Source organism: Anoplopoma fimbria, chromosome 3 (assembly GCF_027596085.1).
Source record: "Anoplopoma fimbria isolate UVic2021 breed Golden Eagle Sablefish chromosome 3, Afim_UVic_2022, whole genome shotgun sequence".
NCBI lineage: Eukaryota > Metazoa > Chordata > Actinopteri > Perciformes > Anoplopomatidae > Anoplopoma > Anoplopoma fimbria.
The window spans coordinates 5,383,505-5,440,912 of NC_072451.1; the positions used below are offsets into that span (position 1 = coordinate 5,383,505).

Below are 57,408 nucleotides of genomic sequence, written 5' to 3' on the forward strand. Positions count from 1 at the left end.
AACAATATATGATCTGTGAGTGTTGCCCTCCAAAATAAAAAACAAATCTTTTTTGTTCCTTATGCTGGCAAACAAGCCTTCAATAAAGCACCGAAATGACAGTATAAAAGAGATGATTTTTAAAGAAAAGTGTCTATTTTATATTAATATTCTTTGTAGGACCTCCCGTCTCACCCTGTAGGTGGTCTTATTCTCTCTAAAAGGAGGATGAAATCACTCTCGAGGCACTTTAAAAAGCATTGTTTTGCTGTGATCTGTAACCACAGCAATAAAATGGTAATTAAAGGCCACAGTATTTGATTGATTATACCTTTTCTGTTTTTTTGAGTGGTGCCATCTCAGTCTAGAGGCCATTCATCTGTAACAGGAAGCTCTTTAGGTAAAAACATCAATTAGATTTCAGCAGTGTGTCGATAATGAAAAGAAAAAAACTTGAAAAGAAGCAATGTTTATTTCTTCATCAAGGCATCACAATTGGTCATTGATTCCAGCCTTTAAAATTACAACAGAATTCAAAACCTTTTTTTGAGTGTTGACACAATTAAGCTGTACTTTTTAACTAAAGTTACCATTAAAAGAAACCTTCTGGAAAAGGTTTTGAACCAAAAAGAGTGCACAGCCAGAGTACCAGCGCGTTTTAAGTGTCGAAACACAAGATTTTTCGGACTGGATTTGATGGGTTTTTTTTAGGCAGCTGACCGATATGAAATAAAGTTGTTTGTCAGCGACGCCTGGGCTGCTCGGAAAAAATATTCTTCTCCACACAAATATCACAATATGTGAAACTGCAGTGGGTCTGCAACTACATACACGTGTAGTTATACGTGTACTGGGAGTGAACAATATAAATATTCAGGATTGTTGTCAACATCCCAGAACCTAAAACTTATCAAAATACTTCACCACACACGTCCAGATTTTGCAAAAAGCTTAAATTTAACTACTTGTTTACTCAAAAAAGTGGTTTCTTCTTAAAGAACTGATTGATAAGTTAACTACATTGACAGAGAAGACAGCTGAAGTATAGCACATACCATCGCAATCCTCAGTCACAAACACACACACTCATAATTGTCCGTACACACTGAATCACACAGTCAATTGATCACACACACACTCAGTCTCATTTACATATTCACAATCATAAACACGTCCAAAATAATGCTCAATGTTTAGTGCCTATCCAGTGACACAGTAAACGAAACATTCTTTGACAATAAAAAGAGAAAACAAACAAAAGAAATATAAACATCCTTTTCCACTGACAGGGTCCGACCAGTGTTTTCTGACCCTGATGAGTCCAGATCCATCCAGGCCAATCCAGTCCGGTCCAGTCCTCATGTCACGCCTCACCCCAGTGAGTCCATAAACATGGAGTTGTCGTCGTCTTCTTAAAAAAAAAAATGTGTTGTAACTCTGCTGCTGCTGCTGCTGTGTCTAACCTGTGTACCTAGTTATGGTTTGTCTGTCCATGTCTGGGATAGAAGTAGTAGTTGTAGTAGTAGTAGTAATAGTAATAGTAGTGGTGGTGGTGGTCGTGGGCCGGCGTCGCCTCAGTCTGGATCAGTAGCTGGCGTTAGCGGGCTCCCTCCCCGAGCTGAAGAGTATGTCGGCCTTTGAGCTCATGATGTACGTCAGCATCAGGGATGCGAGCAGCACGCCGACGCCCACGCCGAGCGTCAACATCTGGAGGAGTCAACGGAACAATTAGAGCTCGGAAAACTTACATGAAAACATTAAAAAGGCAAATTCTTATTTCTTTCCTTGTTTTTTCCCCCCGCAAATCCAAATCAACAGCACATTAGCATGGTATTCATTTATCTTTTCGACCATTTGGGGGCAGTAGTAGTAGCAGTAGACCTTAACACATATATCAACAGCTCCGCATATCTGAGAGGAGCTGCAGGGATGGGTGATAATTAGCATAATGAACACGTCTAACGATATGCATACTTGTTTCCTACATTGTTAGAATAAAAATATAAGATTAGTGCAGCTTTAAAGTCACTGCGCGTTGAATTTTAACATATTTGACTTTGGCGCCCCCCAGTGGCAGACCTCGATGCATGCCGCTACACTAAAGTTCACAAAGACTTCTGATCGCTTCCTATTCTCAGGGGTCGTAAATCGTTGTGGTTTTCACTCTATACGACCACAGCTTCACACTACCAGATCTTCACCAGTAGTTTTTCCACAATTAAACATCTCAATACTACATCTTTTCATAAAATTGCATGCGAGAAGTGTCACGGTAAAAGACGTAATACCATGCATGACTGGATTTTTTGTTAGAGCAATCAGCAGAACTTTCCTTTTAAATCATCCTCAAGGTTGTCGTTGGCACAAAATATCCTGTTTCCACACGTCTTTTCTATTTACTCTTGGTGCAATAACTTTGGTCTTTGGTGCAAATGAAACATATACGGCAAAGTATGAGGGATTTGTAAATCAGGGGTAAAGTCATGTAGTGTGAACTAGGCATCCAATGAAAAGGCCTAAAAAACAAACGCACCAGCTTTCTTCAGACCTGCCTCGTTTTTCTACACAACGTATTCTATCAGTGTCATTTCAACAAACACAAACAAAATCCACACATTGTGGCTTTGAATGGCAACTTGTCAAAGATAAAATATGTGTAGGGTTTTGTTTCATTTCAGTATAATGGTGAAATGAACTTGCAGAGACTTGAACCTTATTCGAGCTAGATAATCCATCACTGTCAGCATTATGTCTGCCTTTTTAGTTGTTGTTGTTAGAGCTCCTTTATTGCTGCTGTTTTGGAAACCTTACTGTTTGACTGTGAGAAGCACTGCACTCACAAGCAAAACTACTGGACGATCTAAGTAAGAAGCCAAAGAATAAGCAACATGGATGATGTGAGAAAGATCATTTATATTTGGCGATCGATGCATTAAATAGCGTTTTCTGGCAGATGATTTTTTCCCCCCAACATCACTCATCGACCCCAACAAAGAAGATCCCTCAAGACAGTCCCTGCTCATCATTGTGTCACACTCAGGATGATGGATCACCTTAATCAAGTCTCTGCAAGTTGATTTTTCAAATCCTGTTAAAATTAATAATAACCTTTTGCTGCCTGGAAGGTGGGAACTCCCTAATATGGTCAGTATTGTAAGAATATCCTGGGAGTATGCTGCTTTTTTTCTGCTTAGTTTCTACTTTTTTGGGGTGGCTGTGGCGTAGTGGAGAGCAAGGTAGTTCTCCAATCAGAGGGTCGGTGGTTCGATACCCGGCTTTGGCAGTCGATGTGTCCTTGGGCAAGACACTTAACCCCAAGTTGCTCCTGAAGGCTTGCCATCGGTGTGGACTGGATGTTGCATGAATGTTAGTTAGAGTCTGATGGTGGCACCTTGCATGGTAGCCTGTCATCAGTGTGTGAATGGGTGAATGATATGTAATATACTACTGACTGTAAGTCGCTTTGGATAAAAGCGTCTGCTAAATGACTGTAATGTAATGTAATGTAATTTAATGGGATTATTACCTGCCAATCATTGCACTCTTTATCAACTTGCATGTTAAAGCTGCAGAATTAATGTACGGAGCAGAAAATGATTTGCTTCCAGACTGTAGTCAGACATTAAGAAGACATTTCTGATTAAGAGCGGTTGTTGAATGATGCCCAATGTGTGCCAGCATCAAACTGTCCAGACTTCCTACAGAATGTGAATAACCAATACCCTCTTCAGAGGTAACGACAGGACATCCACAAAGCACAAGAGAAATATGTTAAATCTAAGGAGTGAAGCCAAAGTTTACCTCCAGTTCGTGACTCGCCACCAGGAATATGCGTCCTTTGATGGACTTCCACCGGGACTCTGTCCACGTTGAATAATCTGTGGAGGTGTACTCCCGCAGGTCGAAGGCCGGGGACACTGCTTTGGAGAGACGAGCTGTGGAGCGCATGCAGAAACCCTCCCTCTCCGTGCTGTTGGGAGGCGCCACGCCCTGAACCCACAGGTAGGTGTACATCTGAGGGAGGAAGGCGAAGGGGGGTCAGAGGGAGAAATTAATACACAAATACTTTTTATTAAAAGGTATCAGTTAAAGGCATGCAGATACTACAGTTTCAATAGAATTCCTAATTTACCTTTATCCTATATTTATTCAGTTTTTATATATTGAAAAATAGAATAACCATACAACATATTGAGTACAAGTTGGTGTCACTTTGTCTTCATTTATATCTTGTCAACCAGGGTTTGAGTTTAGCTAATAACATTTCCAGAGTGAAACAGTATTAATTGTGTGTCTTAAGGCATTTGTGTATTCTGCCCTGACTCTTTTCTACTTTTTTTTTTTTTGTGTTGCACTGAAGTTGACTTGACTAAATGATCAGTGAATCTAAAGAGAGATAATCTGCAACTATTCTGGTAACTGATGAATCGTTAAAATCTTTTTCCAGGCTAAAATGCTATAAATTGACTGGCTTTAGTGTCTCAAATGTGAATGTTTTCTTTGCTTTTAATGACCGCAAATATTATTTTAAATGACCATAAATTGAATATCTTTGGATTTTAGACTGATTGTCCAACAAAACAAATCATTTTGAAAACTTGTGATACAACATTTTTGTCTTTTCTTTTTTTTGTGTAGTCCACCAATAATTAAATGAATAAGTAAAACAGTTGGTTGATAAAATAATTGATTAATCCACAATAACAATTATCGTTTTTGCACCCAGATTTGAGATACACAGCGTGACCTTTTGTTTAATATGTTTATAAATGTATTTATTCTTGTGGTATAATCTCGGAGTAAATAACGAAAACAAAAGTAAATTATTAAAAGGAAGACTGCTTTAGGCCTCACATGTTTGTTGTCTTTGTCCTGCTCGTTCTCTCTCTGGTTCTGGCAGTTTTCCTGGGTGACGTTAACGGTGGTACCAGTCAGGTTAGCCAGCAGGTACTGGACCAGCAGGGTCGGTTCGCTGGGCTGCTGGGCCACGCCGACGTAGAAGTTTATGGGCCTGTCAGCTGATAGACAGACGAGGGAGGAAATTAAGTTTTGTGTCTCCTCTGCTTTGTCACCATCTTAATTCAATAATGAAAAAAGTGTTGCTGACAGCCCATTAGAGTCTATTAATACAACCAAGCAAGTTCAGTAGCAACATTCATCATTTCCACAGAGGCTTCAAAATGAAACATTTGTATGACTCATGAGTAAATAATAAACCAAAAAAAAAGGATTAGCTTGTAACTCAACTCACCCAGGTGGCTCATGAGGTCAGAGGGGATTAGCTGCTGGAACCAGGAGTTATTTGACCGAATAAGGAAACCGTACAGCAACCGGGTCACCTGAGGGACAGAAAACAGTTAAGACAGAGTCAGTCATCTCCATTCGGTTGCAAAAGTACGCAAATTACTTAAAAGCAGATTTTAAGTGACCGAAAGAGAACAGAACAAACTTTAAAAAATATGTGAAGGAAGTATATAAAAACAAATAAAAGTGGATCTAAAAAGAATATGCGTCATAGAAGTGTATCATGCAGGAAGATAAAGGTTAAACAGTAAAAACAAAGTTTATGACCTCCTAAATCCAAGACGCCTCCTAGTACATTTAAATGGAATACCAATACCATCCATCGATACCAACGCCATTGCAAGGAAATTAAGCGATTTTTGATATTGTATATCGAAAGATAATCTGCATTAATGGCTTAAATTCTCACAAGAAGTGAATAAACTAAAAGTAACATTTTTAAAACCTCTACAACTTAAGTTCAGATATTAAACACAACTTTTACTATTTACTAGACGTTGACTTTAGATAAAATAACAAAGCACAAATTCATATTCTTCTGGTGAGAAATGCTGTGGTGTTGACAAGGGACAGATATCAGATATATGGGGATAGTGACCTAGTAGATAAAACGGCTGACAACATATGCCACTAATTCCTAAATGAAATCTTACTATTTGAGGGTCTGCATTAATGTTGTTCTGCTGGCTTTCTGCTCCTCCTGCCTGTACGTACAGAGTCCGGGCGACTATGGTGGCCACCTCAGCCAGAGCCTGAAAGATGCATGAAGAAAATATTCATTTAGTTGCTTCCCAACAACATCTGAGTGAAATTCTCAACAATAAATTAAACAGTAACATGGTAAAAACCGCTTAGATATTGCCAGACAAGTTTGGACTTGTCCAATAAGAAGAGACTGAGGAGTCAGCAAACAATGAGAACGTGTTTATGAATAAAAAACTGATGAGACAACCATTTAATACAGAAGTTATGGAAAACACATGTACAGTGGAATGACTCTGCAACAACATGACCTTTTACATCCAAACCACAGCCCTGCAAGTTATGCATCCATCTCATCAGATACTGAAAGGTTAATGTTGATAACAGAGCAAATAATCTCTCGACATGTAATCGTATCTGTCTGACCACAGAGAGTGCTGCAGAAGTTGTGCAGTGGCTTAGCAAGGCTAATTTTAGAGCGCATGAATCTGATGAATATTTCTGAATAATAAGCGTTACCTTGGCAGTTTCAGTGACAAACTCAAGCTGCTCCTCTGCCGTCAGGTTTGATGGGTAAGATATGTTCAGGAATTCGGGGTTGTCGTACATACTCTCGTAGAACCTGAACACGAAAGAAGAAGAAAATAGGTTAACAAAACGTGTCAACTCCATAAGGCAACCCAGATCCCATGGTTATAATTAAATATAACAGTGTGTAATGATGGCGAATCACCTGTTGGTGAAGGCAGACTGGTGATCCTCGATAACAACACCCGGGATCGGCCGAGCTCGCAGGAAACGCTGGAAGGACGACGGTGGGAGTGGCTGAGAGAAACCGGGCTCCTCCGCCGAGACGTTTACACTTGTGGCGGCCGACTGAAAGCTTTGGATGAGCTTCTTCACCTGAAACAGAAAAGTGGAAGGAATTAAATAAATAAATGTTACACATACAATAATACAAACACTGTGAGCTCAATGGTTTAATCTCTGCTCTGTTTTATATCCAACTTTACTCTTAAACGGTCATCTAATGTTCAGATTTGTCGGAGGTTTGCTATTCCAAACTTTTTTTTGCTTATTTTTTGTTCTTCGTACATTTTCTATATCTTACATTCATAACATTTTGTTTACCAACAATGCTCAAGGATATTTTCCAATTGGTTCCACTTCTGTTCCTGTTTTAGTCCTGATATTTGTTCTAAGCTGTGTCTGTTTCAGGATCTTTACAGAAGTAATATTTTTGTTTCATGTTATTTCATTAATTAATAAATGATCCTCTCATACGGTTTAGCTACTGTATTAATTCATTTATGCACAACAATACACTTTTATACATACTATTGTTTGCTATATGGTGGATACAGAACCTCTAGTTTTATTTTCCTGCTTTTTCTTGTGTACAATACATTCTTACAATGTGAATAGTACTCTATAGTACTTTCAGTTATCCCCCCTAATCTATACATGCGTTTGTACATCATCTTTGTTGCTGTGACACTTCAGTTTATCTTATATAGATCTATCTATAATATCAATTTGAATTGTTTTTATGAGAAGGATACAAACCTCTTCATTGACGCTGCTGTTCTTCCTAGAGACGGGGTCGGAGTGAAGCCACAGTTTGGAGTTGGCACGCAGTCCAACCTGTGGTGAACAAAACCAACATACTGAAATACTAAAACACACACACACACACATACAAAAACATAACTTGTGTCTTATAACGTTAAGTGATAAAGGGTCAAGTACGTATTCTTAACTGAATCTGCTCAAATACTTTTTTTAAACCAAACAAATTGTGTCCACTAGTATGAAAAACTGTCATATAACAAAAGTTAGATAACGATATGAGTAGTTTTTATATAATTGTTCAGATTGATTTAAGGTACCGAACCCCCAGTATTGTTTTGCTGCTAGTATGTCTCTTTAAGAGTTACCTTATAAGCTGGTAGCCTGAACAGCTTGATACATACAGAAGACAGAAATAAACACACCTGTCCAATCTCCAGTACTGAGTGAATGTTGTCCAGGTCCACAGCAAAGTTTTTGTTCTCCATATCATACACCATCCTGGAACTGCCAATGTAGTCGAAGGTTTCCTGGAGTCAAAACAGTCACATAAAAAGAACAAAAAATATATGAGTAAGTACAACATTAAATTTGGTTTATTCGTCGAGCACAATGGTGAATACAGTGACGTGTAAACGACTGACCCCTTGAAAGAAGGTGTAGAGGATGTTGCGTGGAGGCGGGGCCTCCCGGGTGGCATTTCGCAGAGCGTGAGCCGCCGCCAGCAGAGCGACGAACCCAGAGACTCCACTCTCTGCTCCCGGAGCAACTTCAAAGAAGAAAGACCTGCTGTCCAACTGCAGGGAGGAGAGGAGATCCATCAACCAGACATCTTATCAAGTTAAGTAGTTCAGTTCAACTTCCAATTACCTTTTTTTAAAATCACAGCATGAATCAAAATGTGACCTCAAAAACTATGAGGTAATGCAGCCCATCTTGTGGTCTCATTTACGAATGCTATACTGCATTTCTGTTGAAAGGTTTGGATGCAACTAACCATTATTTTCATCATCAAGTATCTGCTGGTTATTTCCTCAATTCATAATTAAGTCAATAAAATGTGAGAAAAAAAATGTATAAAAATAAATAAATAAATAATAATTAAAAAGTAAAATTCCTGAGCCTAAAAACTAAATGCATCCAATTCACAATGATGTAACAGAAAAAAGTCCTCGCCTAAAAAGAGGCTCCCCTGCCACCATATCATCGCTTTCATTTATGGGTTTTGTTCTCAACAACATAAAGTATATTTACAGTATTTACACAAGAAGCAGGGCACAGAAACGCTGCCTGTTACAGACTGGAACTGTTGCATCACATGCTACATGTTAGCTTCGTCTTGGCTTTAATACCAGAAGGCTTTAAGGTGTGTGAGGTCACTGGAGATCCTGGCTGAACAAATGTTAACCATGTTCCTGAAATCACACCATAATAACTAACAAATGTTGCACAGTAGTGAAACATTGGTACAAGACTTAAACTCTTTTCTGTTACTCACCCTGGCTGATGCTATGACAAAGCTCTCCCCCTCCTTGTGGCCCTTGGCTGTGTTGTTGATAGGCTTGGTGGAGGCCCAAACATTAAAGTCCCCCAATGGGTCGCAAACCATCTCTAAAAGGGAGACACAGAACAAGCAAAACAATATGCACTTAGGTTAGAATTGGTCGAAAACCGTATAATCATTGACTATTTTCTTGTATTTAAATTGATTTTCTCTTTTTTTTTTAATCAAAAGTAAACCAGTTTTTCTATGATATTAATTTGTGTTGCTGTATATTAATACCTGGGCTGATGCTGAAGTTGATGTCGTTCCTCCTCATGCAGGTGGCCGTGTCGGTGACGGCGGACATGTGTGAGTAGAGCTGCATGGCACACAGCGGGTACTGAGGAGTGCTGCCGTTCACAGCGCGGTTATGGTCCATGTAGCACTGCGAATGAAGAAAAACTTACACATAAGGAACCTGTTTGTGTGTGGGTTTGATAACATTATAGTATTTTAGCGAATCTTAAGGAGTTTGTAATCTTTTAGAACAAGTTAGAACGTATATAAAATGGGTCTGGAGCTCTTGCTCAGGGGCACGCTGGCAGGTTTGGGCAAAGCAATACTGTAACATTGATGTAATGTATGGGACTAAATTTATCACTTTGACATTTGGGGATCAAACCTCAAACCAAAAGCTTACAGAAGAGTTTCCTTCGTCTAACCTGACATCTTATCTGAGACGTGGAGCAACCGCAAAGTTTTAAACTCATAGAAATAAACTGAAATATGAATTCAGCCTCTGGACAAAGTCATTAAAATGTGTCAGAATCCACAAAAAAAGGTCACAAGCGCACTCCTTCACAGAGCAATTTGTAGAGTTTTAAACAGGCAAGTTTGAATCTGACACAAACTGAAAGCTGAGGTCAAACTCAGCGGCTCGGCAATTGGAACTCTTGTCTGTGACAAACATGAAATCTGCTACTGAGGAAGAAAACCACACGAACACTTGCACTGCTTCAGAGGCAGATATGCAAAAAAACCTTTGTCACATACTAGAGTGGAAAAACAGCTAATGGTTTATTGGTTCTGACAAATCGTCTCAACATAATGTGTCACAACATGTCGGCTCCAGAAAGAAGATCTTAAGTGCTTCTGAAACAGCTTCATTGGCATCATGCCTAATCTCAACCTCTACTGGGACAATTTCAGATCAGATTTTTTGCAACTGTACTGTTTTGTTCTAAAATATTTCTATTCTCCAACAGCAGAAAGCAACCGGAAAACAATGAGACAGCCAACAGCAGACAACAAAGTTTAACAAAAAAATAACAGTAAGAATGAAGTGATTAAATCAAATGGAATTAACAGACAAAGTATGAACTTCTATTGCAGACTTCAATTGATTCCTGTCATATTACCTGCCGTATGACCTGAGTGTCATTGTCCTCTTTCAGAGAGAAGATGGGGAAGTCGAACTCCTCATAGGACAAACCGCTCCCCAAAGAGTTCCACACCGTCACGTTACAATGGGCCATGGAGGGATCGTATTTCTCCGTGTACACGCCTGAGGGAAAAACATACAGTAAATGTCAACAGCCTTACACCCATAAAGAGTGTACTGATATCTTTAAAGTCATGTTTATAAATTGAAGCTAAAAATGTTGTTGGTATATAGCTCCACAATTTCGACACAAGTGAGCTTTTAATCATTTATTCTTTGGCATTATTTCTCTTTTCCCTTGATCTGTTTTCAATACAAAGAATTCTGGAAGTAAAAGTCTAATTTTCATCGATAGAAAATGTAGTTGGAACATTATTTTCCACGGCCTGGATGGGCATGTAAATTACCAGGTTGAATCATCGGTACATCTGCATTAGAAAACACCTGATTCTTCTTCTTTTTTTTTTAAGTAAATAAATGAATAAAAAGTAAGTTAAAGTTCTGTTTGCATATAAACTTCAGCCCAAAGTGCATTTCGGCAGGAAACGTTCAATCTGCAAGTTTAAAATTTATTTAAAGGCACCACAAAAGTAAACCACAAAAGCTATAGATTACAGTGTTTGGAATATTGACAATACAACCTTTAGCTTCAATCAACTCTTTTTTGTACTCTGGGTCAATTTCTAATTAATTCAGTAACTATGACATCATGTTTTGTTCAAAAACTAAACAAAAAAGCATCTTGAATAGGCCCCAAATGTGACTGACTTCTTCTACATAGCGGTGGTGACAGAAGCTCATGGGTATTTAGGGCTTTTCGACAAAATAGGAGCTCTCAAAAAAGTATTTAAAATAATTAAAACAGAAAGTACTTGTATAAACCTATAGCATTATACAATAGATCATTAAAATACCTTCTTTTTAAATACAGAATTGGGGGAAAATCCTTCAAGAACCAGCGGCTCATCTCTATTTACATCCACTGTTATTTGATATTAAAAAATAACATAACATGAAGTTTTAAAAAGCATTAGACTAGGATATTTTTGCATTGCCCGTCTGAAGTTATTCCTGCCCAGTTGAAAAAAGCTTTGAATTTATGGTATCACAGAACAAAATGAAGAAACAAGAAATATAAAGCGATGAAAAATCCAATCTGTGATATTAGGACACACATGACTATATTTCTTGCAGAAACTGTTCACAGAACATGAAAACTGAACCCACTACAACATGTCATTTCATGCGTTGTTCCCTCCGGGGATCATAGAACCCACAATTCATTTATCTAACTGGTGTAATACTGAGGGACAAGTCCTAACAGGCGAAACCTCACCCACCTGTGTTCTCATTGGGACATTTGGTGTGCGGTGAGAAGCCCTCAAGCGGGTTCGTGTTTGCCGCCACAACAGCGACGCCCGCCACCCTGCTGGAGCCGTTCTTTAACTTCATCATGATGGATCTGACAGGCAGACAGTCGGCACGGGGGCAGTGGAAACGATACGGGTACAAATACAGGTCAGACATGGGTTTGAAATGTGGTTTAACTTTCTTTCATCAGGGGTAGACTGTACATTTCTGCTACTGACAGCTTATGACTGATGGAGTTTAACTGTCATGACTTGATGTTATAATTTACCCCCCACTTATACCCTAAATAGAAAAAGTATTTAACAATTGAAAGAAATGCTTAGGACTTATTTAACTACTAACACATATTGTCACTATTATTTATTCTATACAGTCATTTGAAATTGTAAACTTTTTTTGATTTCTGAGACAAATAAATATACTATAGACCTCCATCTCATTAGGAACTAATAAGATGTACTTCCTCTGCAGGGTGAGACATGTTAACTTTACCTGGTAAAGAGAGGGGACTCCAGGATAACCAGATAAGGAGGATTGCGACCAGTCTGCAGGACCCAGTCCAAGTTTTCCTCGGACTCCAGCACATGGAGCACGCCCACATTACCTGACAAATGGGCTAAAATCAGAGAAAGGAACTTTAGTATCAGTGATGAAATACAACAGCTGTGCTAGATAAAAATGTCCTGAAAGCTGATCTAATCGATGTGGGTCCAGCAGGCTTCTTCTACATTGCGGGAATGGTTTGGACACAGCAAAGACAAAATTGCTGATGCCGGGGCTTTTTTGTAGTTTAACAGTACAACAGTCCACTTCATTCTAAAAGCTTTTGATGAATCAGATTATCTGCGACTTGTGTGCTTTTATCTTCTTCCGAAATAATTTCTGACTCTCAAAGCCCCAGAATTGGTTTGTAGATTTCTGCCTGGAGCAACCACACAGAAAATGATTTGAAAACACTTTTTAATAGACTGTGTAGTTAGCATTTCACTACAAAAAAGCCAAGTAAAAGAAAGACACCAAGAAGCTATGAGGGGCAAATACTCGACAGTTAAGATGTGCAAACTGTGTCGTGTATTTATTCTTGTCATGAGTGTCCCAGATGCATGTTGGATCATTGTGACAAGTACAGAGCATCACTTTAATCCATTGCTGTACTCACACTGGCAGCCTATTTGATGCGTCGCATTGAGCAGTCGCACACACGGAGTGGTGTAATTGAGATGAATATAAATCTTCTTTTCCACTGAGTTACAGCCGACACCTGCAAGAGAAGAAGCACTTCAACAACTGCACAAGCCAAGAGAGCAATATTACATTATAAAACATTAATTTACAGTGATTGCAAAAGAAAGAAAGAAAAACAAATAGTGGGTTTTGATTATTCAGACAAACTGAAATGAAAGTCACACCTTGTATCCCTCACTTATACAAATAGATTCCTCATTTTAGACTTGATCCCTTTGGTAAAAATACTCTTGAACACAGGTAGCTGACCTTTTTTTGTACTCTAAGGAAAAACTGTGGCAATTTAATTCAGACATATTTATTTACTTTGAATAACTTTCATCCAACCTGTTGGTCCCACAGCCCTTTCCACATACAGTACCAGTCAAAAGTTTGGACACACCTTCTCATTCAACTACTTTGAAGAATCTAAAATATAAAACATATTCTGGTTTGTTGAGCATTTGTTTGTTTACCACATAATTCCATATGTGTTCCTTCATAGTTTGGATGTCTTCAATATTAATCTACAATGTAGAAAAATAAAAAAAATAAATAAAAACCATTGAATGAGAAGGTGTGTCCAAACTTTTGACTGGTACTGTATAAATACACGATTAACAATGATCCAATGGTATAACACTGACAATAGCCACTCTGCATTATGATTATTTATTACTTTTGATAGGCTACTTTTACTAAGATTTGTAGCAAATACTTCTGATATTATTTTAAAATCTGGAATGCAGGACTTTTAGTTGCAATTTTTAAACTGTGATATCGCTTCTTTTGCTTAAGTAAAACATTTTTTTTACCACTGTTGTTGTTGTAAAGTAGAATATATATAAATATACAGTACCAGTCAAAAGTTTGGACACACCTTCTCATTCAATGGTTTTTCTTTATTTTTTTTTTTCTGCATTGTAGATTAATATTGAAGACATCCAAACTATGAAGGAACACATATGGAATTATGTGGTAAACAAACAAATGCTCAAACAAACCAGTCAATATGTTTTATATTTTAGATTCTTCAAAGTAGTTGAAGAATCTAAAAAACATATTCTGGTTTGTTGAGCATTTGTTCCTTGCATAATTCCATTTGGATGTCTTCATATATTTGGATGTCTTCAATATTAATCTACAATGTAGAAAATAAAGAAATAAAGAAAAACCATTGAATGAGAAGGTGTGTCCAAACCTTTTACTGGTACTGTACATCACATGAACCAGGTGTGAAAAGTTATTTTTGTAATGTATTTTTTTGTGCTTTTAAAAAAAAGACTGTGTGATTTGTTTCTTTTAAAATGAATTAGCAGATTATTTAACAGATTATTAGATCAGATTACATTCTTCTTCACTTACATGTGCTGAAGAATCACAATAAAAAGTCTTAATTGTTTTTTAGCAGCCTATGCCCTGACAGAGTCAAATGACACATCTTGCTTACTAAGGCTTTTTTTTCTGAAGCTTAATATCAGCTAAATTAGAAATAACCAATACTCCTTTCAGCATGATGAATTGATGAGATGATATAATCCATATTTCAAAGAACCATTATTACTGCATATTTACACCCCTCAGAATAAAAAGCATTAAGTGTGAGTAATTAAAAAGCCTTTTAATTCATTTAAAGTGGTACTTTGGTGGGTCACCTGTATGCCGAATTTACCATTACACCTTGAAGAATTAAAAAATAACTTTATTTGTGTTTAAACTGCTCTGGGACAACAAAATAACACTAAAACAATGAAGTAGTTCATGTAGTTTGGCCTGACGGTGCAGCACCTAATCCGCTCCGGGCGCATCACGAGAAGTCCCGCTGACTATGCTAACGCTGCTAGCCTAGCATCGGCTAGCTCCTCTCACAAAGAAGTCCATCAATCTAAGCAGCCGATACAGAAACACACTCCTCTCACCAACAAATACGTGCACACGGACAATGAGAAGTGTTAGAATACAACTCACCGATGAAAAAACAACAAATTAGCACATTAACGACCCATTTGTTCGACAGCAAATCCATCTTCCTGGTTTGGAAAGCAGAAGTACACAACAGTGGGTGTTGACGTATAAAACGTCCGGGTTCCGCTGTTTTTTTTCGGTTCCGCTACCCTGACTTTATTCAAAATGGCAGCTCTGGAGCTCTCAAACGGGAGTAATCAAGTTATATATTTTATTAAATAATCTTCAGGTCAGGTGAAACATATGTATAATTAGTAAAGTCATTTCTCAACCTCCTGGTTTAAATTTAAATGCCCAGCATAATGGAAACTAGTGAGTCAACTCTGAAGTCTTTACTTTCCTCATGACTCAGCTCTGTGGTGCACTTTGGATATCCTGCATTTTTATATATGCCATAAAACCCATCATCCTTATGTAGCATTGGCCACAACGCTGTTCACACATTAAAAAAAAAAAAAACACACCACACACACAACACATTTCCTTTGATGAACAGGCATTTTTTATTTCTGTTTAGCCCAGACACACAGAGCAGTGCTGCTCACCGTGAATTATTCATCTCATACAAGTCAGAAAAGAGACAACAGATAGGTTTACAGCTCTAATAAAGCCACAGCACAGAGACGACGCAGCAGGTTTTACAAGAACTAGCTTTATGCAGGATACGTGGTGCATGGAATAAGATAGTTAAAATAATTCAAGAGGTTTAACATCACTATAAGCAAACATATATATTTCTCATGTTAATAATTGTATTATTTCTCCAGAGTTAGTGTGGATGTATTTTCATCTTTTTGTTGTCCTCGTCTCGTCTTTTCCACCTCCTCTTAACGGAACTGAAGTGGACTCACACGCAGACCGATCACATCCTTACCGATCTCTGTCGCCTAAAAAATAAGGTGAAATTAAAGGTTACAGGGAGGAAACAAAGATAAGACAATCACTCATTAATCCACGTTTCTATTAACAGTAGAGACAGACATCCACTAGGATCCCTCTCACTAATCTTTCTGACGTAACAACAGTTGAACACTTTTACACTTATTTTTTTATCTTTTACTTTACTCCAATATGCAGAGAAACTTCTCTCCATACTAGTGACAAATGTAAAAAAAAAAACATGATCTACGAATGTGTATGATCTACATATATAATTAAGTTTATTAACTCAACTGTCATAACTTTTGAAATTATTTTCTCTCCACACTTTTGTGACCCTGATGGTCTTGAAAGTTTGCTTTTATAAAATAGAATATAAATTCAATCTCTTATTTTGAAGAGTTTATTAGGTTAACTGGAGTTGTGCATGGCTGTCCCGAGTCCCGACGTACCTGTGTGACCCTGCAGATCTGGCCTTTGTACGTGGGGCAGTAGCAGGCTCCAGACAGAGGGCACTTCTCAACCGGACGTCCACGGTACAGAGGGACGAAAGAAGCGCCGCACAGGTCGAATGGATTGTGGGGGTCGTAGTTCAGCTGGTGGGCGTCCGTCAGGGTCTTTTCACACGCTGCTAAAATCTTGCGGGTCTGGATGGTGGGAAGATATTCAACATGATGGTAAGAGGTGAGAAAAAAGTTCAGTACTTTCAAAAGAGTGCTGCAGGAATGAGTCAGCATTTTCGCACCTGAGATTTCCTCATTTCAAAGTCAGTGGGGTTTTTCCTTTTAAGGGTTTTTGGTTAGATGCTTGAAATAAGGTCTGTGGTTAACACAAGCTGATGAGATCATACTGTTTTGTTCTTCGATCTAAAATACATCAGTAAATACCCCTCTCATGAAGATTAAAGCTTTTACGTGATGTGTATACTCGAGATCACGTTGTTACATTACATTACAGTCATTTAGCAGACGCTTTTATCCAACGCGACTTACAGGAAGGTTGTTGAGATAGTTATAGTCTAACTTTAGCTTTTTTCTTCTGCTGATTGCATTCACGACACAAAAAAACAACAGAAAAGTGGTGTTTTAAATACCGTAAACGTGTTTGCTAAAGAGCTTTTTTTCTGCAATAATCCAAAATCCAATTAATAAATCCGAATGTTTTCTTTTTTTTAGAGAGAACCAGTGCTATGCAAACATTTTGGTTTGCCTACAAAAACACATCATCTGTGCAGCTTTCTATTTAAAACTGAATACACTGAATGAAGCTGCTGTTGCCGCACAACCAACCTGCTGTGCAACATCTGGCTTCGGCCCCAGCTCGAGCAGGCGTCGAGCAAAGCTGGCGGCCGTCTTGAAGTTACGCAGCTTGAAGAAGAGGTTCAGAGCTGTGCGCAACACCAGCACCATGTGGACTGGCTGGAGATTACAGTGGGTGAAATAAGCAGCCATCTGTAGGGGGAAAACACACACATGTTAGATGGTCCGTCTAGAGCAACAGTTTTTTCAATTAAGGGAACTTCAGAAAGCCTCAGATATTTACCTCGCACAGCCTCTTCTGCTGATCCAAAGTGTCCTTAGGCAGCTTCTTCCTCTCCGTCTCCATGGACAGACCCACAATGTACTCTCTGCAAATTGTGATCAGCTGCTGAGCCTGAAACACACACACAGATCCCAACCACATGTTTATATATTTAGGTATATAAGCAGCATGCAGCCCCACATGTGTTTGAAAAACCTATTGCCATAATTTAAGTTTTAACTGATTGCTATTCACAGCAGGTTTGGTGCTCACCTCTGCAATCTCCTGCTTGTTATCCACCACCAGCAGAGGAACAGACAGCAGGATGACTCTGAAGCGCTCGACAGCTTCCTCGAACCGTCCGGATGTAGTCAGCTGGTAGCACTGCTGCAGGCGGGCGATGAGGTCGGAGAGGCGCAGGCCAACAGCAGGCAGTCCTTGCTTTGCGCCACAGTCCTAAAAAACAAACAAAACAAAAACAATATTTGTATATTTGCATATTTACATTCACTAAAAAGATTAGCAGACCATAAAGCAGAGAACAGAGTACATTTTAATTCAGCATTTGAATAAATAGAAAGTAAATCTTCATAACTGATACACCTTGAGCAAAAAAATAAAAATCAGCTGTACCTTCCAGTTCCTCTGGGGTTGGCTACGCAAGCAGGGCAGAGAAGGCAGCCCCAGGTAACAGGTGCGGCCTCTGGAGAGAGTCTGCATGAACAGCGCCTTGTAGGGCTCGAAGCTCACCACTCCTACCTGGTCGTGGAGCAACTGTGGTACACAAAGAGAACATTAATGCCTGTATAGTGTTTGAACTAACATTACAATACTGTCATCCCTTCTGTGCTTGGCCACGCCTCAGGTGCAATTTTGAAAACACAATTGATTTAAAAACAGGCAAATAATAGGAAATCAATATAAAATGTTGTACACACTCTCATAGCAGTTTCGAAAGAGCCAGCCAGGATGTGGTCCACTGGCAGCTGGGAGTTGTTGCACCACATCTGTGTGGGACTCATTCCCTTGGTCGGTGGGACGAAGAAGCCGTCTTCTGCTCCTCCCCCTGCACCAGTCGGAATGTCCTGATGGTTTGGGAGAAAGACATTAGTAATAGAAAACTTCAACATTCACCACTGTAGCATGACAGAAAAGAAAATGTGTTAGTACACCGTTTAGCTGAGGCCTGTGTCATTTCTCTGATAGTGAGATGTACTATCTAAGAACATGTAACGCTGACAAAATAATGGCTGGTCACCTCGACAAGCAGACATGACGTGAAATCTATCAACACCGTTTCTTGTGTTTATTGTTAACTCGGTTTTATTGATGGTGGGATTTCTCTCACCAGCTCTGGAGGCAGGTCCAGGTCTTCCTCCACCTCCCAGCCTCCTCCATCCTCTTTAATCCCACCTTCTTCCCCTGATCCTTCCTGGGCATCCATGAAACCATCTGAGAGGGAGAGAAATATTCATTTATACAAAGTTGTAGTGTTGGCGATGTGGTCCAATCCGCTCACTGTAAAGTAAGGTTTAAAAATATATATATTTAAGTTACACTGAATTTACCTTCATCCAGCTGAAGCTCGGCATCGTCTCCCCAGCCCTCTCCTCCTGGGGCGTCCATGTCCTGGTCGGCAGCCATCTGACCTGCCTTCCCTACAACACAAAAACACGATTATCACTCTGGCAAAATCAGCTGCCACAACTTACAGTTATTTCATTTTTTATTCTGACTTTCAACAATTGGACTTTTGCAGATTAATGACTCACCCTTTGCCGCAATGGCTCCCTCAAAGAAGCCCTTTGATACAGTGAGCAGAGGCCAGTTTGTGTCCAGAGGGTTGATGGGTGGAGAAGGCTGCAGCAGCTGTGCATTGGGATCAACCTCTGGCACCTGGAAGCCAAAAGATCCACCATTATTTTATTTAAATGATGTATTCATGCTACACGGAGAAATAAACTATTGAGAGCATTGTTTCCGTTTCAGACTGCAAGTTATGGTTGTGCATGTTGTGTGTACAAAGGTACAAGGAATGTTTTCTAACACACACCGTCTCTTTTTCTGGGTCAAAGGTCTCCTTCAGCGCTTCGGCCTCTTCATCCAGCCCATGAGTGGCAGCAGTCAGGTAAGCCAGAGACTCTGGAAACATGAACACAAACTTTGTTAAAAAAAAAAAAAAAAAGTTAAACATGTTGGCTTCTTGTTCTATTGTAAACGGTTTAAAAAAAACGAGCACATGTATGGTAAAGAGGAAATTAGGATGATTCAATCTGAATATTCTTTGGTAGGTGTTTAATTTCTATTCAAATTAAGCCTAAAATTCAAGTGTAAAAGAACAATTGAAAGAGAAAAACAGAGAAGGTATGAATAAACTCACTCTGTCCACAGTTCTTCAGGATGCGGACCCTCTCACTGACATCTCCCAGGTAGAGAGCTGCCTGGTAGTGACCGCTCATGTCCTTCCTGATCTCAGCTACAAACAAAGAGTGTTGGATGTAAGTTCACTGATGTAACAAGACACACAAACCTCCAACTGAATCACCAGATCTTTGTTAATTTAAGGAGTCTCCCTCTCTCACCGATCTTCATCATCTTGCGCAGCTTGGCCAGGTTGCCGGTGATCAGGTAGAGGAAGGTGAGCTTGTCAAAGTTCTTGGTCCTCTGGTAGCACATCTCCACGACCTGGTGGTGACCCTGCAGCAATGCGGCTTCACCCAGACGTTCCCAGCAGCTGCGCTCATCAAGGGCCTTGGCTGCCTCCAGAGCCACCTGAAGAACGGAGAAACAGAAATGTAAAAAACATGCCAATGTGCAAAAGCGGTCCATGTTATAAATGAGAAACAGTGTCCTAAATATACAGTTTGTCCAGCAGCAGCTCACCTCGATGTTTCCACACTCCAGAGCCAGACTAAACCGAGTCTTCTCATCTTTGACAAAGTGCAGCGCCACCTCAGGGTAGCCCTTCTTCTGCAGGTAGGCAATGATGGACTGGCCCACCAGCTTGGCATTACGCACCATGTGGAGCACCTGGAGGGACAACGATAAAAGGGAATTATATCTTATGTTCAAATGATTGTCAGTGCAAGGTTTATGGAGATAAAAATGTCTAGAAAATGGAAATGAGACATGCAGAGTCGTTACAATCCACAATACTTTTCTTCATTGTTACACATTAAGTACAATATAGCAAGGAAGCACATACAGTATATTTGACTAAATGATTCACCTCATCATATTTGCGGTTGACCAGGGCCAGTTTGAAGCGGTACTCTGTGGGGTCGATGGTGAGGACTCGCGGCCTGCACTCCCTGTCCAGGCAGTAAACACTGTTTCCTCTCACACGGGTCACGTAGATGGGCAGGTCCAGGGTCCTGATGATGCCATGATCACTACAGGGGAAACAAAATGAAAGTACCATGTTAGAGGTTTTCACCGGTTGACGTGTGTGGCATTGTGCTCTTCTAACTGTAAAAAGCTTTAAATCTAATGTAACAGGTTTCCTTGTTTGAGGGAAACACAGCAAAGACAAAACTTAAATTTTTGTCTCTGAAAAGAAAGAACGTAGCTTCCAAAGAATACACACCGTATAACAGACTTCTTAATCTGTTTTTAACAAGTTGTCTCTACATTTACATATCCAGTGCTGCTTGTTGCTTTGCACTATAAAAAATGCTTTGATTTTTGAAATTAGGTCAGAGAAGACACTGAGCGGAAAAGGTGTGGCCATCACAAGTCTGTTACATTTTGTTTTCATTCGTCTACACTTCCAGTAATTCATTTGCCATCTCAGCAAAATCTATTGTTGTTGTGAATATCTGGTTTGCTTATAAAAGTTAATCTTACAGGTGAGTGTTAGGATCTGTCTTTGTGGTCCGTACTAAGTGGAGGCAGTTTACCTGCCTGATAACAGACTCGTGTCAACTACTGTGTAAAGCGGCACATACCCAGAGGTGAGGGCGTATTTGATGTGGTTGGAGGTGGTGTAGATGAAGACTCCACTCTCGTCCCAGGCTCCACTCTTCACTCTGATGTTCTCGTGAATGTTGCAAAGACTCTCCAGCTTGCGGTTGCAGATCATGATGGCTGCGTGATGAAAAAGAGAGCAAAGAAGATTTAGACTGAGTTTGTTTTGTTTAAGAATCCCTACAGATAAATATCAAGTTTTAGCTTTTGTTGGACTTGTTTGAACAAATGACAGCATTATATTCAAGTAATCATATAACTGTCTGAAGCCTTTCATAAACTGCTTAATGGTACAATTACCAACATTCACAAATAAATCCTTTTCAACACAGCACCCTCTTTTTCATGTTAGTTACTTGGACATTTAAGCACAATTTAAAGCAAAAGAAATGAAATTTGTGCAGAAGCTTTTGCATCTGTAGTTATCCAAATATGTCTGTTTTGCACCAATTTGGTAAAGTGGATTTCAATTAGCCAAAGAAATGTATTTTACCAGCCTCTTGATAAGCTTGGTTTAAATAAGTGCCTGTTTCAGAGCCTCAGCACTGGCAGCACAAACCAAGTTAGAGGACAGAATGAGATAAAGCCATTGTGACCCTGTGATAAGTTTCCTTGTCTGTACGTGCAGATATCCGTCTTATCTACCCACCGTGTTTAGCCAGCAGAGCCACGTGGCTGGTGTCAGCGCTCCACACCACGTACTTGACCTTGGCGATCTTAACGGTGGCCAGAGAGCGTTTCTGCTGCACGTCGAACAGCGTGACGCCGTCGGCATCGCGAAGCAGCAGCGAGCCGGTCCCAGCGTAGAAGATTTCCTCGCAGCTCGGCACCTGAACTTTCTTCACGATTTCATTCTTCAGGTTCTTGATGAGCAGCTGCAAAAGGAGAGGGGAATGTTTTTAGATGAGCTGATGATGATGATGCAAAGTCAATAAAAAAATACATAAAGATACCATAAGCGTAAATATAAACATTAAAAGACATTTTAGTCAAATATGTTTCACAAATGTGATGTCTACTATTTTAAAAGTTAAAAACATAAATACTCCTATAATAATAATAATAATAATAATGAGAAATTAACTATATCAAAATGAATGATACCTTCAAAGTAATAGTAAATAAATGTAATCTTTGGTTCAACTTCACTTTTACTGAGTAAAAGCCTAAAATAAGCTTGATATTTATACACATTTAACTTCATGATATTAATACATACTAAACACTAAAAAATATAATTATTTTGCAACTTTACACCCACTGATTAGCTACTGCAGCCTATATAAAGCAGTTTCAATTTCAAATCTTTAAATGAAGAAGGCAAAAGGTCAAGTTTTATGTCCCTGACTCATCATTCATTTATTAAGAATTCCCGAAATGTTCAAGATGAAGTCCATGTCAAGGTATTAAGGTATTGTTTTGCAAATCATTATCATACTTTCTAAACCTGCAAATGGACTTACAGAGTGCATACGGTCCAAGACAGCAAACCTGTTCCTGGCCACCCAGACTGCAGTCAGACCAGATGACCTCTTCCCCTCAGGGGCTGAGGAAAGAAAAACAGTATATTTAAAAAGGGATCCAAGTTTTTGACACCTTACAGTTGTACAAAGTAACAGCAATAATAAAAGCAAAGTGTGAGGAATAACAGTTTAACTACAGTGAGCTGTTTCTTTACCATCGGGGTTCTGAGAGTCGCTTTCTTTGGGGATAGAGTACAGGTCATAGGTGCTGTTCTCCAGGTTGGTCGCCCTCTGCAGGAGGTGAAGAGCATTGTAAAAGATATATGGAAAACATTTACTGTATATATCAGTGATGGAACATTTGTGGGGGGGTTTTTCTTATGGAAAGATTCTTACAGTGCAGAGCAGGACAGCGTTCTCAGCAGGGTTGTAAGACATGCTGAACACCGGGAACTTAGACCCACTAGGAAAAGAAAACACATAAAACAGCACGTTATACTCATTTGTATCCAAATACCTTTATCTAGATAATCTACTACTTCTGAAATGGGTCAGAATAAGGGAGGGCTGGATGCAGAACCACTAGAAATGACCGACCTGCGGAGCTGCATGACAGCAGTGTCCTTGCTGCTGTTGAAGTCCAGCTGGCGGAGGAAACGGTCCTTGACGTAGTACAGCATGTTGCCGTGCACGGCGTATGCCGGACGCTCACGCTCCAGCTTGAACACAATCATGCCGCTGTCATGACCTGAAGGACACACAGACCGTCATTCAGTGTAATGGGCACACATAGAAAGTTACACACCAAGAGTTTAAAATGGAAAGTATTTTTACTGAAATGGTATTAAGAACACAGACAATGAAATGTACTTTGATGTATAGCAGAAGCCAAACGTGGGACGTGAATGACATCTCCAATAAATATTTGGAGGCAGGTGATGATTTGTAAACTTTCATAATCCAACACCAAAATCATGAGCTGGATATTTTGAAGCAGGAAACACGACTCCATTTGACTTTGTTAAATGTGTACAGATGCTGACCAGAGTCTCCACCTACCGGCAGCGAACAGGTTGAGGTTCGGGTGAGCACCCAGCACCCAGAAGCGATCGTGGTCCCGGCGGAAGGTCTGCACTCCGGTCCTCTTGGACATGTCCCACACCCGGATGCTCTTGTCCTCAGAGTTGGACAGGATGAGCTCCTGGCGCGGGTGGAAGACGGCACAGGACACGTTGTTGTAGTGACCGCGGCACGTATCCAGCTCCCACGCCTTGGATTCTGGACCGGGACAGAAACAGAAAAGGGTGGAAAAAAGAAATGTATAAAACTGGGTACGAGTGGAAAATCAAATTATTAAATCTGCATTTTAAATAAAAAAGAAGTTTGAGTGATCATATTAAATCTGGTGCAAGTTCTTGAAATTCAGAGAGGAAGATGGTACAGGTGATTTATAAGGACGTAACTATTAATTAATCAATTTAATTAATAAAGATTTTTCTAAATTATGATTGCATTACCCAGCAGTAACAAAACAAAAGATGCTATAAAGTATCAAATGAAGCACTTAATGATGCTGTGATGACAAACATTATGTATTTAAACATAATGCATTCTTTCCATTAAAATCTACTTTGATTGCACTTGCTTTTATATTCTAATGTGAGTGACAAACCAACAAAATGAATAAATAAAATGTCAGAAGAGCTTCAGACTGTCGATGAACTGCGTCACATACCGTTCATTCTCCAGATCTTGACCTGCCTGTCGTCGGCTCCAGACACAATGAGAGGCATGGTGGGGTGGAAGGCCGCCCAGTTGACCCCGCGATCGTGACCCTGCACACAGATACAAAGTCAAGTCCCTTAAATCTAAACAAGATCCAACAGCTATGCCAGCACTTTGGCTGAGGACTGGAGGCTTTCTCTGGGGAAAAAAAGTAAGTTAAATAAAATGTATGACCTGTTTTCCTTTTAAGATTTATGAAACAATGTTAATGTTTATTAAAAGCACAGAAAAGGTTTATTATAAAATCTGTAAGTCATAACGTCACCTTCGAAACACCTCCATCAAAAGGTGGAAACGTCCAAAGATGAGTGTGACTGTCCCTTGTTGTGTCTCAATTTTTCATCACTTTCATATGATGACACAACACTAATGCTAAAACCCAACCTAGGCAATTTTATTTTATTTCTAAAGGCTGGACATTTCTTGACCTTAAGGAATAATAACTAAAAAACACAGAGGAACATGATGGACATGTCTTCATTTGCTACATTAAGCCAAAACTAAATTAGTTGTTCTTTTCCATGACTGTATCTTTGAGGTCAGTGACTATTTGGGAAATATTTTTACAATTCTAAGCTTTTGTCTCTTTGTCATTTCAGTGGAAAGGAAACATTTACAACTGAGGGACACAAATTAGGTTTCCATTGAGCTCCACACCTTGGCCAGGTGAACAATAACTGTTGCTCACCTGTCACTCAAACAACAACAACGTCTCACTGCTCACCTCAAGGACGTGCTTAACGACAGCATCAGAGGCGCCGAACAAGTCGACACCAGAGATGCCGCGGACATCTGTCTCCACAGCGCCCGGAGACAAGTTCTTCTTCCTCAGACCTGGAACCAACATTCAGGGCATCGCGTGCAAGGAAGGAGCCATATTCATGTTACACAAGGCACAACCATAATACGGGGCAGGAAGAAAAAACAGGGTACAAATTAGCAAAATAATGAAATATGAGGCAATGTCATAGAGAGAGGGAACAGAGCTGAATTATAAGAAGGGAGAACTGTTGGACTACTGAACACACACAGGGTTGAAATACACCAACACAACCTTTGCTCTCTCATTCCCTGCCATCTTGAGTCTGGAAACAATCATGGTTGTAATATTAAGGTTGATTGGGTTAATGAATCACACACGCATAGCACAATTACATGATTGACTTGATTGGAGAGCAGTGAAAGATACTGATTGCCTCCCAGACTCAAAACAAGATCAGGGGGAGAAAAAAATGATTGAGAAAACACAGCTTGCATTGATGATTCCTGCCCGTTAAAGAGATGTGGTGAACAGATCAGCTCAACAGAACCAGAGAGATGACACAGGGGGGGGAGGAGATGGCACTAGGAACCCATGTGCAGGTGTGGATGTTTCCAGGGAGAGCATGGGATAAGGAGGTCACAGGGAGTGCGCAGACTCGGCTGATGTGGATGGGGTGGGTGGTGGTGCTTGGAGTTGTAAAAAGACGTGCTCTGATGGGGCGTTGGAGGTCAGTAATACGAGGAGTTTTTAGTTTCCTTAGAGGCTCATGCATGTTTCTGCACGGTCACATGCAGAGTTAATAGAATGTGACATGTTACAGTTGAGGGTTAGGAATTAAGTTGGTCTCAATATGGTGACTTTTGCTACAAGAAATATAAACACATGTTGTATATTTCATGTTACATTTTGAATAGTAGAGCTAGCCGTGCAAATGTCATGCCAGAAGGAGCATAACACATTTCAAAAATCAGTACTGAGGAGGTTTAAGTTTTTAAAAGATGTGCTTTCACACTAGTTAGTAGTTATGGTCGTTTTTCTAGATGCATTTAATACCAATGCAAAAATGGTAGTTAACAGTATCGGAAGAAGGATGGACTTCCTATAATTAACGTATGCAAGGGAAGCCTTCCTTTCGTGTTAAATGGATGCCGTGCATTTAACATGGTGAGTCAGCGTGCAATTTCTTCAACCTGTTATGATGTAGAAGCTCAAAGAAGCTGTATGTATGAATGCAATCATGCTCGTTGCTAGAAAATGTTAAAGCAAATGTATCCCCAGGACAGGAGACAGTTACAGGCCATATGATATGCATGTTCACAAGTAAGAAAGGGTTAGTAGATGGAAGTCAATTAATGGATTACTGAGTGAGAACAGAAGAAACAGGAAGCAAGAAATACAATCAACAAGCATAGATTTTAAGAGCGTGCAGAGGCACAGAAACACCTCCCTTTTCCTAATTTTGTCTTCTTCAACCACATTTTACATTTTACTCTCTGACCTGTAAACTCTTTCTTCGTTCAGAACACTTTACAGTGCAGTGTTTCATTTAGAAATAGCACACTATAAATAGGTTCAGACAATACATCTATTTCCCTGTCTGACTTTCCTGAAAGGAGAGGTGTTTCTGCAAACAGCCCATAGAGATTTGTCCTCTACAAGTTATAGAGGAAGAAGAGGTGGTACAGGACTTTAACTCATCCTGCGCCTGCTTCTTCCTCGTCCTTCATACCACTCTACCCTCCCACCCCTTCCTCAACCCAGCCCGCTGTCCTCTGGTCAGCCGCCCCCAAGCGCTCACCAGAAATATCCCACACTCGCACAGTCTGGTCCAGACTGGCTGACACCACCAGGTCCTCGGCTGGGTGGAACTGGGCGCACATCACATAGTGATTGTGGCCGGTCAGCACACTGTGAATGAGGGGGAAAAGGGAAGGATTCAGAATAGGAACACAATCTAATCTTACATTTTTCAGTGTAAAAAAACGTAATCATTGCTTTTTTGTTAAACATTGGTTGGGTGGGATCAAGATATGAAATCAAAGTAAAGGCCAAATATATCATACTTTTATATAACTAAACAATAAGTCTTTGAATTGTACTTCGTTGCTTCAAAGTGTGTCTTACCAGACGCAGGTCCTTGACTGCCAGTTCCAGATGCGAATAGTCTGGTCATCTGATGCGCTCAGAATCCAGGGGTACTCCTACAGTGATGGAAATGGTTGCATTAATTAATTCATTTCAGCTCATTTCATTTGATACAGAGTCTTTGTCACTCTGTACCTTGAAGTCAGTGAGTAAATAGGATGTATTTTAAAGTGTCAGAACAACTCACATGGTGGAAGAAGGTAGTTCTGATGTAGTCAAGATGTCCAAGGAGAGTGAAGAGGCAGCGTCTCAGTTTGTAGTTCCATACCTGAATAAAACAGGAATATTTACTCAGCGTGTACATGTATAACATATGAATGTAATATAATAATTATATGGAATAAGAATATGACAGATGTTTAATCCACAAGTCATAACTGCACTATGCAAAATACCATTAAACATCACATCTAATGTAAATATATAAAGACTTTTGAGATGATTCTTTGTTTTTAAGACACAGGCGTCACAGTGAGTAACTCAATAAAGCATTAATACACATTTTTGGGTGGAAAACAACTTTTTTTGTGGCAACATTCAGTCTCACCTTGATCTTGTAATCATCTCCTCCAGACACAAACAGAGGCTGCTGTTTGTGGAAATCAATTCCTCTGACGGGACCTGTGACAGAAAAACACATCAATCACATCAAAAAAACAAATCTAATAACCTAATAATAAACAAACATCAGCCACATCACAGCCTTTTACCATCATGCTCGTCAAACTTGTCAATCAGGGTGCACATCCGGTAGTCCCACAGCTGGATGACTCCGTTGTGCAAACTTGCAAGAACCCATGGCCTCTTGGGATGAAAACTCAGACCTGAAATGTGACAGAATCATATTTAAAAAAGGCCATTAATTAATGTATAAGGTCGGATAGCGTCAACTAGCTAGCGTTAGCTCCTAAGCTAACCGCAGCTAGCTAGCTCACTCTTACCTTTCACACGGGCCGACTTTGTCTCAAATTTAGTTAACATCGTCCCTCAACAATAACTAAAGTCGTTATGTTAATGATGAGGTGAAGTGTAACTCCACAGAACAATAAAAACAACTCAAATATCCAGGTGAACTCAGGCGGCTTGGTCGCCTGATTCTCCTTCTTCCTGACACGTCGCCTGTGTTTTGTCTTCCGGTTTTTGGAACAATAAAGTTTTGCAGGAAAATTTTTGACGCAGAAAGCTCCACGGCGACGGCAGATAGAACTGTGACACATAGAGCAGAACTGACAGGAGCCCCGTTGACTAGACTGTTATAGCTAATCTACATGGTCTATTTCTACAGTCTGGATAAGACAGCAGCTTTCATTGCATTAAAGCTCAGAATACCACGTCAGTTTCTCCAGCTGTTATAATACTATCTTCATCAGCACATGGATTTATATATATATATATATATATATATATATATATATATATATAATATATATATATATATATATATATATATATATATATAAAATAATGGAAACCTCAACTGAAAGCTGATAATTGTACCTTGAGTTAGTATTTTCTAAATGCTTATATATTTAGATCATCTACTTCATAAAAACAAGAGAACCACAATGTAAAATATATTCTTCTCACACCTTCTCATTCAACTACTTTGAAGAATCTAAAATATAAAACATATTCTGGTTTTTTGAGCATTTGTTTGTTTACATCAAACATAATTCCATAAAAATGAAACAAAAAATAAAAATAATATGAAAAACATTTCAAAGTTGAATGAGAAGGTGTGTCCAAACTTTTTTTTGGATGTCTTTAATATTAATCTACAATGTATAAAAATAAAAATAAAGATAAAGAAAAACCATTGAATGATAAGGTATATAAATTTTGACTAAATAATACAAATAATGGAAACCTCAACTGAAAGTTAATAACTTTACCTTGAATTAATATTTTCTAAATGCTTTTATATTTAGATAATTTACTTCAGTATAAAAACAATGTAAAATATATTCTACTAATGAGTAAAACCCTGCATTCAAATTATTTTAAATGTATGTTAGTTACATCAGCTATGACAGCTTTTAACCAACAGCAATAAAAACATATAAAACATGTCACCTTACATCATTTTTACTGCTACCTTCGCGTATAAATACTGTATGTATGCAGATATATCTTGTTTTATGTTTTTACTCTGCAAATACACTTATTTTGAACATACTCACATTTATTTCATTGCACTTAGGCTCCATGCACGCACACACACACAGATGTTTTTTATGGTTTTGTCTCAATGCTTGTTTTCTTTGATGTATCAAACTAATAAACTTGAAACTTTATGACTATTGGATTGTTTTATCTAAAGCATCTTTAATAAAATGATTAGTTGTTTAATGCAAAATATGAATCTGCAATGCATAAATACATAACATAGCAAAAGTACGACTATCACTAAACTTCACAATAAAATAAACGTTTTTATATCCAATCAATCGCTGCTGCTACTATGTAAAAGCAATGATGACAAATAATCCACAAAATCAAACAAATAATTTGCATTATACCATTATTTTATTTCATATATTTACAGAAAAAGATTGAGTCAAACAGGATGCATTTTTTTTTAACGTGCTGTGGGAATGTTTGCATCAGCCCTGAGAGTTGAATAGATTGCACCCCCCCCCCCACCCCACATGGACCTCCACAGCAGCCTCCCCTCAGCTGTGTTTAGTGTAAATCTGTTATTATTTTCACTGCATGGCTGAATGAATCCTTTCACAGTAACCCCTTTATTATACAGTTATTGATGAGCTGATGGTCGTGTGACTTCTAGTCCTCTCTCTCTCTATGGTCACAGAGCTAAAAATGTGTCCACTGGTGTAAAAAGTGGCCGCTGGAGTAAACAAACCCACCGAGCAAAGCCAACATGTCATCAGGCTGTTGATGTTTCACCCAACAGTGCATCCGTATGAATGACAGAAAGGTTTCTATCCTCGCGTGACACACTTCTGGAAAGAACATGATGTACTTTCAATAGAGGGTACAGGACAAAAGTACATGGTGGTAAACACTCCCGTAATATCCCTAATCGTTTTTTCTTTCCTAGCAGGGAACTCATACCAAAGAAAACATCACTCTGCACATTAAAAACACTGGGAATCACAAAGGGAGCACTTTGCACACTGTGTCTACACTCACCACAGCAAAAGGCAAACAGGAGTTATCATCTCAATCATATCAAATCAATACCTGGGAGTGGGTCTCTTTAAATTAGTTGGGTAAGTTACAGTAAGCGCTGGGAACTTCTCACAAGGTTTTCACTCCTCTCTAGTATTTTTAATCATTTAAATAATTAACAAATGTACACTTTTTTTTCTTCCAGTTTCCTTTCATGTTAATAAGTAATTAACTCGTTAAGTTACATCCTCTACAGACACATAGGTGTGTGTTTAATGAAGTACCAAAGAATGATCACTTACTTGGTGTAAAAATGGGATGATATTGCAGAATTCACACCACTTTAAAACTATAATCTTAAGTGCTTAGCTGAATGACAGCAAAATCTAAAGACCTAAAACAATAACTTAAAGTTATTTTGCAAAGGCACTGTTAATACCCGTGAGGTGGTTTGATAGATTTTACCATGAGGCTAAACAGTTTTCGTAAAAACAACATGAAAAACGGCAGTGGTATTTTCCTTTATAAAGAAATGCTGTTAAAACTAAACCGTGAAGGAGCCGCGACAACCGCTGACAAAATAATGCAGAAATGTTGAAATGTTCTTAGTTGTGAGTTCAGTGATTTTAGACAGGAGAGAGTGTGTAAGGCGTGTGTGTGTGTGTGTGGTTTCGTTGGTTTTCGTGCCTCCAGTTGTTTCTGCATCCACACACCTTCTACTTGAGGGAGAACAGCATCGAACGGTCTGGTCACACTCCTGCCTGACCTTTGCTTCACACTCTTTCACTCCCTGCCTGTTGCTGACACACACAGAGTGAGCCCCGGGGCTTCGGTTGCTTCTGATGGACCGCAACGCTTCCCCGTCACATGATGGAGCACTGCTCTGCCGCCCCAGCCCCGATGCCTCCTGGGAGATTGAGGGACTCCATGTCGAAGTTTAAGCCTGGAGGCTGGAAGGAGGGGAAGAAGATAGAGGAAGAATGTCGTCATGTCTAAGTCAGGGTCGGGCGAAATGACAATATAATTCAGGAAAATATTCAGATTTTCCCCTGTCATTTATACTCCTTGCATCAATAAAATGAAGTACATTTGTTTGTAAAGTATTTAATTTGTTTCATTAGCTGAAAATAGAAATTTGTGCCTGGTTGTTTTATCCATAAACAGATTAGGAATTATTTCCAGAACATGTAAAAAATGTAATATTGCAATATGATTAAGCAAGAGTTCAAGACAGGCCGTGGTATGTTGTAATTTTATTAAAGCAGACAGAAGTTAGCTATTGCTTTTAAAAAATGTAAATCAAGTGTGGCAATATGAAAGTTATATACATGTTTCAATTAAAAAAATATTCTCCCCAATAACTAATAAATCTCACAATAAAATAGGCCCTTCTTGGCTGGCTGCCCTGCACACACAGAGGCAGTTGCTATGGAACCGTGGTTGCTATGGAAGTGCGGTTGCTATGGAATGTATACTAGCGGCTAGTATATTTCTTTTTTCATCTGAGAGACAGAGAGCAGTGGAAACTTACCGCATCACCTGCTAGCTCTTTGGGTGGTTGGCCCAGGTCTTGAAGCTGGAAGTAAAAACAAATTATAAACTGTGATGATTTTCATTCTTAACCAACCAAAGTCTATAAACATTATAGTAAACAATACAACAGTTTGTAAGCTTTGCTGCCCACTGCCTATTTAATGTGAGTTTCCACTTGCAGTGGTAGTTATTTCATGTATTGTATCTGAATCATGTAAGCCCTTAATCTTTCGGAGTAAAGGTTGAATGCTGATCCACATTCCAAATATTCAAGAAGTACGGAAAAAAAGACATTGTAACAAACCCGGAAAAGAGATTGATTCCATTTTTTTTCTTAACTTCATTAACAATAAACATTTCAACAACCAAAAGAAGTCAAATGCAGAGCGCGGCTACCTTCTGCATCAGCTCCATGATGCCCTCGAACATGCCGTCTTTATCCCCTGCCCCCTGCTCCTCGTTCTCAAAGTGCTTACAGATGTCTCCCATGATTTTGGCCTGCTGCTCGTAGCGCTGGTAGTCCTCTGGGCTAAGGCTCGGCTTGTTGGCTTCCAACCATTCTGGGTACTGTGAGGTGGAGACACATTTATGAGTGACTCTTGGTATTAGAACTACAGACTATAAGTGATTGCAGGTGAAAGAAATGCCCACCTTAGTAGTGATCTCTTTGAGAGACGGATAAAGCACGTCCTTAGAGAGGAGGTTCTGCATGATGGACTGCATGATGGGGAGGATGTTTCCGTCATCTCCGCCTCCCTCACCACCCTCTTCTATTCCCAGGCCTTCCAGAGCCTTGACTAGGTCTTCTCCAGCTAGTCCTGAGGTCTGTATGCAAAACAATACCAATATTCGGTAATGTTCTTTGTTTGCATCACTCTTAACAGTGTCATAACAATTGATTTAAATCAGATTTACCGACCTGCAGGTTGTCTGCATTTTTGGCCAGGCCACGCAGGGTGTCTTTAAGACAGGAAGTGAATTCTTGTTGGGAGGCCGTGTCACTGCCTAAACAGATTACACATAACATTTAGGCTACAGAGCAAAACAGTAAGCAGAACAACATATCCAAAACACAAATAAGCAAATTGTAGAACTCACCAACTTTGCCTGCAGCCTCTGACAGTTTGTTGAAGTGCTGCAGTAGTTCTGGCTCCTCGTGGGCCAGCTCCGTCATGGCCTTCTCCCACTCATCCCTGGCTTGGGTTGCCATGTCCCCCTCGAAGAGAGTCTCAAAGAGCTTGCAGTCTTCAAGCATAGGTGGCTACAAAGGTAAATAAAAAGCACGTAAAGCTCCTTCTTCATACTTCTGAGAAAGCCTGTGAATGCTAAATCGTATCAAGCTTGATTTAAAACAAAAAAATGTTTTTATACAAATGACCTCTCTGCCATCATTGACTGAAATGATCAGTATGTACTAGACAATTTGTATTCCAATGTTTGCTCCTTGGCCACAGTTACTGCACCAAAAACAGATGTTGCAAATGAAAAAGCACTTTATGGTGGAGTGGTGTCTGAACTTTGTAAGCTTTACAGGTTGTACAACCAGCAACATGCTGAATGAAACACTTGGCAGGAGCAAAGGTCAACAAGTCATAAAACTAAGAAAACAGAGAAAGAGGGACTATTAAGAAGAGAGAAAAACAAATACTTCCATCTTTATCTTTTAAGAGTTAAACAAGATGTGAATACTAAAACCGCCCCCTCATTACAGACAGAATAACCAACAGACCTTCTCTGCACCAATGGTGGCTGAGGAGGAAGCAGCTGCAGGTTCAGGAGCTGGAGGGGCCGGTGTCTTGTCAAAGTCATCCAGCGCACCTTAAAGAAAGAAATAACATTAGAACCATGCCAGAGGTCTTTTAAAGAATATTAAAGGAGCAGTTCAACAACACAAATGTTAGAATACAGGCATTATCTGCTTATTCCTTGACCAGTTTAAGCTCAAGCTGCAGAAAAGGCTTAAAACATACATCCCAAAACAGCTTGTGCAGTGAATTCCAAAAGCTTTTAACTTTTAATTTCCTCGCTGATAATGCTGCATAATGTTCATTCTTTGGAGCAAACCAAGTGATGTTTTAAGCTCTTTTACAGAGATGAAAACACGACTCTCATCTTTGATATTATGAATTAAGAACAAAATACAGCTGTGAGATTGATGTAATATGTTAACTGATATTAACAATACATTATTACACACTGATATAAGAATTTTTCATAAAGCCATTCACTATGTTAAGAGCCACCAAAATTCAATGCATACATATCTAAACATTCACACTTTAGTACATAAATTACACCCACACAAACACATCTCACTTTACAAGTTTACAAGCAAACCCAGAATGCCTCCATAACCTTCTGTCTATCCTCCAGGAGTCAAACACTTAGCAATTTAACTGACAGATGCAAACATTAAAGTATTTGGGGTTTTTTTCATAAAACTTGAACTGACTGTTCATGAAGTGTTATTAGGAACACTTCATGAACACTAAAACTAATACCAGTCCTGAAATAACTTGTAGCATTGTGGAGCTGTATCGCATTATACAAACTGAACATAACAGCTTTCATAAAAGGCCAGGTTTATTGCAGGTCTGTTGCATAAAACAGTATTCATTTAAGCTAGATTTACTAAATAAATTGGCAATAAAAACATTTGTCTTGTAAACTAAACCAGAAAGGGATTAAACACACGCACGAGTGCACAAAGGGGAGTAGAGAGAGGCTGACAGCAGATACAACACTATCACAGCTCTACTGTCATTATGGTTTACATCATCATACCGTTATTGTGTCTTTCAGTACGCTACTGTAAATATTTCTTGGATTATAATACTGTAATTGCGTTTTGTAGTACAGTTCTTTAAATTACTAAATACTCATCTAATAATTATTAAAATTTAAACACAGATTTACTGTAATCAAAATTATAATGTTTTCTATAAACAATTACATATGGTTTACGTAGAGTAAATTATATACAATTTGCATTTATAGAGGTATTATAAATTTGAGTATTCCATTCTAGTTTTACTCATAGAAATAAAATAGAATAACATTTTATACATTATTTCTATGGTTTTACATATATTTTGGACTGCCTTAAACCATAGGAATAACATAGAGGATTTTTTAAATGGGCTAAATTCCCCTTTAGATACACAGATGAAATAACAAAACAACCATCATAAGCCATTCACTGTGTTAAGAGCCACCAAAATGCAATTAGGTCAGTGATTGGCAGTGTTTTATAGAGACAATTACATATAAATAAAGTTAATATAATTAGTCACTAAAGAGGTATTATAAATTTGAGTTTTTCACTCCTGGGGGGGGAGTTTTAGTCATAGAAATAAAATAGTATACATTATTTCTATGGTTTTAGTAATATCTTATACCATAGGACAAAAGTGTATACATTTTAAATATGGGCTAAATTCCCCTTTAAATACAAAACATGTGCAAACAACAGCCACAGTTAAAAACACAAAACAACCAATTAATCATTCACTGTGTTAAGAGCCACCAAAATGCAATGCATACATATCTAAACATTCACACTTTAGTACATGAATTACACCCACACAACTTTACAAGCAAACCCAGAATGCCTCCATAACCTTCTGTCTATCCTCCAGGAGTCAAACACAATTTAAGTGACAGATGCAAACATTAAAGTATTTGTTTTTATGCATTATTTGTGTCTATGATAAAGGAGACCTTACTGGATAATGTTGCATGATTATTATAAATATTTGACACACAAGAGATGTTGCTGCACAACAGGAATGACCCAGCTAATGTCGTTCATCCGGGTCACTGCCAGTGAAGAAACATTAGCCTCATAAAGAGCTGCATCCAGAACAAACAGGAACACGTGTGAGTAAACACAAAGTGTCGCCTTATGAACTGTCTCAGTGTCAACACTTACTGTCCAGTAATTCGTCCAATTCTGCATCGTGTCCGCTGGACGGCTCCCCTGTTCCCGACGCCATGATGTTACCTTTTCACCAAACAACCCACCGCCGAGCAGCACAGAGCACAGAAGAGACTTCTGAAAAATGTGTCGCATATCTATGACGTCACTGCCTACAGGCCTGGAATTGAGATCTGGCGCCATCTGGTGGCAGATGTGCAGAAGTACAGGCAACAACAAAAAAGAGAAATTAAATAGATGACAGTCAGTGACAGAAGAGAAAGAAATAAGATGAGATAAGATAAGATGAGATAAGATAAGATAAGATAAGATAAGATCAGATCAGATCAGATCAGATCAGATCAGATCAGATCAGATGATAGGATAGGATAGGATAGATAAGATAAGATAAGATCAGATCAGATCAGATCAGATCAGATCAGATCAGATCAGATCAGATCAGATCAGATCAAAAGATAAGATAATCCTTTATTAGTCCCGCAGCGGGGAAATTTACAGGATTACAGCAGTGTAGAGGATAGTGCAAACAAGAGACATAGTAAAAAAAATCAAGATCAACAATAAGTATTATAAATGAGCAAATGATCAATAAAAAACAGTAAAGAATCCACAGTAACTGAAATATACAGATATAGACGGAATAGACAGAATAATTATTATAACTATTATTGCATAGTGTACAGTACCAGTCAAAAGTTTGGACACACCTTCTCATTCAACTACTTTGAAGAATCTAAAATATAAAACATATTCTGGTTTGTTGAGCATTTGTTTGTTTACCACATAATTCCATATGTGTTCCTTCATAGTTTGGATGTCTTCAATATTAATCTACAATGTAGAAAAAAAATAAAGAAAAACCATTGAATGAGAAGGTGTGTCCAAACTTTTGACTGGTACTGTATTTGTATTACACAGGTTTTTAGTGTCATGTGGTCTACTGGGAGCAGAGCTGGTTGTGCAACCTGACAGCAGTCGGAAGGAAGAAATACTCAAGCAGGTGCAAACTAATGAGTCAATGAATGAAGGAAAATTGATGAATATGATTGTATGGTAGAGGTTCATGCAAGTTCACGCCAGGATGTATTCTTTCCTGGAAATTAGAAGTAAAATATTAAAATGCTGTTGCAGTGTTGACTTAATATTTTTGCTTATTTTTCAATCTTTAAAAGTCACCAGACTATTGGAGAAAAGTCTCTGAAACTCAAAGTTCAGCTCATTTTAATCCAACTACAAAGTGTTCAGGAACAGTTTTTCAAAAATATGTCTCCAGCTTTGTCCAATCGCTGCTGTGGTCGTTTTTTTTTGCACCTAATAATGACAGAATTGTTTAATAATTTCTGTTCATCACTTCATGACTTTTGTCATTATTATATATTTTAAATGTAATGGATAGTTCCACACAAAAAAATACACACAAGAAATACATAAACAGATCATGATGAATAATTAAAATCAAATCCTTATATTGGCCCCACATTGAGGTATTGAAACCTACAGTAGCACTAATGTTTAACAGTAATACTAATTACAGCAATTTTAGAAATACATCAAGTCAGTGTAAAATACAATAACGTCCATACTAAACCCATAGTGCTATAAATTACAGTGCCTAACTGTAGAGATGTTTTGTGAAGGTTTGGTGGGCATTTTGTGAAATTTGAATGCTGTGTCAGGTGGGTCCATTCCACACATCTCTCATTCTTTAGTTATTGACTGCTGTGTTCTGCTCGTTTGTTTGTCTTTCACATCGTTACAGCCGCCGGTTGTAAACCAGAGTCTGTTTTATCCTCTGACTCTGTTTGCTCTCCTCTGACAGGATATTTATGAGCCCATCCATCCTCCATCAGAGCCTGGACCAGTGATCACTGTGGACTTCCTCATTCTTCAGCTGCAGCAGACTCATGAGCCTCACAGTGTTTGTAACTTATTGCATTTATTACCAATAGATTAATGCATTCATCACAATAAGAGTACCCTCCATGTGTTTTGTGTTGCTGATAAATGGTAGTTTCCTTTCCTCTCAGTAGATGGCGCTCTTGTGATGTGCAGCAGGGCTCTAGGCCTCAGCCCTGAGGCCTCACTGTCTGTATTTATCTAATAAGCAGAGACACTTAAAGGCTCTTTTATTGACAGAAAACAGTAAAAGAACATCTTACATATTTAATGCCATGTCAGTATTTTAATTTATAATACTCCTTATCTATTAAACTACAGATCAGCTGTTTGTTCTGAGATTTCTCTTGTTTATCTGTCACATATGCATTTTAATGTAGCTGTCTGAACCACATTACATTAATAATGTAACATTTATTATTCTTTTTGTACTTAAATATGAATGGGTGTAAAGAAAAAAAGCACCTTTACTCAAGTTATGTACATAACTACAATTCTAAGTTACTTTACTTTAGTTAAGTTTCCCATTTCATGCTACTCCACTACATTTTGGAGGCCAATGTCATATTGTTTGCTTTACTACATTTATTTGGCAACATTAGTTCTTTGCAGATTATAAATACAAAATAATAATCAACCAATAAGTATGAAGTTTTATTCGAGATTAAGCTACCCAGCAGTATTTAAAGTATGTATAACATTAAACTGATCCCACATTAATGCATCACTAATTATAACCTGCTTAAAATAAATAATAGTACTTTTACTTTCGGTATAATTTTTAATGCTACTATGTGCTTTTACTGAAGTAAGATTTTGAATGCAGTACTTTCACTTTTACCCTTGTACTTTAGTAAAAGATCCAAGTACTTCCTCCATCACTATAAATGAGTCACAAGTACTTTCCACTTTTATGTTTGTGTCTCCATCCTGAGTAAATCCAGACTCAACGGTTGTTCTGTGATTTTGAGAGATGAAATAAACTCCCAGATTAGCTTCCATGAATACTCCAAATCCGTTTTCTGCCCAGTCATTTCCTGGCCTGAGCTACTGGATCTCCTGGTCGTGGGCTCAGACCTCTGAGAACAGCACACACTGATTATACTGAGTAACCCAACTCGGTAATTACAACTTCCCACGGCGAGTGAAATCAGAGCTCAACAGAAAAGTGGGATTTCAGGTATCTGGGGGCCGACCTGGGTCATTGTCGGGGCAGAAAGAGCTGAGGGGCCTGAATGAAAAGATATGCATTCCTTTGGTTTCCTCTTTCTTGTTTGTTTGTCATCATCATTCACATTCCTGAGGCAGAAATCGTGAAAAAAGCATTTATTTTTCTTTAAACAGTATGAATGCTGCATACAAAAACAATGAAGATCTGCAAGTAAAAACATAATGATGAAAATCAGTGCTTTTCTTACCAGTATTCCCATTTTGTTTTAACAGAGAAATATTATTAGTGATGTATGTTAATGAGTAGCTGTTACTGCAGCAGTTTTACCATCAGACACTCAATGAGGATTTATATTTGACATATTTTCACTTTAAACTTAAGGATTAAGGATTTTTAAAATACAGAGGTCATTGGCTTCATCACGCTCAGCAAGATTTGCCCAGAAACCATGAACATGGTCTCTAAATTTGGATTTTTCATTTTTTTATTCAGAGAACCATCAAATATTCCTTTTGTAAATTATATTTCCCAACATGAAGGTCTAAAAGCAGAATGAAATCCATATCTTCTTCCTTCAATATATTGAGTCTAAAAAGAGTTCAATCATAGCTTAGCAACCATGAATCCTTAAATTTGCCAGTGTTATCACTATTAACTGCTTATGTGCAGACTGCAAAGCAAACTATAACAAATACATAAAGTCACAAACAGGTTGCTTGAACATTTTTTTCCTTAAAATAAATGAAGAACAAATACAGAGGTCATTATTAGAGTGACCAGTAGCTGCTTTAGTGGTTATATTGTGTTATATCTCTGTTTACAAAATGCAACATTCACTCATTTGTCTGTTTGTCCTTTGACGTAAGGGCTTCTTGCAGAAAAACTTTACAATGACGATAAATAAAGTTTTGAGGTTAAAAAAAAAACCTTCAGGAAAATACACCTCTGTTGTTTTAAATTACAGGAAGTTCCACACTCTCATAGCTGCACCCACTATCTCTCTCTCTCTCTCTCTCTCTCTCTCTCTCTCTGTCCCACTTAACACAAACCATTAAGCGTTCTTGTGAGACGTCTGTCTTTTTTTCTTCACATCTTAGATCACATCCTGACCGATGACCCTGATGTTCAGTGTTTGTCTTTTGTGTCTCCAGTGTCATTAAGTAGTCGCACCGCTGCACAGAAATGCTCTGAATCTCATCTTACTGAACCGGCACTACAGAGATTTCTATCTCAGACACACTGCATTTAAATCTGAGCGCACTGACATTTTCCATCACACACGCACTTTTGATTATGTGACGTGAAACATGGGCAAGCCTTTTAATCCTTCCTAAACAATGACATATATAAATTTAGACTTCTCACCGGAACTTTACATTCCACACTTCACAATGAATTAACTGTTAGCATTACAATGAGATTAGTCATTGTTCAGCACCTTCATTAATGGATGTGACAGATCCAGAACATCCTGTATGCAGTATAAAATGTAACAAGTCAAACAGGAATGACAATCGCACTTGGGTGAGGTAAAGGAGAGTTTAGAAAAGCTTGCTTGACTTAGAAAGAGTAAGCATTAAAAACAAGCCCTGTTCTTTGATAAAGACGTGAAAACCATATGAAGTGCACATATGCATGAACTGCAACATTAAATAGAATAAATGTCTTAGTTTTTTTTTTCCAGAGGGAAAAAAAAGTGGGTCTCCTTTTCAAACCGTCGCTGCGTTCCTCAGGTCCCAAAGGAAAAGGTCCGGATTAAATCACTTCCTCTTACATTGTGATACCACAGTGGTCGGATAACTCTCTCTGTGTCCACAGATAACTTTTTCTGGAACACACACACATAATGTCTTCCTTTAGTGCATTTAAAGCTATAATTTGACATTTTGATGACATACACTTAGATAATTAGATGAGAAGAGAGAAGCAACTCATTTGAGCGTTAAGTACAGAGCTGGAGCTAGGATTATTTTAGCCTAGCTTAGCATAAAGACTGTAAGCAGGGGTCATCCCTATGTTCTCAGGGTCCTACTGTTCTTGATATAAACCCACAGTGTAAGAGATCGGTAAGGGCCATCTACAGAGTTACAATTGGAAACAAATGCAGTTTCGATGGTTAAAATCAATGTATAAAGAAAAAGACAAACTGTCTTGCCTGCACATTTGAAGGTGTAGGTTTAAAGGAGTAGGATATTAGCTGTATTGTCCTGCGAGCTATTGAGCTGACCAGCTTGCATAATGACATTTAGCAATATAGATACTTAGCTTAGGGAATTTCCCCCGCCTTTTAAAGTAAAATCAATTTAAACAACATTCATTCATTGACATTTAGAGGTGTTAGTAGGCTTATTTTCTAACTTTAGACAGAGTCAGGCTAGCTGTTTCCCCCTGATTCCAGTCTTTATGCTAAGCTAAGCTAACTGCCCCCGGGCTACAGCTCCTGTACTTAAAGCCCCTGAAACTTAGTTTCACAACTCAAGTATATCTATATAATTTAACATATAAGACCAAATAAACAACATTCAAATTTTAAGTTAAAGATTATCCTTATTTTTTTTAGTTTAACAGTCAGTGTTAATCCAACCAGCGAGAAGAGCAGAATAAAAACACAAATACAGAAATCTATCTTTGAATTACTAAAACAGCAAAATGTAAGACTTCATCGCTCATTCTGAGAAACGTAAAAGAAAATACGTTTAAGGGCGATTAACACACACAACAGGTGAGTGGTTCAGATCTTCTCATCTCATTCTTGTGAAGAAAACCAAAAAAAGTAGTCCTCTAACACGATGTCACGAGAGGCTGACGTTCTCGTACTCCCCGTGGTCCGAGTCCTCCAGTTCGATACCCGGCACCAGGCTGTAGTATTCAGTCGACTGGGTCAGATAAGCCTTCTCCCTGTCAGCCGAGTCCTTCATCACCTCCGTCACGCTGACGGAGTCCAGGTCCGTCTTGCCGTCCATGTCGGGTCCCTGGGGGCCCTGCTTCCCCTCTGTGGAGCCGGAACAGCCTGAGGACTCTCCGGGAAGAGACTCCACCGAGTCCAGCTTAATCTCCACCTCTTCATAGATGTCCCTGGTGCTGCCCAGGAGGGCGGAGGCTGGGCGTAGCAGAAGCTGGTTCTTCAGGATCCCCTCGTTGCCACCCTTTCCAGCTTTATTGGGCTCAGCGGCTGCAGCTTTCTGCTTGCTGCGATGCTTCTGTCCATTGCTGCTTGAGCTGGACGGTCTCTTCTTTGAGGTGCTCACAGGTGCTTCTTTCCTCTTCCTCCCGCAGCACCAGCAGAGCACCAAGGCAGAGAGGATGAGTAGAGGGAGCACGATGAAGAGCGCGGTGAGGCCAGCTGGGCGGCACACGTTGCTAAGCTTCAGCGACAACACAGTCCGGCCCGCCAGGTGCCGTGGAGAGACACAGGTCAAGTTCCCCACCAGATCCTGCAGCTTACTGGTCCTGTTGACCTTCTTGCCTCCCTCCAGGCCTTCCAGCAACAAACAGGAGCAGTCCCAGGGGTTTCCATCCAGCTCCAGGGTCCGCAGACTGGGCTTCTGCAGCAGGGAGCCTGGGAGGAAGTGTAGCTGGTTTCCCTGCAGATACAGCTTCTGGAGGCCGTCTGAGTCCTGAAGAAAACCCTCAGGAAGCTCCTGAATCAGGTTCCCGCTCAGATCCACCTCCATCAGTCTGGGCTGGCTGGCCAGAAAGTCCCTTGGCAACTCTGTCAGTCTGTTATGACCTAAGTAAACCTTCTGCAGTGTAGACACGTCTCTGCCACTCATGTGAACAGAACTGATGTTGCAGAAGGAGAGATCCAGTGTGTCTATGTTTGTCTCATTTGTAAACACGGACCAGCGCACATGGCTGAAAGCGGAGCCAGAGTAGTTCAGGCAACAGACGTCAGCAGGAACCTCAGAGGGAAACTGGGACAAAATGGTGGCTTGTGGACACATACATCCATCCACAAGACCCGTCTTCACCAGTAAGGTGAAAATCAGCAGGGCACCAGACCGGCAAACCATCTCTGAAACAGATAAAAACAGTAAAACACAGAATTCATTGTGCCATATTGCTGCAGCAGTGCCCCATGCCTCTCTCTCATGCAGCCCTACCTGCCTCCTGGTCTCTCTCTCTCTCTCTCTCTGGAGGGAATCCACTTTATGTAGACTCACAGTTGTAAACCCTAACAACTTCTCAGAGGACTCCTGGTTGCTGTGAGGATCGTGGGAGTTGGCATGGTGATGCGGTTCACTGGGGATCAGGAGTCCAGTGTTTGGCTGTTGGAGAGGAAACAGATGCTGCCGTGACTGTCACGAGAGGGCTGTGCCGTTAATTGACGGATGGAGGTTGTACAAACATTAGCTGAAGGTAAAGCTGGAGCCTAAAGTATAACAACAAGCAGGTTATTTGGTTTATTTAGACTGTAAAGGCCCTCAAATCTGGTGTAGAAATGTCTAAAATGTATATTTTACTTCAAATTCCCAGACTGCATTCATTCAATCAGTTTATCTCCTTCAAGAATAAACTAAAGACATTTTTGTTTGGTTTAACTTTATTATTTACCATTGATGTGTCTGTGTTTCTTTATTATTTATATGTTATTGTCTTATCACTCAGTAAAACATTTTCAAATATTTCAGTAAGAGATTGCGCACAACAAATAAACCTGAACTTATTTGAGTTAAAGCCAGAATCTGTTTACCGTTTCTGAAACCGACCAGCAACAATTCAAAACAACACGCTCACTTTTCAAATGTGTTGATAGGTCTTTAAATACAGGTTTCAGAATAGAAATAAATATGATTTTATTGTTGTTGAGCTCACCAAAACAAACAAATGTGTAATGACAGGAAACCATCTGCGTTTTTACATAGTAAAAACAGTTTGGAACCAGAAATAGATGTTTTTCGTCTCTCCAGTCATGCATGTTGTTTACTATGGTAAAAAGGAAATATGTATTATTAAAGAAACAGGAATGTAAACTTGGATGAGGTTGGGCATGTGCAGCGGGCAGGTTAACGGTGCAATTAAAAGGAGCAAACATGCAAAACATCAAAACATATCTGCACTGTGGAAAACAGCATAAATGACCTTAACAAGGTTTGAAAAGCTCCCTTAAATAATATGAAACTGCTTAATTCCACTGTAATTTCATGAAGTAGGAATTACCCCTGTACTTTAATCTCAGGTTTCATTCCTACCGTGTGTCTCGCTGAGAGTACGTGACATGACAACTTTTAGAAAACCCTGCCATTGGATGCGTAAAAATAGAGTAATTGCTGGTCACTTCCTAAAACTCCTGGGTACTCTGTGACGCTGCTTGAACATAAAAGCACATGTGGTCGATTTAAGCGAGGCGTGTGATTTCTCCAGAAGACTTGAAGCAGGCAGGAAGAGAGTGAGTGTGTTCGGCCATGACATCAGACTTCCTGAAACATCACAATAGAGCTGAGAGATGCTGCACAGTTTGGAGGCAGGAATGTGTGAACTCCCAAGACAGCAGGGACAATTCAGGAGGGTTTAAGAAGGACCACAAATGTCAGCTGTGAACATGTTCTTATCGTCACAACCAACCATCAAACAGAAACAACTGCAGCGGGAACAATTGGTTGAGAAAAAATGATCTTGATAAGATAAGATAAGATAAGATAATCCTTTATTAGACAGAAATTTGCAGGCTTACAGCAGGATAGAGTAAAGTGCACACAAGAGACATAGTAAAAGAAAGACAAGATAAAAATAAAAAATGAAATAAAAAAAACAAGTATTATAAATAGGCAATAAGAAACAGTAGAAAAACAACAAGAACTGAAATATTATATTTACAGACAGAAAAACTATTATAACTATTATTGCACAGTGTATTGTATTGCACAGGTTTTTATTGTCATGTTATTGTTGTCATGTGGTCTGCTGGGAGCAGAGTTGGTTGTGTAACCTGACAGCAGCTGGAAGGAAGGACCTGCGGTACCTCTCCTTCACACACCGGGGGTGAAGCAGCCGGTGGTGAAGGAGCTGCACAGAGCTGCCAGGGTGTCCTGCATGGGGTGGGAGGTGTTGTTCATCAGGGATGACAGCTTGGCCATCATCCTCCTGTCTCCCACCACCTCCACCGTATCCAGTGGACACCCCAGCACACTGCTGGCCTTCCTGACAAGCTTGTTCAGTCTCTTCTTGTCATAACCAATTAGGTGGGGGCAAAAACCCATTGGTTCCAGCTTCTCGAATGTGAATATTTGCTGGTTTTCTTAGTCATTAAATACAGGAAACTAAATAACTTTCTGATATTGGATGAAATAAGACATTTAAATAAGTCAGCTAGAACAAAAGGTTAATGAAAGAATGGAAAAATAATGAACAAACGCGGGAAGTGTGCGTCAAAGGAAAGAAGGATGATGTAATGTATCCAACATGAGTGTTGGACTGAGTATATGGGAGGATGAGATATGGAAACTACCCTGTGATTATTCAGCCAATAATCAGAGGTTGAAAGTAACTAAGTACATTTAATCAGTATTATAGTTAAGTACAATTTGAGGTAATTTTAAACTACTTTTGTATTTCTATATTTTCTACTTTACACTTCTACTTCACTACATTTCAGAGGGAAATATTGTTTTTTTTACTTTTTTTACACTTTTTTCCAGATTTATGATACAAAATATAATTAAAAAAAGAATTATGATTTATTATTATAGTTGAAGATACCTGGCAACATATACATTTGAAAATAATTAGCCACACATTTACCAGCTGCAACATTAAAGTGATGTACATATTGATACATTATGTTTATAATATTTTGAAATTGGTCATTCTGCATAATATGTAATTCTACTTTTGGTAGTTAAAGTATATTTTGATTTCCAATGCTTTTGTACTTTTTTTAAATGCATGGCTGGAGTATTTCTACAGTATTGTATTGCTACTCATACTTTAGATGTGAGTACATCTTCCACCTCTACCAATACACAGTAATAATTCATAAGGTAGCTCGGTCCTCTCTGGAACACAGTAGGTGATATGGTTCACACATCCGGCAGCAGACGGACAAACAGCAGTTTGTTTGATATAAATAAAAGGAGTTCTGGTTTTAAGCGTGAGCAACGACAGCCAGCACAGCTGAACAAAGAGCAGAGAAACTCCATCAAGAAGAAATCTGAAGTCAGACAGTTTTATATACAAACTTCCTGCTGAAAGCTGGAAACCTCATTAGCTTCAGTTAAATCCCACATTAGTTGACAAGCTGAGAATACAACATTGATTTATTATCACCATTTAAGTTGATGTCATGCATGTATTTGTTGATATTGCAGACACAAAACAACATTAGCGTTCAGTTAAAGTTGTAATGGAAGTCCAATGTTCACTCTGCTTTTAGCTCTGATTTTGGTCTCTACCAACTCCTGAGGGAAATGTATGGCTCTTTAGCTGCTAAATGCTCCTCTATGTTCACAGCTAGTCTCTAACTTTGACTGTTTGATGCTGAGCAGGTAGCGTATAGTCAGTTTTTTTTATACATTTCTCATCAATAACAGCTGCCAGCGACTGAAATTATAAAGTTGTTGGCTTTAAAAAACAAAACAACTCGCTAAAATTCTCAGTATAACTGCAAGGAATGGTTGAGTCGGGCGATAAAACACCATGAGAAACAATCTTACATACACAAGTAGCCATGTGATCCATTGTTATTATAGACATTTAGATTCTTGGGCTTTACATTTTGAACATAAATGGGACGTTCCTTGTTCTGTGAGGCTGTTTTGTTTATTTCTGTTAATTGTTAAGGGGCGATTTTTTCATAAATACTCCAGAAAATAGAGAAAGAAAGCCTGTTTTTGTTCTTCAGTGCAGCTCTGTCTGGTGAAATGTATTTATAAAAGGTCCTTTAACAATCACTTAACACTTTGCGGGAGATTAATGCTGTTGAATGTGTGATAAAAAATTATAATATATTTTTCAGATAAGGTGTTGAAGTTTGTGTTTGGTTTTAATCTCAAACTTATCCTCTTATTTTAACCATGTGAACTGAGCCTCCTGTTCCCAGCAACTCATATCATATACTCTGTCATTATTTGCATGCTGCACAGCTCTGTGAAAAGCTTTTGTCCCGTCTGATAGTCATCAACACATAATATATTCAAAGATCCGAGCAGGACAAGTAAAGGTTTGTGTGTTTGCATGTAGGTAATAATTTGCTTAGATTTGGATGCTTTGGTCGACTTTTTGTATGAGCAAAGTTTGGATGAAGTAAGACTTTTTTGTATGTGTTTCTCATTCCATGCATTCACCAGTTAAGATAACTCCCATCTCAGGCTGATAACACAAACATTCCAAAGATTAGAGTCAATTCAGGGAGATGTTTATTGAGCTTTCTGCACATTTGAGTCACTCATTCTAATGACAGACACTTGTTGACCTTCTGAGCCTCAGAAATTCAAAACGTCCTCATCCAAACAGAGGGATTTTCATCTCCTCTCAGGGTGTGAACAGAGCCCAAAGCGAGAGGAGTGAGGCTTTAAAATCTGGAGAACATGGGTGATCTCACTTTCCAACAATGTGAGTTGCTACATCCTCTCTGGCAGCGGAGCTTCCTCTGAAATAACGGTCTCCATTCTCCTTTCATACATCATAAAATATTCCTACTTTAAAATCAGGGCTTCAGATCCACTGAGGACGCAGAGGGATATTTTGGGGTTTTAGTCTCCAACAATTGGAAGTTGTGGTGTTTTAAAGGCTGATTCTCTTATTTTTTTAAACTTAATATCATTTAAATTTACTAATTTAAGGTAAAGAAAATCTAAAATATTCAGAATTCAGTATTTTAATAGTGTGGAAAGGTTTTTAAAGCAGCATGTAACTTTAAAAACCATAATCTAACAGGTGACTGAATTAATAAAATGTAAAACATTTCAATCAATGAGAACATTTTCTGGTCAAACTTTCTGAAGAGGGGTGGGGTTGCTATGGGGAGGACTTTGACCCCTGACCTCAGTGTTGCTCACTATTTGTTTGCAGCTTTGCACAAAACACACCATAATATCATCATTTCAAGTTATACCCCAACTGCACCTTGTGTGGTTGATTAAAGCTCCTGCAAATATGCAAAAATCATACAGATATGTGCATTCAGTGCAGTTTTCAGGTGTTTATCTGGTTGTCATTTGCACCTGTTTTATAAATAAAAAGGTAATAAAAACGGTGTTTTCTTACCTGTGACTGTCATGTCAGCTGTTGTTGCTGTCCGTCAGAAGCTCAGGAGAGATGCAACTTTGATTTGAGGACCCAAACTTCACGCTGAGCGACGGCAGCTGCGTCTCCCTCTCTGCATCCCATCAACTGTCCGGGCTGAAGCTCTCCTCCTCCGGATCTGAGGGTGTGTCTCCCTCCGAGCGGAATGTGGAAAGACAGCTTCCAGTCGGTGTGTGTGTGTGTGTGTGTGTGTGTGTGTGTGTGTGTGTGTGTGTGTGTGTGTGTGTGTGTGTGTGTGTGTGTGTATAAAGGGAAGGGTGCTAATCATGTTTTTCTATACACACAGTTCAGTTAAAGTGTGTTTATCTGCGACTGAAGATGACAGATTTGAAGTTGAGCCGAGCTGCTGCAGTGCGCCCCCTGGTGGCTGAACTCACTCAAGTAAAAAATGCAATTAAGCAAAAGTGCAAAAGATTTAGCATCAACATATACTTAAAGTGCCAAAAGTACTCATTATGCAGAATGGCTCATTTTAGAATACTGTAAGTTAAATAGTTGGATTATAATAACAGATGCATAATGTGTACATCATAATATAGGATATATGAAAATGCGCTTACATCAGAATAGTTGTTGTAACTTTCTTTCACTCGTTGCCTCATTAGCTGTCTAATGCAGTTGCTAAGTAAACTTTCTCCTTTCAATGCTTACACTATGAGCAAATTTAGCATTTGTATATTTTGACCTCTACTATACAACTGTTTTGTATTTTGTATGACCAACAGATTGGCATTATTTACTAGAACTCAACAAGCTCAAAACATTCTCTAAACAGATTTACACACTTTCCAACAACACTGAAAAGACAAAATGAATAATCAATAATTTAACTGACAGATGATTATTTTAGATTTTTGATAATCATTGATGGTTTAAGTCACATTTCACCCAAACAATGCTGATAAATTCACTGATGTGAGCTTCTCAAATGTAAGGATTTGCTACTTTCCTTTGTCATTCATGAGAGTAAACAATAAATCTTTGATATTCTGTCAAAACAAGAAATTTGAAGATGTCATCTCGTGCTCTGGGAAATTGCAAAGGAAAATAAATGGGAGATTAATTCATAACCAACGTAGCCGTTAGTTGAAGCCCCAAAACTAACAAACATATTACAAACAGATTTATTTATTTTGATATAAAAGACAGTTTTTTTTTTTTTTTACAGTCTATATACACTGTTCAATGACAACAATAAGAAAATCTCTGAATTGCTACAAAATCAGTGTAAACATTTTTTTTTTCTTGTTTGGTCATTTTCTCAAAGTCTCTGTGATGAGACAGAAAGGAGTGCAGAGAACTTACTGTAAACAATGCACACCTCCCTCTGACTGAATATAACACTGATACAACAAACAAGAAGAAGAACAGAGGAGACAATAATAATGAAAAAGGAGATTATGCTACTGTATTGATTGTTGTAAGATTAAACATATTGAAACATTTGTTCGCACCGCTCAGTCCATGACAGACAAATCACAGACGGTACATTTTAGTGCAGCTTTTGTTGTTTTGTGTCAGTTTTAAGTCCCAGGAGTCATTCACACTGATCCGTAACACAGACTGTATGGGTAGTATATTTATATACAGTCATTCAGACACTTGGTGGCAGCACAGCTACAGTTTTACTGTAACGCTCCACTCTCCTGCACGCTCTCTTGTGCAGAGGAATGCAAATTAACAAGCATCATCCATTATTACATAATGGTTCCCAACCTTTTTTTGTCTTGTAACACCTTAAAATGAACCTTCTTGCAATGACACATAACATTTTTAAATTAGTTGAATTGATAAGTGTTAGTCCCTTTTAACGATTCAGATTGTTTCATTTGAATTACAGACCAAAAAAAGAAAAAAACTATTGAAAGTCAAACACATTTGAGTATAATATTGGAAGAACAATTGAGTAGAAGTGCTGCTGTTTTTTTTTTTGGTGATCACATGCAGGTGCTCTTTGGATCCTTCAGGTGTACTCTGAGCTGTACTCTCACATTGCACAGGTGGAATATATTCTCCTTCAAAAATATTCAAGACACACTGTGGGCTTTGTGTAAAACCTATAAGCCTCTATTTTACATTGCAATATGTATTAAAAGGACCAAAGCATTGCGACCGACATTTGCATGATGCAGACACATGGAGAAATTTTAATTTTTGCACAAACCTAACAGTGTGCTTTGGATCAATTTGAAGGAAACTTACATGTTATATTATTTAAGACCATATTCCACCCATTAAATGAGCCCTTCACAAGATTGAATAAGCAGAACTGAGTTGTTTCATTCTTTGGTTTCTTCTAAATCATTATTCTACCCAAAGAGATGTATTTATGGACCCTAGGTTGGGAACCACCACATTATAAGATCCCATTATGTCTTAAACATTGCCTGGAGGCAGAATTAACCTCACTACATATCAGTGTCAGAGCCAGAGAGCCAGTTACCTTTCAACAGATCAAACTAGAACATAAAAGCTCATAGCTTATTCTATCCAGATCACAAATGCTGTGGTCATCTCTGAATAAAAAAAAAAAATCATCGCTATTCACATTTACAATTTGACCAGATTTCCTCTTTGCCCGCAGCTCTGCCTCTAGTCAATTCTGCATTATATTTGTACCGTTAAAACTCGAGAAAAAAAACCAGTATATCGTTGCTGTGATTGTTTGTCGCCTGATGCATTTTGTCCTCATCAACAAAGTGATGATTGGGTTACTGATTTGGTTGTGTTGGTTCCAGGTGGCCCATCATGAGTCCAGGTAGATGGAGTAGATCTGGTTGAGGCAGCGGTCGACGCCTCCGGCCTGGAACAGGAAGCTTTCGTCTGAGCAGGGAGACATGGAGTAACCGCCCGACGTCTGACCCTGCAGGTCCTGCAACAAGTCGAACCCTGAGGGGAGGAAAACAGAAAATCTAAAATAAACATTTTGTCAAAACAAAAAAGAGTCTAAGAATAATTTTAAGAATTAATCTTTAATGATTGTACAAAGAACTTATTGCCAGTTAGCTACCTTACCTTGTGTTACCATTAACACCAAATCCTTTTAAAGAAAAGTGAGCAGATAGGAGGAATTCACCAGCAGATCTAAACTACATACAGACTCTATAACATCCACAGCATGAAGCCAGTCCAGTTAAGAAAATGTACAATGAGATGTGACTTAAACAGACCAATGTAACAGAAACAAAGTCCCTTCTCCTACAAAATAATAAGGTTGTAAGTGTGTCGTCATAGAGAAGAGGAAAACTCGGTAATCGTTAATTATGGGGATAACGGAGCACATATCCAGCCAGTTCTCCTTAAAGGCTTTCATAATGTTGCACTCAGATGTTCACATTGAAAGTGACAGATATAGCCGAGTCAAGTTTCCCTTTAAATGTACCTTATATTTTAACATAATTTTCAGAAAATCTGCAAAATAAAATGCAAATTTATGCATGTTTCCAGCCACAAATGTTATGTGAATTTTAGAAGTTAGGTCATCGAATGCTCCAGTGGAACCATTAAACCACTGCAGAAGAAGAGGGAGCAACGAGATGATGCAATGAAAAGAGAGGCAGCCAATGGTTGGGGAAAAATATAGAAAACATATTGGAAATATTGTATTAATATTTGTTCCTTGAAGTAACTTAAGGAATGTTAAAGTCTTTTGAAGCCATTTTTCATCTCTTTAGTTGATGTTTAAGTATCACGCTTCATGTACGTCATGATTTATTCTCCAAGTATGTTTCCATTGCACTTCATCAATACAACAAATCTTCCACCTCAGCCAAGTGAAAAACTGTTTTGGAGATATTTCAAAGTTGTTTTTTTCACAAATTTTCATTGATTCCTCTCAGGTTGTTATTTATGAGAATGAGCCAAAAACACCTAGACAAAGAAGATCAAACCCAGCTAAATTTCTCACCACCACACATCTGGCCAAACAGAACGAAGCACATGGACGCCTTCACTCAGCTGTCTTACCTGTAGAGTGAGAGGCGGAGGAGGTTGTGTAGTAACTTGTGGGTTCGTAGCCTCCATCGCTGCCTGGTTGAACCACCTTTCCATCTCCGTACAGACATCCTTGGAGAACCACAGAGAGAACGTCAAAAGAACAGCAGCACCAAACAATGCTTTGTCATACTGATGTGTTGAGGCTGCTGATGCTGACACATGCTCTGTAGACTCTGTCTTTACCTTGCTGCTGGGAGAATACTTGTTGGTAGTTGTAGGTTTTGTGGTATCCCTGCAGCTGGACGTCCACTCTGTCTGACGAGGAGCTCACTGGGCTGACGTCAGCGGACATGAACAACGACGTTGGTCCGTTTCTGTTGGCAACACAACACCAAGTAGAAACCATGATGACAATTTTAACTGGATGAAAGTATGTTTTTATCATAGTTTCGTTTGTTCTGTTCGGTTTGACATTCTTTATCCACTATATGTGTTTAAAACTAGGTTTCATTAAAGTTGAACACCAACATCTCTGACCAGATCAAACCCAGAACAAGTATTCATTAAATTATATCTGACAGTGTGGCAGCAGCTCAACATTTAAACCTGACTCATTTATGTTTTGGTCGTAGATTCTGTTGCTTCAAACATGAAAGAACGATCACCATCGCAGCCTTGGACTGACTTTTTTTCTCACCTCTTTCTATAAGGATCATTTCTATAATTTTGTTTTCATTAATTTAAGTTATTAAGATAAGAATTGTATCTTATTATAGGTCTCAATTTGAACCAAGCAACTAGTTTGACTTTTCATTAAAGTTAAACACCAACATCTGTTTTCATGCCATTATATCTGACAGTGTGGCAGCAGCTGTGTTATCACGTAAATACTTAAAACTCTTGTACAAACAGTTCAGTTTACACAAGGAAGCGTTTCCACTTCGAGGGGGGGGTAATGTAGGCGGGATTTGTATCCATCGCTACGCTGTAAGAATGTGCTGACTGTGCACAAACACTCTGACTCAACATGGAAACGAATGAGTCAGTGGAGCCAAAACGACAAGAAGAAAGAGCGAATATCTCTCCAAGGAGATATGTAGTTGAAACCCCCCCCCCCCTGTTGGCTCTCAGGCCTGAGAACCCTCCTGGATGATGTACTGGACCGTATTGGTCCCAAGAGAGCCAAATGGCCTTGGTTTCTGCTGGAAGGGTTTTAGTGGGCTTCATAAACAAGCCAGGCCCTGTCAGAGATAACGATGGTTGCTGGCCCAAAGCGCCATCTATATTTTCATCTGACCAGCTTAAAAAAAAATAGGAAATGTTTGGTTTCTTTACATATCTATCATTTATCATCCGCAGGTCTCTTTATTACCCATTTCCCATGTCAAATGCTATTACGTTTAATTTAACAGCCTCCGTGTTCAGTGGAGAAACACAATAAAAGCCAAAACTAATCAGAAGGACTTTTTTGAAATGCAAACTGATATAACTTACAGATGGCTGTGGCTTCCCAAGGTAATAAAGACCAGACTTTGTATAGGATTATGTAAACAAAATGGGCTTTGATATAGTACGACTGTTGAAATAAATGTGCCGCGATGACTTCGAGCTCCAAGAATTCAACACTTCTCTGGATTCCCCCCACTTTGTTGGCCCCAGAACCATCGGAGCTGACCTTAACTCTAAACAACCGCGGCTGTTCCACGGCTTACATTCTTGCGTCGTTGCAACAACATAGCTGGGATGTCTGAGCCGTGCCGTGTGCGTCCCTGCTGGTCGATCTGTCGTTTTGTGGCCGGTGTACCTGAAACGTCTCAGATGCACGAGCTTTACAGAGAGCCCACGCCTGAGGGAGCGTCTGTCATCACATCCCTCAGCAAACTGTTCCTCTGATCATATTTTAGCGGCAAAATCCCCTTCATCATTTTTCTTTTCTTCCCGACTAACTGCAGCCAGCTGCCCTTCTTTATATCTGGAATGAGAAGAATCCTGCTTGCAGAATTGAGGCTCCAATGTTTACATGCACATTGTGCTGTATGCAACTTTGTTTGAATGGCAGCACAGTTGGACTAGATCAGAGGAGGGGATGAGTTGGTTTACTGTAAAGGTGCCAACTTGTGCACGCTAAAGTGATCCGTTTTCAGGTTTGGCAGAAGAAAGATGGCAAGACACAGATTTACCGGATCACAGAGGATCATGTTGAATGTATGTAACACAGATGGAGATTTAATGTGATCTAAGCGCTACCAATCAAGTACTTAAAGACACTAGAGTGCACTTATTGCATGTTAGAGATACAGTAAATACAAAAATTGTGTGGACATGTCAAAACATTTATGTTAAACCAACTATTTGGATCCGATGTCAGACGGAGCTTCTGCAAAGTAAACTTTGTGACTCCTCTTTCCTTCAAATTGTATAATAGTGTTTCTGTGTGAGAGCCATCCCGGTTTAGTGGGCCTTTATCTGATGGAGACGCTGCGCCAGAAAAGCCAATCCAGCTCTTCGCAACCGCAAAAAACACACAAACGCTGCACATCACAAATACTCGCTGATGGACAGGCCTTGAGCGCGGGGCCTCTGAATCCCTCAAGTATTAGATAATTAAAAGAAGTCGAAATGGCTCGTCTCAGCCAGAGTAAACACGCGCCTGGCTATGAGGTCAGAGCCCGATGCTGTGAAGCACAGATAATTTACTTTCACGTGTTTAACGTCTCGCTAAGTCATTTGGGGGAAAAACAAGTGCTTGTCTGGTATTGCCTTTGGCAGGCCGTCGTACTCTGCGGGCACCAGTGGGATTCTATGACATCCTCAGTGTCTATAAAGAGACGTCAATGGACAGATTGTGCAGAGCGTCATGGAAGCTCTGGCTGCAAACTTTGAGGAGATGGAGGCTGAGAGATGCTGCATTAAAGCGAGTACAGTTGTGTGTCCTACAAACACAAACAGACACCCAAACTCTTAACTTTGCAATAAATTGAAGCACTTACAGGTTGACTAAGATTTTGCTTTGTTTGGTGAAACTCCAACAACTTAAAATTGTTTAGTTTTACACTTAAACAGGATATTTTCAAGTCAAGAAATCCAGGTGAAATCCTGCTACAGGTAACAGAGTTGAAGCATCTTGAAAAAGATCAGTAGTTATACTGTTAATTGTAAATTATTTTAATGAACTTTAAAGGATCCATCCCTATAACTTTTAAGGTTTTTTTTTTGAAGTCGCAAAACATTCAGCTAAAATTGAATGCAGGTTTATTTTTAAAATAAACATTGAAGGAGGAACAAGTATAATATTTTTATTCGCAATTAGCTTTTTTTTATTTATAGGAATTTCAAATTGACATTGATTAGTGTGGAAAATCAATATGATTCTAGTTAATAAATCTAGTTAAAAGAAATTATTTAAAATGGTCAATTACTCTGTTTATTTATCATCTTTTTGCATTTTATATGAATTTGAAAAAGCACAGAATTTTCAAAATCATCCTAAACCAACAAAATAATCCACCAACTTTCATTGGTTTTCAAGACCTGCTATAATAATGATAATATTCTATACAGATACTGACATAACAAAATCATTTTTTTAAATGACAAAACACTTTCACAAAAGGTTCTCTTACTGGAAAATAATCCGACGAATGCAGGTCATGAGATGTGGCTGAAAGTTTCCAACAATTGGATGAAAGTTTAAAAAAAAAAATAAAAATCATGCTTTCCAATAAGTGAATTTGAAGTAAGAATCTTATGTCAAACTGTTGTTTTCACGGTCAATAATAAACCCTCGAGCTTATAGGTTTGAATTTTCTGTTCAGAGAGAACAAACCATGTTAACTCTCCTTTTAACTCCTCTGCCAAGACCTAAAGCCCATTTGAAAACAATGTTTCTTGGAAGCACTGGAGAATTTCATGTGAAACTATGTGGATTATATGTGAAGATCTCCACTTAATAAACCACAGAAATGTTATTTTGGCCCTTATCAACACTCAAGTCCTTATTAGATGGACTTCCTTTGTTGTTACTGTTGTGCCAATAAAAGTTAGTTTACGGGCAATTCTTCAATGACCAATAATTAGAGGCCATATTGTTCAGAAACAGCTGCCCTGGAGGCCCTCAGCTGTATCATTTTAGTCTCACGTCTACTTTTATACTGGGCTAGACAAAATTTGTCTCAGTTTACAGTACACATAAGTTCTGCGGCCTGCGACTGCCCAATCAGTGCGACCACAAAGCCATAACTCCATCTCTGGTGATAATGTCCCTGGTTGTATTCAAGAATGCACAAGCTCACATCAATCTCCCCGTTTCTGGGCTTGTGCTGCTCTACAGACAAGAGAGGCGAAGAAAAGTCAATCCCGACAGGGTTTTTCATGGCGTCCATGTATTCCAGGTTTGACAAAGCGCAGGGAGGAAGGGTTAAACACTTTTAAAATGCTTTAGTATGTACCAGATTTGTCCAATGAATACAGATTTTGGCGCGAACTCCCGAAAAATACACAGAGGAAAAGAAAACTGTGGTCAGTTTTCACTATTTTTATCTTTCGCAGAAAATAGCTCCGGATGAAAACTGCCAAATGTGAACGAAATGTCTTTCAGCTCCATTGTATCGGGTTTGGCAGCAGAAGCCACAGCAGCAGATAACAAATCTTTGCCAGGCACCAGCAGGGGTAAGAGGGAAAATGTTCTGTTTTTTTTCCTTTGAGTGATTTGGATGAACTGACCATTTCAGTTTGCCTCTGGGAAGATCATTAACAGAGTAGTAGTAAAATACCCTCTTTTAAACAAATAAAAGCAATGTTATTTCCAAATGCACAACAGTGAGAATATAAAAATATATTTTTTGACTTTTCATTGTTTACCAGCTGCATCTCATGATACCAAAGGTTGTTTGTCTTAACGGTGACTTCACTCTACAAAGCCATCTGACAAGTGCAATAAAAATGGGGAAAATAAACAGCTTCTGCTACTACAACTACTGTCGAGCTGCCCATGAGCAAGG

General features: G+C 38.9%; 5 protein-coding genes across 5 annotated transcripts in view; all 5 read right to left on the bottom strand.

The window, feature by feature from the left end:
• Positions 1–432: 432 nt before the first annotated feature.
• Positions 433–15,150, bottom strand: ncstn (nicastrin). Its single transcript, XM_054626375.1, has 17 exons — positions 15,042–15,150; positions 13,009–13,110; positions 12,342–12,465; positions 11,819–11,940; positions 10,456–10,601; positions 9,338–9,482; positions 9,053–9,165; positions 8,199–8,351; positions 7,980–8,084; positions 7,552–7,629; positions 6,719–6,888; positions 6,505–6,607; positions 5,937–6,035; positions 5,231–5,318; positions 4,834–4,997; positions 3,781–3,993; positions 433–1,686 (listed from the first exon to the last, which is right to left on the bottom strand). Exons 1-17 carry the CDS (start codon positions 15,097–15,099, stop codon positions 1,564–1,566), a joined length of 2,106 nt encoding a protein of 701 aa, XP_054482350.1. The 5' UTR covers positions 15,100–15,150; the 3' UTR covers positions 433–1,563.
• Positions 15,151–15,517: 367 nt separating this feature from the next.
• copa (COPI coat complex subunit alpha) lies at positions 15,518–28,690 on the bottom strand. Its single transcript, XM_054623364.1, has 30 exons — positions 28,502–28,690; positions 28,271–28,384; positions 28,108–28,181; positions 27,748–27,828; positions 27,540–27,616; positions 27,214–27,323; positions 25,377–25,486; positions 24,603–24,702; positions 23,927–24,145; positions 23,465–23,615; positions 23,264–23,330; positions 23,083–23,158; positions 22,868–22,950; positions 22,054–22,279; positions 21,386–21,524; positions 20,668–20,830; positions 20,322–20,468; positions 20,021–20,210; positions 19,819–19,914; positions 19,492–19,580; positions 19,211–19,334; positions 19,007–19,096; positions 18,787–18,890; positions 18,377–18,523; positions 18,072–18,212; positions 17,712–17,894; positions 17,460–17,570; positions 17,207–17,368; positions 16,370–16,564; positions 15,518–15,925 (listed from the first exon to the last, which is right to left on the bottom strand). Exons 1-30 carry the CDS (start codon positions 28,539–28,541, stop codon positions 15,866–15,868), a joined length of 3,669 nt encoding a protein of 1,222 aa, XP_054479339.1. The 5' UTR covers positions 28,542–28,690; the 3' UTR covers positions 15,518–15,865.
• Positions 28,691–30,073: 1,383 nt separating this feature from the next.
• On the bottom strand, positions 30,074–36,257 carry pex19 (peroxisomal biogenesis factor 19). The gene is made up of 8 exons (XM_054623421.1): positions 36,157–36,257; positions 33,955–34,043; positions 33,324–33,486; positions 33,145–33,230; positions 32,877–33,050; positions 32,622–32,792; positions 32,224–32,268; positions 30,074–31,642 (listed from the first exon to the last, which is right to left on the bottom strand). The coding sequence occupies exons 1-8, from the start codon at positions 36,218–36,220 to the stop codon at positions 31,556–31,558; spliced, it is 879 nt and encodes a 292-aa protein (XP_054479396.1). The 5' UTR covers positions 36,221–36,257; the 3' UTR covers positions 30,074–31,555.
• A 3,111-nt stretch (positions 36,258–39,368) lies between these two features.
• si:ch211-106k21.5 (leucine-rich repeat-containing protein 26) lies at positions 39,369–48,577 on the bottom strand. Its single transcript, XM_054623399.1, has 3 exons — positions 48,434–48,577; positions 43,333–43,497; positions 39,369–43,244 (listed from the first exon to the last, which is right to left on the bottom strand). Exon 3 carries the CDS (start codon positions 43,240–43,242, stop codon positions 42,022–42,024), a length of 1,221 nt encoding a protein of 406 aa, XP_054479374.1. The 5' UTR covers positions 43,243–43,244; positions 43,333–43,497; positions 48,434–48,577; the 3' UTR covers positions 39,369–42,021.
• A 2,557-nt stretch (positions 48,578–51,134) lies between these two features.
• LOC129111092 (zinc finger protein GLIS1) overlaps positions 51,135–57,408 on the bottom strand; it is a 31,469-nt gene continuing 25,195 nt past the window's right edge. The window contains exons 6-8 of the mRNA XM_054623391.1: positions 52,652–52,782; positions 52,439–52,537; positions 51,135–51,361 (exon numbers count right to left, since the gene is read on the bottom strand). Coding sequence (XP_054479366.1) covers positions 51,219–51,361; positions 52,439–52,537; positions 52,652–52,782 — 373 coding nt within the window. The 3' untranslated portion in view covers positions 51,135–51,218. The remainder of the gene's footprint in view (positions 51,362–52,438; positions 52,538–52,651; positions 52,783–57,408) is intronic.

What these genes read in the sequence shown, in the direction of transcription:
- ncstn (XM_054626375.1), bottom strand. Translation starts at nt 15,099, where the DNA reads ATGGATTTGCTGTCGAACAAATGGGTCGTTAATGTGCTAATTTGTTGT. An exon ending in TTGTCATAGCATCAGCCAGG is followed by an intron (nt 8,352 to 9,052) that starts GTGAGTAACAGA and finishes TCCTCCCTGCAG; the next exon opens with TTGGACAGCAGGTCTTTCTT. An exon ending in TCTACACCTTCTTTCAAGGG is followed by an intron (nt 8,085 to 8,198) that starts GTCAGTCGTTTA and finishes TTTTGACTCCAG; the next exon opens with GAAACCTTCGACTACATTGG.
- copa (XM_054623364.1), bottom strand. Translation starts at nt 28,541, where the DNA reads ATGTTAACTAAATTTGAGACAAAGTCGGCCCGTGTGAAAG. An exon ending in AAAGTCGGCCCGTGTGAAAG is followed by an intron (nt 28,385 to 28,501) that starts GTAAGAGTGAGC and finishes GTCACATTTCAG; the next exon opens with GTCTGAGTTTTCATCCCAAG. An exon ending in TCAACCGCAAATATGATGAG is followed by an intron (nt 20,469 to 20,667) that starts GTGAATCATTTA and finishes TTGTCCCTCCAG; the next exon opens with GTGCTCCACATGGTGCGTAA.
- pex19 (XM_054623421.1), bottom strand. Translation starts at nt 36,220, where the DNA reads ATGGCGTCGGGAACAGGGGAGCCGTCCAGCGGACACGATGCAGAATTG. An exon ending in ATTGGACGAATTACTGGACA is followed by an intron (nt 34,044 to 36,156) that starts GTAAGTGTTGAC and finishes TCTTTCTTTAAG; the next exon opens with GTGCGCTGGATGACTTTGAC. An exon ending in TCATGGAGCTGATGCAGAAG is followed by an intron (nt 32,269 to 32,621) that starts GTAGCCGCGCTC and finishes TTTTACTTCCAG; the next exon opens with CTTCAAGACCTGGGCCAACC.
- si:ch211-106k21.5 (XM_054623399.1), bottom strand. Translation starts at nt 43,242, where the DNA reads ATGGTTTGCCGGTCTGGTGCCCTGCTGATTTTCACCTTACTGGTGAAG.